Source organism: Podarcis cretensis (assembly GCF_951804945.1).
Source record: "Podarcis cretensis genome assembly, chromosome: 10".
Classification (NCBI taxonomy): Eukaryota; Metazoa; Chordata; class Lepidosauria; order Squamata; family Lacertidae; genus Podarcis; species Podarcis cretensis.
Genome location: NC_137179.1, coordinates 4938575 through 4997867, shown reverse-complemented (window position 1 = coordinate 4997867; position 59293 = coordinate 4938575). Strand labels below are relative to the sequence as shown.

The 59293-nt window shown below is 47.2% G+C and overlaps 1 protein-coding gene across 1 annotated transcript; it reads right to left on the bottom strand.

Moving 5' to 3' along the window:
• Positions 1–9229: 9229 nt before the first annotated feature.
• Positions 9230–43279, bottom strand: SMO (smoothened, frizzled class receptor). Its single transcript, XM_079992397.1, has 12 exons — positions 42488–43279; positions 32152–32357; positions 30006–30215; positions 28949–29121; positions 25927–26146; positions 22300–22423; positions 21643–21735; positions 20874–20982; positions 18780–18965; positions 17559–17707; positions 15338–15472; positions 9230–14257 (listed from the first exon to the last, which is right to left on the bottom strand). The coding sequence occupies exons 1-12, from the start codon at positions 42759–42761 to the stop codon at positions 13611–13613; spliced, it is 2526 nt and encodes an 841-aa protein (XP_079848523.1). The 5' UTR covers positions 42762–43279; the 3' UTR covers positions 9230–13610.
• Between the last annotated feature and the right edge of the window lie 16014 nt (positions 43280–59293).

The following is a 59293-nucleotide window of genomic DNA, read 5'->3' as shown; positions in this document are numbered from 1 at the left end:
TGGTATACATATTTGTATAACATTATTCTTGTTCATAAAACCCAATTAAAAAAATAACATCTCTCTCTCTCTGCCTAGAGCTCTTAATATATCTGTCTGACAGTCAATATCTCATACTCCCCCCAACATTCCTCTGATGAAAATAGGGACGTCTGTAGAAAAGACGACGACCTGGAAAAAAGAGACAATGCATGTACTTTTGTAAACCAATAAACTCTTTAATAAAAATTGTCGCTAGAAAAAAAACCAGGAACCAAGATGGCTTCTGTATATCTGGGACTGTCCCTGGAAATTAGGGACACTTGGAGGGTCTGGTAGCTCTGGGAGGGGGATACTGTTTCATTATTGCTCCTTTTTTATTATGTATCTTCTTTGTATTGTTATTATGTGTTGCTTTTATTATGCATTTTGTGTCTTTGGCTCTCACTTCAGCTCCCAATTAAAGGCCAAAAGTGGGGTGCAGGCAGGGAGATGTCCTTACCTCTCTTCTCTGCCCCACACATTTACAACGTGGTCTTCCCGAATCCTCCTGTAAAAGACCTTTTCAATTGAGCATTAAACCCAGAGTCTTTTGGCCAGAATGTGGGTCCCTTCCTTATACCCAGTCTGACCCCCAGCCCATTGACATGGCCTCCCAAAGTCCTATCAAATTCCTAAGCAACTTCTCCATCTTTGTTTCTCTTACACACCTTGAACAGAAGTCAAAGCCAAAGTTTGCGGAAGCTTTTTCCGTCTCTCCATATATTTTTATGCTGTGGACCTCCCTGAGATTTATAGATGGGCAGCAGTACACAAATTCATTACATAAAATGGTAAATAATTAAATCTCTCTATAGCTATATCTATCTGTACCTCTAGCTAGGGACGCAGGTGGCGCTGTGGGTTAAACCACAGAGCCTAGGACCTGCCGATCAGAAGGTCGACGGTTCGAATCCCCACGATGGGGTGAGCTCCCGTTGCTCGGTCCCTGCTCCTGCCAACCTAGCAGTTCGAAAGCACGTCAAAGTGCAAGTAGATAAATAGGTACCGCTCCGGCGGGAAGGTAAACGGTGCTTCCGTGTGCTGTTCTGGTTCGCCAGAAGTGGCTTAGTCATGCTGGCCCCATGACCTGGAAGCTGTACGCCGGCTCCCTCGGCCAATAAAGCGAGATGAGCACAGCCCCAGAGTCGTCCGCGACTGGGCCTAATGGTCAGGGGTCCCTTTACATTACCTTTATACCTCTAGCTCAGGGGTAGGCAAACTAAGGCCTGGGGGCCGGATCTGGCCAAATCACCTTCTCAATCCGGCCCGCGGATGGTCCGGGAATCAGTGTCTTTTTACATGAGTAGAATGTGCCCTTTTATTTAAAATGCATCTCTGGGTTATTTGTGGGGCATAGGAATTCGTTTGTTTTTATTTCAAAACATAGTCTGCCCCCCCCCACATGGGCTGAGGGATGGTGGACCGACCCACGGCTGAAAAAGGTTGCTGACACCTGCGAGTCCAGCTCCTGGAGAAGGAACTGGCAATCCACTCCAGTATTCTGCCAAGAAAACTCCATGGACATAAAAAAGGAGAAGCTTTGAGAATAAAGTGTTTCCAAGGCATGCTCTAATTCATGGGGTCATGGAGAGTCGAACACGACTAAGACGACTAAACAACAAATACCTCTAGCTATATCTCTATCAATCTCTCTCTCCCTCATATCCCATCCTTGTCATCATCCACTGCACTGGCTCCCGGTGGAGTCCAGGGTCAGGTTTAAGGTGCTGGTTTTGACCTTTAAAGCCCTATGTGGCCTAGGACCCTCATACCTATGGCACTGCCTCTCCTGGTATGTCCCGCGGAGGACCTTAAGGTCCACAAATAACAACACTTTGGAGGTCCCGAGCCTCAAGGAGGTTAGATTGGTCTCAACCAGAGCCAGGGCCTTTTCATTGCTGGCCCCTACTTGGTGGAATGCTCTGTCCCAAGAGACTAGGGCCCTGCGGGACTTGACATCTTTCCGCAGGGATTGCAAGACAGAGCTGTTCCGCCTGGCCTTTGGTTTGGACTCAGTCTGACCCTTATGTTTCCCTCCCCTTATGGCCTTATTTATCAGCTACTTTAAAATGAGGCTGCATTTTAAATTGCATTTTAACCTGTACAGTGGTACCTCGGGTTACATACGCTTCAGGTTACATACGCTTCAGGTTACAGACTCTGCTAACCCAGAAATATTACCTTGGGTTAAGAACTTTGCTTCAGGATGAGAACAGAAATTATGCTCCGGCAGCGCAGCGGCAGCGGGAGGCCCCATTAGCTAAAGTGGTGCTTTTGGACAGCTTTTGGACAGTGGTGCTTTTTGAACAGTTTCAGGTTAAGAACGGACCTCCAGAATGAATTAAGTACTTAACCCGAGGTACCACTGTATTTTAAATTGGTCCCCCCCCTTTTAACTCCTATTATGTTTTTACTGTGATTTTATTGGTGTTAGCCACCCTGAGCCCGGCTCTGGCCGGGGAGGGCGGGGTATAAATAAATATTCTTATTCTTATTCTTATTATTCAGACAGACTCCACCACCACAACCCACAGCCTCCATAATAATCCAGTCGAACCACAGATTCTGGAAAGTGAGGGGAAATCTGTGGATTAGTTTTTTGCCAGCGTTCCTAGAAGCAGAACTGCAGGCACTCAACATCCCACATCCCAGGCAGGTGACTCACAAGGGCTTATGGCGCAGTTCCGTGGCAGCAGAGGAGCAGCATCTTTAGTGGAAAACCCTCCCCGTGGCTTCTGCTTCACAGATATTTGTCTAGCAATGCGTGCGTTCCTTCACACCCACATCTCTCTCTCCCACACAGGCAGCTCTGCCAAGCGAAGGCACAGGAAGGAAAGTTCAGACATCAGTGGAGAAAAACATGCGCAGGTGGAGAGAGGCTTGTGGCATGTGGGCAAGCCCACTGGTCTGGGAGAAACTAAGGCCCCTCTTTGCACAGCCACAATGTGCCAAGGGAAAGGGTTGTTGTAAACAAAAATCTGCCCTTTTTTCCCTTATGGGGTACCCAAGAGCCCATATAGAGTCCTTACGTAGGTTCCCTATTGGTAGGAGAAAATAACAGAGGCCAACCAGAGAATATTGAGAAGCAAAGCAGCTAGTAAGCTTGATCTTTACTGATCTGTTGCAACAGGGTCCTCACTCACCACACACAGGAAAGGAGGAGGAACCCAGAACAATGGCACACAAGGCCTTATATAGACATTTTAAATGCCCTGCCCTGGAGCTCAAGACCACCCCTCCATACATCATACATACATCACAGAAGGGGTGTAACCTAAGACCACCCCCCCAGATACATCATACCTACATCACAGAAAAGGCGGTCTACAGCAGAAATCCGAGTGCGTTTTTATCTTGTCTGACAGGTTACCTGATTAATGGTCACTTGATTGGATTGCCTGAGGAGACTGGCCAGTCTTTTGTAATGATAAATACGTAGTTCCTGAGCCAGGTCACAGGCTCACACCCTATTCGTATCTTAAATGTGCCCTTAAGACAGGATTTGTGAAGGAAAAGACAATGGGGAGGCTTTTCCATTTTCCTTTGTTGTTTTTTAAAATATTTTTTATTAATTTTTCAACACAAATATACAATCTTATCGAAATTTCCACAGTTTTAGTTCTGTTTGGACTTCCTTCGGCTTCTCTGACAATCATCCATATTTATCTCTCAATTACGCATTTCTTCTGTTTATATTGCCATTAAACTTCTCTCCCACTTCTATTTATTTTTAACAATATATCTCAGCTTTTACAGTGCTTCTTGAAACCCCACTAGCGTTGTTCGCACATCACAGATTCTTTTCAAATATTCAACCAATTTTCCCCAGTCCTCGATGAACTTTTGGTCTCAAAGATATCTGATTTTCCCAGTTAGTCTGTCCAGTTCTGCATAGTCTGTCAGCTTCAGTCTTTTCCATTTTCCTTTGACCTTGCATTTGGTCAGTTTGGGAATCAAAAATGGTTTCAGGTCGGTCTTCCTGTGCTGATCTATGTACGTGCTTGGTTGGTACACTTATGAACATTTAACATATATCTAAGACCTAAAATAATAATAATAAAAAAGCAGAGACATCACCTTGCCAACAAAGGTCCGTATAGTTCAAGCTATGGTTTTCCCAGTAGTGATGTATGGAAGTGAGAGCTGGACCATAAAGAAGGCTGATTGCCGAAGAATGGATGCTTTTGAATTCTGGTGCTGGAGGAGACTCTTGAGAGTCCCATGGACTGCAAGAAGATCAAACCTATCCATTCTGAAGGAAATCAGCCCTGAGTGCTCACTGGAAGGACAGATCCTGAAGCTGAGGCTCCAAGACTTTGGCCACCTCATGAGAAGAGAAGACTCCCTGGAAAAGACCCTGATGTTGGGAAAGATGGAGGGCACAAGGAGAAGGGGACGACAGAGGACGAGATGGTTGGACAGTGTTCTAGAAGCTACCAGCATGAGTTTGACCAAACTGCGGGAGGCAGTGGAAGACAGGAGTGCCTGGCGTGCTCTGGTCCAGGGGGTCACGAAGAGGTGGACACAACTAAACGACTAAACAACAACAACAAGACCTCAAAATTCCTATCACAGGGTCAGGCAAGGGAAACAGGAGTGGTCGAGGGGATGGAGCGACTCGGCTATGAGGAAAGGGCACAGCACTGGGGGGCTTTTCGCTTAGACCACTGATGGCCAAACCTGGCCCTCCAGCTGTTTTGGGACTACAATTCCCATCATCCCCGGTCCTGTTAGCTAGGGATGATGGGAGTTGTAGTCCCAAAACAGCTGGAGGGCCAAGTTTGGCCATCACGGGCTTAGACAAAAGAGAAGTCTGCAACATGGTGCATTGCATGGAGGCATCAAGAGAGAGCAGCTTTTCATGGACATCTGTCGAATTTTACTATACGTTCTGCCGTAGCAAGAATGTGGACCTCCAAGGAAGTGGGATGTTGGGAGATTCTCAGGGCAGAGAAAAGTAAGTTCTTCACACAGGTGCAGTGTTGAAACTATGGAACTCCCTCCCACTGGAGACAGGGATGGCCACCAACTTTAAAAGAGGATTGTCATACTCAGGTTTTGCTTGCGAGTTCTGCAGGCATCCGGAGAACAAAATGCTTTACTAGATAGCCTCTTTTTGTGTCCTTATTATTCCGTATTGCTTCTGCAGTCTCTAACTTTTTTTGCATTTGCCTATTGCGGTCTGCCTTCCTATCTTATGTGAGTGGGCAATACATACATATTTGTGCAAATAAATAAATTAGTGTGTCCACACTGTATGAAACTTACAACTACGGGACCTCGGCCTTCAGTACAGTGGTACCTCAGGTTACACACGCTTCAGGTTACATACGCTTCAGGTTGCACACTCCACTAACCCAGAAATAGTGCTTCAGGTTAAGAACTTTGCTTCAGGATAAGAACAGAAATCGGGCTCCGGCGGCACGGCAGCAGCAGGAGGCCCCATTAGCTAAAGTGGTGCTTCAGGTTAAGAACAGTTTCAGGTTAAGTACAGACCTCCAGAACGAATTAAGTACTTAACCTGAGGTACCACTGTACTTAGCAATACCCCTGCAAAGTTGGGCTAACAGTGTTAAGTTGTGGGTGAACTATCAGACGACACAGCGATTCTTCAAACAGCTCTTGTTTATTCACAGGCCAGAACTGAACTGAACTGAAGGGCTCAGCCAACCTGCTTATATAGGGCTCCACTACAACACAACTGTAACAACTTTCTGTAACTATCCAATCACTGAATGTCACTTTCAATCCCTTATTTGCATATGTGGACCTGAGTGAAAACTATCTGCGGTATCCTCAAGGAGGCAAAAGGTGCCTTGTAATTAGTTGGGTTACTTGTCCATCTATTCCAGTGTTGCCAGCACTGAGTCCTTCCCATGTTCTTTGCTTCCCTTTGCAACGGCAACTCTCGAGCCGTGCCAGCCAGATGTCAAGGCGTGACTCTTCCTGCATTTGGCCTGTGGGCACAAATTCTCACGAGAACTCGTGTCGGCTGCCTCTGCACCTACAGCTTGTTAGTACGCCTTGCACCGGTTCCTTAGCGTTAGCCAATGTGCTGAGCTGCAGCTGTTGTCAGATCACAACACACACAGAATCAGAGATTCGTAGAGTTGGAATCATAGACGCCGAGATCAAGGGAAGTAATAGTGCCACTGTATTCTGCTCTGGTCAGACCTCACCTGGAGTACTGTGTCCAGTTCTGGGCACCACAGTTCAAGAAGGACACTGACAAACTGGAAGGTGTCCAGAGGAGGGCAACCAAAATGGTCAAAGGCCTGGAAACGATGCCTTATGAGGAACGGCTAAGGGAGCTGGGCATGTTTAGCCTGGAGAAGAGGAGGTTAAGGGGTCATATGATAGCCATGTTCAAATATATAAAAGGATGTCACATAGAGGAGGGAGAAAGGTTGTTTTCTGCTGCTCCAGAGAAGCGGACACGGAGCAATGGTTCCAAACTACAAGAAAGAAGATTCCACCTAAACATTAGGAAGAACTTCCTGACAGTAAGAGCTGTTCGATAGTGGAATTTGCTGCCAAGGAGTGTGGTGGAGTCTCCTTCTTTGGAGGTCTTTAAGCAGAGGCTTGACAACCATATGTCAGGAGTGCTCTGATGGTGTTTCCTGCTTGGCAGGGGGTTGGACTCAATGGCCCTAGTGGTCTCTTCCAACTCTATGATTCTATGATTCTATGATAAACCCGTCCAACCCTCTGCAAAACAACTCAGATTATTATTTGTAGGGCAATTATTATTTTTTCAGGAAAGATTATAGCCCCAGAGGGGGAGGGGGATTGTGAATAGGAATTCTAAGGTCTCATATGTATATAAATTTACAAGGCAAACACATACATAAGTATATAAACCACGTGTCTGAAATCGTACAGGAGAGCAATCCTGAAACCATGTTGACTCTCCCAAATTGACCTCAACTGTTTCTCTGCAAGGAGGAACGAAATGGGGAAACCTCCCCATTGTCTCTTTGCTCGCAAATCCTGTCTTAAGGGTGTATCTGTGTATGAACAGGGTGAGCCTGTGACCTGCATTCAGGAACTGAGTATTTACCATCACAACAGGATGGCCAGAATGCCTGGGTAAAAGCAATCAGTGACCATTATCAGGTATCCTGTTAGGCAGGATTCTGCTGCAGACCACCCCTTCTGTGATGTATGTATGATGTTTTGCGGGGTGGTCTTGGGCTACAGGGTGGGCAATTTCAAAAGTCTCTATAAGGGCTTGCGCACCATTGTTCGGGGCTCTCCTCCCTCCTGCGTGTGGTGAGTGAGGACCCTGTTGCAACAGTTGAATACAGATCAGGCTTACTAGCTGCTTTGCTTCTCAATATTCTCTGGTTGGCCTCTTGTTATTTTCTCCTACCGATAGAGAACCTACATAAGGACTCTGCAAGGGTTCTTGGGTACCCCATAAGGAAAAAGGAGCAGCCTTTTCTTATAACACAACTTCAACCTTGGCGTTCATCAGCACCACGCACGAACCAGCCGAGCTATCCAGGCTGCTAACATCATCAATTCATCCATTCAAAGTGTTGGTGCTGACCTTTAAAGCCCTAAACGGCCTCGGTCCAGTATCCCTGAAGGAGCGTTTCCACCCCCATAGTTCAGCCCGGACACTGAGGTCCAGCTCCGAAAGCCTTCTGGCGGTTCCCTCCCTGCGATAAGTGAGGTTACAGGGAACCAGGCAGAGGGCCTTCTCGGTGGTGGCACCCGCCCTGTGGAATGCCCTTCCATCAGATGTCAAAGAGAAAAACAACTACCAGACTTTTAGAAGACATCAGAAGGCAGCCCTGTTTAGGGAAGCTTTTAATGTTTAATAGGTCATTGTATTTTAATCTTCTGTTGGAAGTGCCCAGAGTGGCTGGGGAAACCTGGCCAGATGGGTGGGGTATAAATAATAAATTATTATTGTTACTATTATTATTGCCATCGGTCACGTTGGCTGCGGCCGACTGGAGCTGCAGGACAGCCACATCTGCGGACGGCAGCACATTGTCCACCCCAAAAAACCCACTGTCTTAAGCCCCCAAGTCACTCTCACGTGACCCTGTCGTCTGCTTGTCTTTGCCACTGCAAACCTTCTGCCTCTGATTCCTGCACCAATAATTGCCAGATCTGCATAGTGGTCATGAATGCAGCTCACAAACGGTCCATGTAGTCTGAAGGCAACTAATTGCCCCCTGTGGAATAGGTACATGGGTGGAGCTGTGAGTTAAACCATAGAGCCTAGGGCTTGCCGATCAGAAGCTTGGCGGTTCAAATCCCCGTGACGGGGTGAGCTCCCGTTGCGCGGTCCCAGCTCCTGCCAACCTAGCAGTTCAAAAGCCCATCAAAGTGCAAGTAGATAAATAGGTACCACTCCGGTGGGAAGGTAAGCGGCGTTTCCGTGCACTGCTCTGGTTCGCCAGAAGCGGCTTAGTCATGCTGGCCACATGACCCGGAAGCTGTACACCAGCTCCCTCGGCCAATAAAGTGAGATGAGCTCCGCAACCCCAGAGTCGGCCACGACTGGACCTAATGGTCAGGGGCCCCTTTACCTTTTAAGAGGGTGGAACTGTTTTGAAAATACATCCAGTTCCTTGCTCTGGAAGGAGGAAGGCAGCTAAATCCAGCTCCGCAGTGCCGCCTGCTGGCAGAAACCCCACAAGGAATATCTCCCCTTTTCTCTCTCTTCCCAGCCTTACAATTCTAGGAATCTAGAAAGCTGACCATCGCTCCATCCTGCCCAGCGACGTCTACACTGGGGGACTGAACCTTCTACATGCAAAGCAGTCGCTCTAATACTGAGCTATGTCCCTTTCTAGAATTCTTCCATCGTGGAAAGAAAAGCTCTTGAGATTGTAAAGCTACCAGATTTCTTCCAATGAATCCGGGGACACTTCAAATAAATAAATAAATACTACACGTTGGGGACCTTGATGCTGCAGCGATGGCGATTTGCTGCCTTGATCTCAGCCACCACATCCCCCCTTCCTCCAAGGCTTCTATCTCCTTTCTCCATGAGCCTGGGCAACCCCTGAGTTGTGGGTTCTTCGGCGGTGGTGGTGGGGAAGCGGTGCGCAGTGGGTCAGGCATGGAAGGCGGAGAAGGAGGGCCGAGAGCAGCGGCTGTGGCGAGGCTCGGACCGCGCAATGCCTCCCTTCCCATTGGAGCACCCCCAACCCCATTCCCACTTTCGTGCAAGCATACAGAAATCAACTGGAATATAAAACAGTAAATATTTATTTGACGGCTGCGTATTGAAAATATACGATTTCTTCCTTTTCTCCGCCAGATACTTCGTTGCTTACTTGCTTACAATGTACAGGTCTTGTCTTAACCCTACCCAAGTTCAGTAGCCTAGACTAGGACTTAAAAAAATACAGCACAGATCAGCCTTCTGGCCTGGGGGCTACAAACACCACCCCAACCCACTCCATCAGAACATCAGCTATATTGGTGGGTATGACATTTATAAAGCAAGCTGTGATGCCCCAACAGCAGTTCGTTCTTGACTGTAAGGTCCTTGGGGGCAGAGACCAGTTTTCTTCTCCATTCTTTGCTGTACATGTCACAATCAATACCTTTTGGTCCTCCCCCTCCGTCCGTCAACTGCCACAAAAGCAAGATGAAACACACTCCTCTTCTTTTCAGTTGTGCATCTGGGATGAACAAAACTCTTTTTGTGCTGGTTCAAATCCCACCCACTCGAAATACTGTACCCCAGAACTTTGAAATTACTTTGTTTGAAAGAGCTGGCAGCTTCACACCGTTTAACAAATGGCCTGGTTTTCTGAGGAAGGGTGTCACAGAATTGTAGAGCTAGTCTAACTGCTTGCAATGCAACGATCGCAGCTGAATCGCCAAAGCACAATTAATTTTCTCCCAAATTCCGATCAGCGTGTTAAGCATAGGTACCCTTAACTTAGATCATGGGTAGGCAAGCTAAGGCCCGGCGGCCGGATCTGGCCCAATCGCCTTCTCAATCCGGCCCGCGGGCAGTCCGGGAATCAGCATGTTTTTACATGAGTAGAATGTGTCCTTTTATTTAAAATGCACCTCTGGGTTATTTGTGGGGCATAGGAATTCATTCATATTTTTTTTCAAAAATATAGTCTGGCCCCCCACAAGGTCTGAGGGACAGTGGACCGGTCCCCTGCTGAAAAATTTGCTCACCCCTTATTTAGAATAACTAGAATAAAGATGGGCCAGTTAAGACATTCCCAGAAATCAAGGCTCATAGTGGTAAGAATAAGAAGAAGAAGAAGAAGAAGAGTTTGGATTTGATATCCCGCCTTTCACTCCCTTTTAAGGAGTCTCAAAGCGGCTAACATTCTCCTTTCCCTTCCTCCCCCACAACAAACACTCTGTGAGGTGAGTGGGGCTGAGAGACTTCAAAGAAGTGTGACTGGCCCAAGGTCACCCAGCAGCTGCATGTGGAGGAGCGGGGAAGCGAACCCGGTTCCCCAGATTATGAGACTACCGCTCTTAACCACTACACCACACTGGCTACACCACAGTGACCATTAATTCACTGATTCTCTTCTTCCCCACTCCACATTAGAGGCAGAAGGAAAACTTGCACCTCTGGTTTGCAGCTAACTAGCTTACCAATAGTGACCAAACGTGGCTTGGGCAAGCCATTGTTTCCTCTCCAACCAGGATCTGAAATCGTATTTCAATCCTTGCTTTCAGAACCATGGTTTGCACAAACCAGAGTTTGCTGCATTTCAAGGAAACTGGGGGAGGAGGGGCAAGAGGAAGAGAGCGAGCCAAAGCCAGTGAATTAGATCACTGAATTAAAATGCATTCGGTTAGGATCCTGCACTCTCGGGGGGCTTGGACTAGATGGCCCCTGCCGACGCTACAATTCTTTGATTCTGTAAGGAATTAAGATACCAAGGCTGTGAATTCTATACACATTTTCCTAGGAATAAATCCCATTCTACTCAATGGGGCTTACTTCTGAGTAACCATGCCTAAGACTGCACTTGTTGATCTTTTTAACAAGATCTAGGGCTTGGTTGCGTACCGAGTCTCTCTTAGATCAATGGGGATTACAGTGGACGCTCGGGTTGCGAATGTGATCTGTGCGGGAAGCACATTCGCAACCCACAGCGCCGCGCGTGTGCATGCGCGGGTTGCAATTCGGCGCTTCTGCGCATGTGCAGAGCGCGATTTAGCGCTTCTGCACATGTGAAACTGCCGAAACCCGAGGTATGACTGTACTTCCAGATATATACGGACAGGACTGTGGCCTTCAACAGAGGTAATTTCCCCCCTTGTAGCTCAACCTTCCCCCCTCAAAAACCCTTAGCAGGCAGTCCTTCAGGGACTGCTCCAATTGCTATTTATATTTAAAATTTGTATTCCCCCCCCCAGTCAACCTTTTCTTCCCTCACAGGTGATTCCCAGGCAGTCTCCCATCCAGACACTGACCAGCCCCACACCTGCTTAGCTTCAGCATTGCGGGGGACCCTCAGGCCATGCACCCTGGGACTAGGAGACAGAAAGCATTATTTCTCCAACTAGGGACTCCTGGGTAGCCTTTTTCTCTTTTAAAATTCATTTCCTATGAAAAGGCTATGAAGTCTAAGCTCTGACACTATTAAACAAAAACTCACCTCTGCGCTTTATATGTCAATATGTTAACGAACGGCATGAAATTAAAAAAAAAGAGCAACAGAAATATTTCAATGTGTTACCAGAGCGGCGTTGCTCCCCCAAACTCTCCTCATCCAACGGGACGTTTGTGTTTACAGTGGTGCCCCGCAAGACGAACGCCTCGCAAGACGGAAAACCCGCTAGACGAAAGGGTTTTCCATTTTGGAGGCGCTTCGCAAAACGAATTTCCCTATGGGCTTGTTTCGCAAGACGAAAATGTCTTGCGAGTTCCTGCGGTTTTTCCCCCCTCCCCCCCTTTTTCTAAGCCGCTTATCTGCTTATCCGCTAAGCCGATAAGCCGCTAAAAGCCGCTAATAGCGCTAATCCGCTAAGCCGTCAATGGGCTTGCTTTGCAAGACGAAAAAACCGCTAGACGAAGAGACTCGCGGAACAGATTAATTTCGTCTTGCGAGGCACCACTGTACTTAATACATCCTTGTTGCGAGACCAAAGTGGGCCCTCGATACAAATGACGAAAATCAAGACTACAACTCCCAACAGGCAATATGGAGGTGGCACGCACTGCATGCTGGGATGCTTAGTCTTCCCAAGCAGCCCTAGACTTCTGATTCCTCCTTTCTATGGTGAATGTTCTCAGAGTAGGGTGAATCCCATTGGAAGGATCACAAAAAGTGGTCCTACAGGAGAGCTGGGGATCCTGTTCCCGCGCCCCCCAGATACTGCTGCACTACAACTCCCATCATCCCTGTGCTGCAGGGGATGATGGGAATTGGAGTCCAGGAACCTCCAGAAAGCTACAACTTCCCCCAGCCCTGTTGAAAGGAGTTGGTCCAGGCCTGCAACCTCCAGACTGGAGACTCTCCAGGGATTCAACCTGCAAGAGCCGATATCCAAGGGCTCTGGCACAGATTTGTAGCCCTGCCTTACGGATGAATCCGTCAACAAGGCGCAAATATACCCAAACCCATCCATGCAGCAAGCTGTGCTCCTTCTTGTCCAATCAATATTCTTCTCCCTTGCGACACCTATTTGCCAAACATCAAATGTGCAAGGCAAGAGCTGGTTCTCCAAAGCATGGGTTCTACACCAGAGTGGAGGGATTCGAACCGCCGACCTTTCGATCGGCAAGCCCTAGGCGCTGAGGCTTTAACCCACAGCGCCACCTGCGTCCCCTGTACTGTACAAAGGCGAAATTTGTTGCTGCGCCCATTTTTGCCACTGGCTCCACCCACCGCTGCCATGTGATCCCCGGGAAAGAACGAGGTGGGAAAGGTTCCTCAGCTACAAGATCAGAACGGATCCCAACCGCCCTTCCTTCTGGCCCCGCAATAAACCACACGGCCCTCCCCGCTCTGCACCCACCTCACAAAAACCAGTGTGCCCACTAAGAGGAGGGAGGGAGCGTTCACACACACACCGCCGACGGGGAAGAGACCCTGGATCTACTTCAGGACAGCGCCAATTGGCAAGCCCTGAAGAGGTTCTGTTTGGAAGTGCAGGGAGAAGACTTGAGGACCCTCTCTAACATCTTGCCCGACAGGAACTGCGGCCATCACTGCTCAAAAACCCTCCCTTGCCCTCGATAAATATCCCGCAAGATCCACGCAGCTCCTGCAGGATCCATGCTGCGGAAGAAGCATTCAGCGATCTCCATCTCAGGAGATCCATCTGTTTTCCTAAGCAGATGGCGAGGCAACAGCAGACGTGTTGGGATGTGCAAGATTTCGCCTGGAGGGAGGAAGGGAAGGAAAGAAAGGAAAGCTTTTGCACCAAAGTCAGAAACAAGAGCTCAAAGAAAACCGTCTTGTTATCTCAGCAGGGAAAATATAGCTTCTCCTAGCAGGGCAAAAACCCAGGAGACCGCTTCTGGTGGGGGCAGAAGTTGGGAACGTCCACTTCTCCCGCCATGGCTGCTCTACAACCAAATAAACCTCCTCGTCCCACCAAAGTCCTCTGGAAAGGGCCTTTCCAAAATCCTAGAAATCCGAATCGAGGTCCAGCAATTCCGCATCCATGAGGTTTGTCCGGGAGTGCATAGGGGCTGGCAGCTCCCCTCGCCGTCCCTGGGCCTGCGGAGCCCTGCGCGGGGTGCCGCTCAGAAAGGCAGGCCCCGGGGCCACGCTCCGGGGTGGCGGCTGGGGGAAGCTGCCGCGAGGCAGAGGCTGCCGGCGTCCCGGGAAGAACCAGGTGCCGCTTCCGGGTCCTGCCTCCTCCACGGGGCCGTTATCCGGGCAGAAGGGGTGGGTGACGGGAGGCAGGGCGGCGCTGTTCCGCCGGCAGCCGAGGGCCAATGGGTGCTCTGGGGGCGGCCCCCTGGAAAAAGGGTCCTCCTGGGGCAGGGCCGCAGGGCGCCAGGCCGGGTAGGCCCTGGGCGCAAGGACGTCGTTCAGGGCCTGAGCCTCCCTGGCGCTGGCGACGAAGCACTTGGTCTTGGGGAGCTGGGGGAGGCGGGGGACGGAGCTGAGGCGCTGTGGGCCGAACGGGTCCAGGTCGTAGGCGGGCCCCATGGGGCAGACCTCCTTCTTCTTCCGCCGCTTTTTCTTCTTGCGGCTCAGCTTCTTCTCCCGCCGGGGGGACAGCTCAGTTTCCACCAGCCACAAGTTGGCTCGCTCCTCGGGGGGCACTGTGTGGGTGGGCAAAGGAAGGGCAGAGGCGATGGTTAGGGGGGGTATGGGACCTCCGTCAGAAACCCCCCACCCCAGCGCACACACCCCCAAAACTCCAAATTGCTGCTTGCTTCAAGATGGCTGATTCGTTTCACGGCACTCCCAGGCCGAACCAAACATTCAAAGCGCTGTGGAGGCACATGAAACCATCATGGCTTCCCCCTGCAAAGGATTCTGGGAGCTGGGGGTTTGCTAAGGGCGTGGAAGTTATGAGGAAGCTCCCCGCCCCACCGTTCTCCTTAAAGGTAAAAAGGGTAAAGGGACCCCTGACCGTTAGGTCCAGTCGCAGACGACTCTGGGGTTGCGGCGCTCATCTCGCTTTATTGGCCGAGGGAGCCGGGGTACAGCTTCCGGGTCATGTGGCCAGCATGACTAAGCCGCTTCTGGCGAACCAGAGCAGCGCACGGAAACGCCGTTTACCTTCCCGCCGGAGTAGTACCTGTTTATCTACTTGCACTTTGACATGCTTTTGAACTGCTAGGTTGGCAGGAGCAGGGACCGAGCAACGGGAGCTCACCCCATCGCGGGGATTCGAACCGCCGACCTTCTGATCGGCAAGCTCTAGGCTCTGTGGTTTAACCCACAGCGCCACATGCGTCCCTACCATTCTCCTTACGGAGCTACAATTCCCGGAGAAGAGGAGGGATTGATTGTTGAACAACTCTGGGAATCGAAGGGAAGGCCACATTCATAGCATACATTTCAAGGGTTGGGATACTGCTTGAAACCGACATGGCTTCACCCCCAAAGGATTCTGGGAGCTGGGTGAAGGGCACTGAGAGTTGTAAGCTCCCCTCACTGAACTACAATTCCCAGAGCTCCCTGTGAAGAATAGGGTTTGGTTGTGAAACCACTCAGATCAAAAATAACAGTTTAGGCCAGGAAACATCAGGGAAATGTCATAAACTACCATGTGAAATGCAGCCATAGACACCCAGTATTATTATTATTTTTGTAATGTTATCGTTGCTTCCCTTGCTCTGTCTATACACCAAATAGAATATTATTGAAAGAAAGAAGAAAATAAGCAGAATTACCTGGCGTCGCTACCGGAGTGACCGAGACATCCTGAGACAAAATGGCTCCCCTCCTGGCTACCATCTTGGTCACATGCTGGGCCCAAGCAGAGGACACATCTCCCGATGGCTCATTGATATCGAAAACCAAACCAGCTGGGGGGAAAAAATTATAATGATGTATACAAATAAAAGGGGGAAGGGGAGAACATTTCAAACAATGAGTTTTTCAAAGCCTGCATCCCCCCAGAATTATCTCAGCGTGGCCAACGTTTTCCCACTGTGGTGGGACGGCTGGGTTGCATTCAATTATGATATTTCTTCTAATCTGTGTTTGAATTGGTAATACATACTGTGGTGAACCACACTGGGCACAATTTTGTGGGAGAATTATAAAAATAAACGGCATTTTTTTTTAAAAAGCAAGGAAATAGTCATGTTGAAGGTAGGAACATTCAGGGGGGTCGGGAATTGTAACCCAGCTCAAACAATTCTGTATGCAATTATGCAGAATTTCCCCATGACAAAACGTAAAAATAAGACATTTATATTCCACCAAGTGTCCGTTTCCTTAAATATGACATAACTTAAATGTACGCAATACCCCCAGAGATGGAAAGAAGATAAAACTCTCGACAAGAGATGAATGGTTGATGAAGAGGACTTTAATGACAGATGTTTTAATGTATTTTTAATCTTTTGTTGGAAGCTGCCCAGAGTGGCTGGGGAAATCCAGCCAGATGGGCGGGATAGAATTATTATTATTATTATTATTATTATTATTATTATTATTATTATTATTATTATTTGCCGAAATGGAAAAAATGACCGGGAAAATCAGAAAATCAGAAATCAGGAAGATAGAAACTTTAACAAGGAATGAGGAAAAATTACAATTTACTTAAGAGAACACTGTAAACAGCTAAAAACTTTTGGCAGGATTTGAGTAATGCTTGTAATGTATTAAAAACTAAGGTAAAAATGGACTATCTTAAGAAAAATAGAGAAAAAATATGATGCAGTAGAAAAATAGAGAAAAAATATGATGCAGTTGATAATGGAAACCATGGAGGGATAGAGGGAAGTCTAAGGATTCAGGGAATCCTAAATGTTGATGATGATGATTAATGTGTGAATTCAAATGTATAGTGTAAAATTGAATAAAAAATTATTTAAAACAAAATAAATGTATGCAATACCAATGTGATGGTTATAGGGGTTGCTCGTGCGTAAGCTGGTGCAAACACCTGGCTGGGTTGCCTGAGTGAACCTTTTCTGTCCGGACAGCCACTCACCCATGGCTGTCTCAATCGCTGGCAGAATCTGTCAGTGGGCGTTTCTTGAACTTTTTCCAGCAAAGAAGCTCTTTGACGCCTAGTCTCCTCCTACTCTCTCTGTGCGAAAGCCTTCTGCGCAAGGAGGGCGTGGCCAGCGGAGGACCCATGCTCTCCCCACTGGTCCCAGGCAAGGACTCATAGGACCGCCTCGCCGATTCCCCCATCTGCCCCCCTTCTCCACTGGTGCTATGCTGATTCTCTTCCCCAGAAGATGGGCTGCCTCTCCCAATCGCGGGACGCTCTCTGGAATCTCTCTGGATTTTGCTCTCTCCCTCCGGCACTGATGGCAGTTCCCTGACAACCAACATCATGTTCAAGTGAACGGATCCCGTTCGCAACCAGAGGCACCACTGTATAGCATATAAAGGTAAAGGTACCCCTGCCCGTACGGGCCAGTCTTGACAGACTCTGGGGTTGTGCGCCCATCTCACTCAAGAGGCCGGGGGCCAGCGCTGTCCGGAGACACTTCCGGGTCACGTGGCCAGCGTGACATCGCTGCTCTGGCGAGCCAGAGCCGCACACGGAAACGCCGTTTACCTTCCCGCTAGTAAGCGGTCCCTATTTATCTACTTGCACCCGGAGGTGCTTTCGAACTGCTAGGTTGGCAGGCGCTGGGACCGAGCAGCAGGAGCGCACCCCGCCACAGGGATTCGAACCGCCAACCTTTCGATCGGCAAGTCCTAGGCGCTGAGGCTTTAACCCACAGCGCCACCTGCGTCAACACAAAAAACAACGCCATTTTTTTGTGGACAAAGGGCAGCTGGACATATCAAGGGCCCCATAACCTTCAGTAGCTGAGGGCCTCATCAAACCGAAATCCGGCCCTGCGCCCGGCTGTGGGAGGCTGCCCTCCATCGGACTGGCATGGAGCCCCAAAGCACCCCCTTCCCTGTGGACATACGTACCAACCGGCCCCTCGTGCGAGACAGTCCGCAAGCTGAAGGAGAGCTCTTGGTTGGGGTTGTGCTGAAGCTCTTTGCGCCGGGAAAAGGCCTTGGCAATCATCTTGCTCTTCTTCAGCCTCTTGGGCTCGTTGCTGCTCTGGCCAGTCAGCCTGCAGGGAGCAGGGGGGAATTTATTGATTCCATACAATTTAAACGCCGCTTGATCGAGGGGGAAACATACCAAAAAACCCTCAAAGCAGTTTACCAAAAAAAAAAAAAAAAAGGAATAAAATCACCCCTAAGAAAAAGCAGCAGCGATAATCTAAAACATTCGAAAAGTTAAAAACTGGGAAAATAAAAACGCAGCTCCCTTTAATGATTGGATTGAAGATACGTGCAAATTTGCTACACACAAACAAGTTGTGTACAAATGTAGACTTGCCATGGTGAAATTTAACAATATTTGGTATTCATTTTTATAGATACCATATTAGATTAAGGTCTGGTTAACAACAACAACAACAACAACAACAACAATAATAATTTTATTTATATCCCGCCCTCCCCAGCTGAAGCCGGGCTCAGAGTGGCTAACAACAGTAAAATAATACAGCATTCTAAAATCAATTCATTATAAAATCAGTTCAAATCAAATATAAAGTCGTCGTCCCCCTTTTTTGTAACGTACACAGTCTCTTTTTTTGTTTCGTTTTCTACATACGTACTATTTCTTGTTTCTTAGTTTTTGTGCACTTGTATTTTTGTCCTTTTTATTTTTCAATAAAGAATTTAAAATTTAAAAAACCAGACTTAAAAAAAAAGAATGAAATGCATCTCAAATTTCTAAACTGCTGGGCAGGTAAATTTTGTCTAACCCAGCCTTTCTCAACCTGTGGGTCACCAGATGTTGTTGAACTACAACTCCCATCACCCCTACCTAGCAAGGCCAGAGCTCAGGGATGATGGGAGTTGTAGTCCAACAACATCTGGGGACCCACAGGTTGAGAACCACAAAAGTGGTTTCAGCGGATACCGAAAAGAGTGCCAATCGTTCCAAAGTTTAGCTGCTGACATACTAAAATATTGAGTTCTTACAAATGGTTTATTATGTAACGGTCAGTATCGCCAGGTCAGCTGGAAGCCCCGTGCAGAGCAGCTGGCGCTCTGGTGCCTGGAAGCCGCAGGATGGGCTCAAAATTTAAATCCCGGCTTCTTCCAAGGCTGGCTGCGCCCAGCTCTTACCTGCTCCAGGTGCGCTTCCAGATGAGGAGGGTAGCTTTAGTCCACACCCAGGTGCTCATGGAAATCCCCGTCCCAAACATGGCAAAGAGATTGATCTTCTCCACCAACAGGCTGGGGCGGTTCTTGATCTCGCAGTCAGGGATGGGTTTGTTGGTCTGCGTGGCGATTGTCACGTTGGCCTCACATCTGTGGGGGGCAAGAGCGGAGATGAAACTTGGGGGGGGGCAGAATATTATTACGAGATTCTATTGATCTATGGGCTACGTTTAAAATGAGGCCGCATTGTAAACTGCATTTTAACCTGTATTTTAAATTGGGTTTTTTCCCCTATTATGTTTTTGCTGTAATTTTACTGGTGTTAGCCACCCGGAGCCTGGCTCTGGGGTATAAAAAGGGCGGGGTATAAAATTATTATTATTATTATTAATAATAATAATAATAATAATAATAATAATAATAATAATTTGTTTGTTGCCCGCCCTTTCCTCTAAGGTGCCAGAGAGGGTTACCGAATTGAAAGCAGCATTAAAAAGAGTTCAAAACAACTTACAATAATAAAAATGAAATAAAGGACCCCTGACCGTTAAGTCCAGTCGAAGACGACTCTGGGGTTGCGGCGCTCATCTCGCTTTACTGGCCAAGGGAGCTGATGTTTGTCCACAGACAGTTTTTCCGGGTCATGTGGCCAGCATGACTAAGCCGCTTCTGGCGAACCAGAGCAGCGCACGGAAACGCCGTTTACCTTCCCGCCGGAGCGGTACCTATTTATCTACTTGCACTTTGTGCTTTTAAACTGCTAGGTTGGCAGGAGCTGGGACTGAGCAACGGGAGCTCACCCCGTCGCGGGGATTCGAACCACCGACCTTCTGAATGGCAAGCCCAAGAGGCTCAGTGTTGTAGACCACAGCTGTAAAACATACACCTCAAGTGTTAAAAGCTGGGGTACACAGGGAGAAGGAACCTCAGATCTCCAAACAGCTATCTGAATTTGAAGAGATGTTAGCAGATTGCAACTGCAAGGTGAAGGTTGCACTCCTAACCACGCAGACCTGGGAGTAAGTGCTACTGGATTCAATAGGACTTACTTCTGAGTAGATCACCCCACCTAATAAACACCCCCCTTAGAAGACACATTTTCTCCTGTGCGAGTGGAGCTGGAATTCTGGGATCATGTGTGAATCCTGTTAGACAGGGGTGGGGAACTACAGCTCCCAGCAACCTGTACAGACAATAGTCATGGGTGATGGGAGTTGTAGTCTAACAGCACAGATTCCCCATCCCTGCAGTAAAAAAACCGAGTATCCCTTTTTCTTTTAGAACTATTTCCCCTTTCAAATGCAAATTTAATCTACACTCTAACCAACACATTGGCCAGAACTCATATGATCATTCAACAAAGATTTCTTTAAATCTGCAAAGATCACTGATTTGAGTAGAACCCGCTACTCAAAAGTACTACTTGTAGCCTGAAAATAAAGGATCCTTTAGGGAAACCCTGCTGCTGTCGAATTGTGATGCTTTCTTCCAGACAATGGTTTGTGTGTAAGAAACTGAAATCTACTGGGAGGGTGATTGGGCGTGTTATTGTTTTGTTGTTTCAGTTTAAACATTTCCATGTTTTCTATCCTGTATTTTATTCTGTGAACCACCCTGAGATCTTTCAATGAAAAACGGTATACGCATTTAATAAATATTAAAAATTATACGGTGATTTCGGACGTCTTCACAGAATCTGGATTTCCTGGTGTCCAATTCAAAGTGGGTGTTTTGGTGGACGTGGGTTTTGTTCGGCAGACACACCATTTCCCAGGCTTCTGCCAGGGGTCTTCAGGGCCCCCTTAAATCCCTTATACACCCCTCCACTCCGACACTCCCAGTGCTCGACGGCTGGGAGTGTGAGGCGCCATATTGATTTCCCACAATGCCCCTGGACTGTTGCTGCATCCCAGCCTTTGCCATCCAGCTGCTTCAGATCTTGAGCTACGCAGCATGGCACCCAAAGGAGACCACCCACAAAAAGAGCCACCCACAAAGGCAGCCCGTGGCCCCCCGCCTAGAACAAGAGGGGAATGTGGGTGGGCACCCGTTACTCACAAGACGTACTCCCGGAAGCTCCTCTCCCACTCCGCCTGGTTGAAGAAATCGTAGAAGTGGCACCCGAAGGTGATGAACACAAAGCCAAACGCCAAGAAGCCAAAGATTCCTGCCATGGAGGGAGAAAGCACTTGAGTCCGTCACACGTCCAGCTACTTCAGGGCATGGAGGGGTGCAGATATCCAGAGCGTGGGGGTCAGGCGGGATTGCTATGAGGAATTATGAAATATGGAGCAAGCCATTGTGTCCGCTACGAAAGCTTTGCGTTGACTGGGTTTGAGTCACTGACAATAGTTTCTGATCGAATCCCACAGGCCTCTGCACCTCTGCCATTTGCTTTCTAACAGATTGGCGGCTAACAGATTGAGGCTGAATCCTGACAAGTCAGAAGTACTGTTTTGGGGGACATGGGGCGGGCTGGTGTGGAGGAATCCCTGGTCCTGAATGGGGTAACTGTGCCCCTGAAGGACCAGGTGCGCAGCCTGGGAGTCATTCTGGACTCACAGCTGTCCATGGAGGCGCAGGTCAATTCTGTGTCCAGGGCAGCTGGTCCTTCAGGAGTAATAAATAATAAAATTTTATTTATATCCACCCTCCCCAGCCGAAGCTGGGCTCAGAGCGGCTAACAACAGTAAAAATAACACAGTTTACATAAAATCACAATCAATTAATGTTGTCTCAACTTCCTTTTTCTCTGCAGGAACTGCCCCCTTCCCAACCCCAACCCCCACAACCTACAGATCCTGCCACGCAAGTCCGGGCTACTCACCAAGGCGCAACATCGTCTCATTGATCTTACTAGCGGCTTTTTCGCTCAAGAGACCTGGGTGGTTGCTTTTGATGGAGAACAAGGTCATCACACCTAGGAGGGAAGCGGCAGAATTATTATTATTAATAATAATAATAATAATAATAATAATAATAATAATAATAATAATATATTATTTATACCCCGCCCATCTGGCTGAGTTTCCCCAGCCACTCTGGGCGGCTCCCAGTCAAGTGTTAAAAACTGTACAGCATTAAATACAGTGGTGCCCCGCAAGACGAACGCCTCGCAAGACGGAAAACCCGCTAGACGAAAGGGTTTTCCGTTTTGGAGGCGCTTCGCTAAACGAATTTCTCTATGGGGTTGCTTCGCAAGACGAAAATGTATTGCGAGTTCCGCGGGTTTCCCCCCGCTTTTTCCGCCCTTTTCCTAAGCCGCTAAGCCGCTTATCAGCTGATCCGCTGATAAGCCGCTTCTCAGCTGATCGCTAAAAGCCGCTAGACCGCTATTAGCGCTAATCCGCTAAGCTGTCAATGGGCTTGCTTCGCAAGACGAAAAAACCGCTAGACGAAGAGAATCGCGGAACGGATTCTTTTCGTCTTGCGAGGCACCACTGTATTAAAAAGCGCCAGAGAGAACAAATTGAGAAGAGCCCACCTCTGATCAGGAAATAGCCACCGATGATCAGTACTAGGCCGATGGGGGCCAGGACAAAACCGGCTCGGTAGCGGTAGTTCTTGTAGCCCACAAAGCAAATGCCACTCACAGAGTCCCCGTCAACCTGGGAAAGCAAGAGGGAGGGAGGAAAGACAGGTAGAGAAGCCAGAAAGCTTAAAAAAACTGGAAAGAAGTACAGTCATACCTCAGGTTAGATGCTTCAGGTTGCCTTTCTTCGGGTTTACAGATCGCCGAAACCCGGAAGTACCAGAACGGGTTACTGCCGGATTTCGGCAGTCGTGCATGAGCAGAAGCGCTAAATTGTGCTTTGCACATGCGCAGAAGCGCTGAATCGCAATCCGCCCGTGGGCAGACACGCCACTGCGGGTTGTGAATACTGCAGGTTGCGAACGTGCATCCCACACAGATCACGTTCACAACCTGAGTGTCCACTGTACCTAAAACACAACAACATCTCCGAAACAGCTTTCTGTCCCCTCCTCCCTACAAAGTATTAAGTGTTTTCCTCTCTCCTGTGACACCGGAACTCGTGGCGATTAAATGAAGATGACTGGTCAGAGATTCGGGACACATAAAAGAACTATTTGAAAAAATATCAAGAATGACCAGAAATTGTTCTTATTTTCAACAACAGCGGCGAGGTTATTGTTAGCCCAGGATTGGAAACAACAGCAATTACCAACAGTAGAAGAATGGCAACAGAAGGTAATGGAATATGCAGAAATGGCTAAATTAACGGGGGAAATTCGACAACAGGGCGATGAAACATTTCGAAAAGAATGGGGGAAATTTATGTCATACATAGGAAGGATAAGGTGAAATAGTGAAACCAGTAGAATTGAAATAAACCTCATAATGTGAAATACAAAGAAAATTTCTGGATAAAGAAAATAATAAAAAGTAAAATGTATAATGTGATTAATCTAACCAATGTTAGTTGTAAATGAATACAGACAATAAGAATTGTATATACAGGAGGATTTATTTGACTATAGACACTCTATGGAGAAATACAAAAGAAGAACAATAATATACAAAACGGATGAAGACAATGCAAAAAAATTAGATGTGATATAAAAAGCCAGAAGAAGGAAGGAAGTCAGCTCTGGGGAGCAAATAAAAATGTAAAATGTAATACAGTATGTCTATGTGGAGCATGTAAATGAAAATCAACAAAGAATATTAGGGGGGGGGAGTATAGTCATAATAAAAATTATAAAATAATAAAGTAACTTCATTATTTATTGCTAAGCATGATCTATAATTTGTTTATGAAAAGGATTTAATAGTAGTAATTACAATAACAAAATGCAATATCAGAGAGGAAGTTGGAAAACCATCAGTCCAAGAGATTGGAAGTCTTAGGCTGTTATGGCCAAATGTTTACTATGCTATATATATATGTCGGATGTTACAGTGGTACCTCACAAGACGAATGCCTCGTAAGACGAGAAACTCGCAAGACGAAAGAGTTTTTCGTCTTTTGAGTTGCTTCGCAAGACGGATTTCCCTATCGGCTTGCTTTGCAAGACGGAAATGTCTTGCAAGTTTGTTTCCTTTTTCTTGAAACCGTGCATTCAGGGGGTGCAGTTGCGACTTGACAACTCATAGCACGCGGTGTGGTAGCCTTTTTTGAGGTTTTTGAAGACTTTGGTGATTTTTGAAGCTTTTCCAAAATCCGTGCTTCGCAAGACGAAAAAAATCGCAGAACGAATTAATTTCGTCTTGCGAGGTACCACTGTACGTTTAAAAATATGTGTAAAAACCAAAAAAGTTATGATAAAAAAGAAAAAAGTATTATAGTCAAGCACAGGCAGGATTCGAGATAGGAGCAGCAGCAGCAGAAAAATGATAAAGTAATTATATTAGAGGGGTTTCTGTAATAGATAAAGCGTTTCTACACAGGAGGAAAGGGTTTGAACAAAAGCATTGTGCAGGTGTGAGTGGGAAGTCAATTCATGAATGTGTGAGTAAACCTCTTTTATATATACTGTACACAAGATTGTGTCGTGTCTATTCTTTTTAAGAGGGATATAAGGGAAACCACCAAGAATTAAATATTGAGAAGCTTAAACAAGCTTGCAACAAGCTAAGCGCTGTGCTTTTAAAAGGGGAATGTTAAAACTCTGCTAAGTTATAAAACTTGCTAGCGCAAGTTAGGAAGGATATTAATAAACAATATATCCTCTCCTGCCTCCCTGAACATTCCCACATGAACAACTTAGGGAGTTCTGGGGTCGCCTGAACCATCATATCCCAGCTCAATTGCTGGACCATTCTCCAAGCTGTCAAGGCTCAATTGACAACAAGGTAGGAACTTAAGTACCACCTGTTAGATGAGGCCAAGGGTCCATACTGTTGGGAAACTGTGTACGTGCAGCTACTCACACAGAGTCAATTAAGGTTTGGCACACAGCCAGAAGGCAATCTGAAGGACTAAGTCAGCCTGGTGATAACAGAGGCATGGAGACAGCTCCCTGATTGGTCAAGCTCTCTCAAGGGAGTGATAATTAATGGCCCACTAACTGGAATGTGTTAGTTCAGAGTTCAGTGTTCAGAGTTCTGTGTGTCAGTGTAGGAGTTGTGAGTCGTGTCAGAGAGAGCTAGCTAAGGATCCGTGTTCTGTTCCTGTCAATAGTCCACTGTATATAATAAACACCTAACTACAAGTTCCTGGTTCCTGCGTCGTCTATCCTGTCTGCAGCCAAGTCGCCAATTGCTTCCGTGGATTCTGCGTTTACTCTGCTAGGCCTGGCTAAGGTCCTGCAACTAGTCAGAAAGTTGTGAAACACCAAATCTCTCCCTCTCCTCCTGCAGTTTCCAGCCAATGACAATTATAAAGCACCGCTGCGTCCAACACAATCACTTCCCCGGGATGAGAAGGACAACGTTTTCCCTGGGGAAGCACACCCAGCACACCTGCGCAAAAAGGCCATTTTTGAGTGTGTGTGTGTGGGGGGAATCCTGTGGCTTCTGTTGCCATATTCTCCATAAAAAATGGAATTTAGCAACTAAGCACATCCCAATGATCTCAAATCAAAGCTTACCTCGTGGCACTATCATGCCTTGAATTTTAGAGGAGGGGGGCATTTCTAAGAACTTTGATCAGCAGGCTTTTTAATGGGGAAGCCAAATAGATCGTTGCCAGAAACAAAAACCTTTGATAATTCCAAGCAGCCTGATTGGAACAAACGTGAGCTATATTCTCCGCATGCTCTTTTAACAGAGATGAAGTTTGTTTCAATCTTTTTCTACTAGCCTAACGTCTTATCACTTAAAATTATGGTTGCCATTTTTATGTAGAAAAGCGATTGCCAGTAAATCATCAGTGAATGTCTGGAGCATAGCTACTCTGACCTTGGTGGATTTTAAGTGACTTTCCCAAACTGTCGTCGGTTGCATTTTTGTTCTAAAAATATGAAAAGCACACAGCAGAAAGCGGTGAAATAACGTGGTCCATTCTGTCAGACACTGAACATTTAAGGCAAAACTTCATGCAACTTTCAAAAGAATCCAGATTTACTATGTAAACCACTTTGAGTCTCTGTTAGGGGGGAAAGGTGGGGTACAAAAAATAATAAATGAATAAAATAAAAGTAAAATTACCTGGGCAACCGCCAAAATGGCAACGGTGAGGACGAAGGGAATGGACCAGGTGACCAGGTGGAAGTAGGAGGTTTTCCCCACCAGCGGCTGGTAGGTGGTACCCAGCGCCTTGAAGGATGTGTGCCAGGCATAGGTGAGCATGACGAACCAGATTACACCCGACATCAAGGAATAGTAGACGATGACGAAGATAATCACGCAGGAAAGGGTCTCGTTGGAGCTGCGGGTAAAGGGCATTTTCTTAAGAAAATGTTTAAATATTCTTTCCCCCAAAAGCCTGAATCCTTCCTGCTAGGAATTATGGGTAATGAAATTGCCAAAAAAGTCCAGGAGAGTTTTTATGTACGCCACAGGTGCCGCTGGAATTTCAACTGCAAAACTTTGGAAGGGAGAGGCTATCCCGTCCAAATCAGACTGGCGAAATAAATTAAGAGAGTATGCTGAACTGACGAGACTATCAGCAAGGCTATGAGATGTTACAGGTCAGAGAGTGCGCAAACAGGATCGTTTTACAAAATTTAAAGTAAGTTAAACGACAGAGAGAAAATAAAGTTAAGCGCGTATTCAAGGGATTTATTTTGAGAACAGAATGGTGTACAAAGCAAGTCTCAATTAAGGAAGTACGCTATTTTTCACTCCATAATATGCACTTTTTTCTTCCTAAAAAGTAAGGGGAAACGTCTGTGTGTCTTATGGAGCGAATGCGTGGTCCCTGGAGCCGAATTGCCCAGGGGCAAAAAGCAGGTCGTGCTTTTTTTTTTTTGCTTTTTTTTTTGAAAGAGGGAAGGGGGTGTTGAAAGAAAGCCACTGATCGGCAAGTGATCGGGAGGGAGATAAGGGACGCTAGCAATAAAGGAGGCTGCCTGGGAGGGGGGAGGTAAAGACAGCAAACTTGCAAGGAGAGGAGACAGGAAGACTAAAGCAATAAGGAGAAAAATTAGAAGAAAAGGAGGAGCAAAAAAACTGCTCCAGCTAAGGAAAAGACACTAAGGCAAACAAGAGGGAAGGAAGTGTTGAAAGGAAACAGCTGATTGACAAGCAATCAGGAGGGAGATAAGGGACACTAGAGATAAAGGAGGCTGCCTGGGAGAGGGGAGGTAAAAGCACATGGATCCTCAGGATTTTTGCATTGGGTCACCCCAAATTCACCATCAGATCACATAGCATGTCCATGGCTACAGCCTGCACCAAAAAAATCACGCACCCACTGTTTCGTGGGGCCGCAACGGTGCAAAAACGTGGTTACAAAGCACAGATCCACATGGATCCTCAGATAATGATTGTTTATTTTTAAACAGGTTGCAGGATTCCCCCCAAAATAGACCAGCCGAGGCAATTATATTTCACCCAGCAGCGCTTTACTTTGCGGCAAATGAGCATAATGGTCACAAATCCAATACATTCAGGATTGGCACTGTACGTAAGAAATCCATAAATAAGAAATCCAGTTGCAGCAGACTTAACTTAAACTTACAATAACTTATAATAAAACTCTAAATAAATTAAAAAATTGTCCAGTAGCACCTTAGAGACCAACTAGGTTTGTTCTGGGTATACGTTTTCGTGCGCATGCACACTTCTTCAGATACTTACAAATATAATAAGACTAAACCTTAGCACTATGCATACTATATACAGAAGACCACACTAGAAGGAAAAGAGATAGAAAGAGAAAGTGAAACCCAGGTTCCTTCGGACCCTAATTTTATAGTCAGCATGACCTAGACCAGGGGTCAGCAACCTTTTTCAGCAGGGGGCCGGTCCGCTGTCCCTCAGACCGTGTGGAGGGCCGGACTATATTTTGAAAAAATAATAATGAACAAATTCCTATGCCCCACAAATAACCCAGAGGTGCATTTTAAATAAAAGGATACATGCCATTCATGTAAAAAACACACTGATTCCCGGACTGTCTACAGGCCAGATTTATAATATATAATAATAATAATAATAATTTTTAATTTATACCCCGCCCTTCCCGGTTCAGAAAATTGGGCTCAGGGCGGCTAACAAAAAATTTAAAACACTTAATTGATGCAACAAAAAGCAGCATAAAATACAGTATAAAATGTGAATAACAATAAATTCAGAATTGAAAAATCAATTTAGGGGAAAAATCCATCCAATAAACATTTAGAAGGTGACTGGGCTGCATCCGGCCGCCAAGCTTTAGGTTGCCTACCCCTGACCTAGACAGAAAGAGATAACAGGACCAGGTTAAGCCAACTGTACTTGTTAAGTTGTGGGTGAACATATCAGACGACACAGCGATTCTTCAAACAGCTCTTGTTTATTCACAGGCCAGGACAGAACTGAACTGAAGGGTTCAGCCAACCTGCTTATATAGGGCTCCAGTACAACGTAACTGTAACAATTTTCTAAAACTATCCAATCACTGAGCGCCACTTTCAATCCCTTATTTGCATAACTATCTACAGTATTCCCCTGCTGGCCCAGGGTGAGAACTTCAGTACATAACAGTACTCAGCATCTCAGAAAGGTAAAAGGTAAAGGTACCCCTGCCCGTATGGGCCAGTCTTGACAGACTCTGGGGTTGTGCGCCCATCTCACTTAAGAGGCCAGGGGCCAGCGCTGTCCGGAGACACTTCCGGGTCACGTGGCCAGCGTGACATCGCTGCTCTGGCGAGCCAGAGCCGCACACGGAAACGCCGTTTACCTTCCCGCTGGTAAGCGGTCCCTATTTATCTACTTGCACCCGGAGGTGCTTTCGAACTGCTAGGTTGGCAGGCGCTGGGACCGAGCAGCGGGAGCGCACCCCGCCACAGGGATTCCAACCGCCGACCTTTCGATCGGCAAGCCCTAGGCGCTGAGGCTTTAACCCACAGCGCCACCTGCGTCCCTCAGCATCTCAGAAGGAATAACCCAAACAACACAAACCTTCTGCCTGTTTCTTTCACGCAGAAAAGCTTCCAGAACCCTTGTGAATTAGTTAGAAGAGGAAAGATCTCTTAACACATCAGATCAAGACTTTCTGTACTGAGAGATGCAAACTGGCACTTACGTGGGTTCCCCCAATCGCATGGTCCCATCGGCACGGCACACGATTTCGCTGCGGGCTCCGTCCATGAACTGCGCCAGCCAGCCGATGCTGCCCATGAAGAAGCAAGCATTGACGTAGAAGAGGATGACCGCCGGGTACCGGTTCGAATTCTTCCAGTCAGCGAGGAATGTGGCCTATGGACAGCAGGGAGTTCAATCCTGATCAGTTTGCCTGCACGCGTCTGTTCCCCGCTGGAGACGGATTCGCCCAGCCAACGCAGAATGGATTTGGTGATCTACATGGGCTCCCAGGACGTTTCCGAGCACAATTCAAAGTTTCAGCGCTGACCCTGAAAGTTTACAGAGGCAAACTCAGTCCTCCAGATGTTCCGGGACTACAACTTCCATCATCCCTAGCTAACAGGGATGATGGGAATTGTAGTCCCAAAACGCCGGGTGGGCTGAGTTTGCCTACGCCTGCCCTAAGCTGCCCTGTTTACCTGAAGGAGCATCTCCAAATCCATCGTTCAGCCCGGACACAGACGTCCACCCACCCTGCGGAACGCCCTCCCACCAGATGTCAAAGAGAAAAACAACTACCAGACTTTTAGAAGACATCTGAAGGCTCTTTAGGGAAGCTTTTAATGTTTAATAGATTACAGCGGTACCTCGGGTTAAGTACTTAATTCGTTCCAGAGGTCCGTTCTTAACCTGAAACTGTTCTTAACCTGAAGCAAAGTTCTTAACCTGAAGCACTATTTCTGGGTTAGCGGAGTGTGTAACTTGAAGCGTATGTAACCTGAAGCGTATGTAACCTGAGGTACCACTGTATTGTATTTTAATATTCTGTTGGAAGCCGCCCAGAGTGGCTGGGGAAATCAAGCCAAATGGGCGGGGTATAAGTAACAAATTATTATTATTATTATTATTGGCCAGTGCAGATCTCGCAATCATTGCTGCTACATGACGGAAGTCCCGTCGATGTTATTGCGGCTGCGTTCTGCGCAAGCCACAGTGTCTGTACCGTCTCCAAGGGCAGCCCCAGGGACAGTGCACTGCAGTAGTCTAATCCTGCTCACCAAGGTGAAGAAGGTGCAGAAAATGGTGACGGAGCTGAAGGAGGCGATGTAGACGTGCATTTCACGGTGCTCCTTCTCAGTGAAAAGCGGGTTCTGGCACTGGATGCCGCAGCCTTCGACGTCCTCATACCAACTCTTGGGGTTGTCCGTCCGGACCAGGGGGGCCTCACACTGCCCTGAGCTGTTGAATTTGATGTTCTGGACCTCATTCTGTGCAGTGGAAACAGAAATGGGATTAACCATGGACTACAATTTTGTGGTACAAAAGTGGTATTACCTGTAAGGTTATATCATATTACATAATCCGGAATTAGGAAATGTGGAGTGATGGGAACATACAGTCATATGTGGTGGGACTGTCCGTTAGTTAATGAATTCTGGAAACAAACTGGTATAGAAATATCGGGAAATGTGGGTAGGAAGGTGGAAATGTCTAAATTAATGGTTCTTATTAGCCTGAGTAGCACCGAGTTAGAAACAAAAGAGGAATGTAAATGAGTAAAATTGATGGTAATTGCAGCCAGACAGATTATAGCGAGTAATTGGGGAAATGCAAAAGACGTAGGGGTGAACCAATGGAGGGAAAAATTGAAAAATATTATAATCTTAGAATATCTAACTGTGAAGATAGATAAAATGAAAGGGTTTAAGGTCAGTGAGAAAGAGGAGGATTGATTTGAGAAAATATTGAATTATTTGGGCAGGTTTGAACAACTTGGGGGAATTAAAACGTTGAAAGTTAAACAAACCTTGTGGAGGGAGGAGTGTTAAGGCATATAGAATTGTACATATGGTTGATTTGATTATGTACACCCAATGTATCAGCTGCTTGGGGGGTTTCACTGTTTGTTTTCAATGTTTGCATTTTGGTTGTTGGTAAAAATAAAATTTTTAAAACAAAACAAAACAAAACTGTGGACTACGGCAGAGGTTTTTAAACTGTGGCGGCCCAGGAATCTCCATGTGGTTGCAATCGCCAGTAGCAAAACACTGACCTCAATCACCCCAGATGTTCTGGAGCACATTTTCCACTGAGAAATGAATGGGCAGAGCTTCCTGACTCCCCTCTCACTGCAGAACAGGGGCTTTTCGTCTCAGCTGATCTCCCTATTAGGATATAGTTCCATTCCACCTTAAAAGGGTGTCACATGCCTGTTTACTTCCGGCACTTGCTAGGAACTTCCGCTTGTATATAGCTTTTGGGTTACTGCTGTTTTGCTGGAGAAGGGAAACAGACATGTTTTCCTCTGTTCCCCGACCTGGCCACAGTGATCCATGCGACGGTCACCTCCAGGCTTGACTACTTTAATTCGCTCTACGCGGGGCTGCCCATGAAGCTGTCCCAGAAACTCCAGCAGGTGCAGAATGCTGCAGCGAGGCTCCTCACGGGGTCCCTGCCATGGGAGCATATTCACCCAGTGCTTTACCAGTTGCACTGGCTCTCGGTGGAGTATCAGGTCAGGTTCAAGATGCTGGTTTTGACTTTTAAAGCCCTTCACGGCCTAGGACCCTCGTACCTACAGGACCGCCTCTCCTGGTATGCCCCACGGAGGACCTTAAGGTCCATATATAGCAACACCCTACAGGTCCTGGGCCCTAAAGAAGTTAGATTAGCTTCAACTAGAGCCAGGGCCTTTTCAACACTGGCCCCGACTTGGTGCAACACTCTGTCTCTTGAGACCAGGGCCCTGCAGGATCTGATCTCTTTCCGCAGGGCCTTTAAGACAGAGTTGTTCCACCTGGCCTTTGGCTTAGAATCAGTTTGATCCCCTCCCCCTCTTTCCTTTTTCCTTTCTCCTCCTTTGAAGAGATTGCTCCCTAATTGTTTTAATGTTGTATCTTCATATTTTAAATTGTATTTTAATCAACTTGGTTTTATTATTGGTGGTTAGCCGCCCTGAGCCCGGTCTTGGCTGGGGAGGGCGGGGTATAAATAAATTTATTTTTATTACTATTATTATTAGAGGGTCGTGTCGCTGTTTGATGCTGTTCCAAGGGAGACCGGCGGCCGGCCGGTGGCGGGAGCCAGCTGGGGGCCTGCCTGATGCCCCCATCTTCCTGGCACTATCCCAACTTCCCCCCCCCCAACTGCAGCTCCCCCTACAGGACATCCAGTGCCAGCCCCCACCACCCCCTGCTCTCGTACCGGACAGCCTTCAGGAAAGCGATCCGAGGTGCACTTGAGGAAGTCCGGCCAGCCTCGTTCTCGTTCCACGATGGTGCAAGGTCCCCGGGTGGCTTGGCAGAGGGTCTGGCTGGGCAGCTCAACTTGGCCATCCACACACTTGGGCATGTATACGGCGCAGAGGAGGGGCTGGATCACGTCCCAGCAGCGGGGGGCATTTCGTAAACCTTGAAATAAAAAGAGAGAGAGACAGGAGTCAATGATCCCTCGACATCTGTTATTGGCAATCCCTGTCCCCTTAACAAATATATAAAAGCTTCTTTCTCCAGAAGCCATGGGGGCCTGGAACCTGCAATAACAATAATAACAATAATAACAATAATAACAATAACAACAACAATAATAACAACAACAACAGTAATAATAATAATAATAATAATAATAATAATAATTATCATTCATACTCCGCCCGCCCACAAAGGTCCGTATAGTTAAAGCCATGGTTTTCTCAGTAGTGATGTATGGAAGTGAGAGCTGGACCATCAAGAAGGCTGATCGCCAAAGAATTGATGCTTTTGAATTCTGGTGCTGGAGGAGACTCTGGAGAGTCCCATGGACTGCGAGAAGATCAAACCTCTCCATTCTGAAGGAAATCAGCCCTGAGTGCTCACTGGAAGGACAGATCCTGAAGCCGAGGCTCCAATACTTTGGCCACCTCATGAGAAGAGAAGACTCCCTGGAAAAGACCAGATGTTGGGAAAGATGGAGGGCACAAGGAGAAGGGGACGACGGAGGACAAGATGGTTGGACCAGCATGAGTTTGACCAAAGAGCGGGAGGCAGTGGAAGACAGGAGTGCCTGGCGTGCTCTGGTCCAGGGGGTCACAAAGAGTTGGACACGACTAAACAACTAAACAACAACAACAACAACAACCCTGCCCTTCTGGCTGGGTTTCCCCAGCCACTCTGGGCAGCTTTCAACAGATTAAAATATAATACTCTCTTAAACATTAAAAGCTTCCCTAAACAGGGCTGCCTTCAGATGTCTTCTAAAAGTCTGGTAGTTGTTTTTCTCTTTGAAGTCTGGTGGGTGGGCGTTCCATAAGGCGGGTGCCACCACCGAGAAGGCCCTCTGCCTGGTTCCCTGTAACTTGCTAAAATGCACGTGCTTTAAAAGTTATAAAAGTAACAGAGTTGGCAAGCTAGCTGATCGGCTACTCAAAACACGGTGAGCATTTGAACACAGAAAAGTTGCAGGTCCGCCGATGGCCAAGATCCAAGGTAGCTGAGGCTGTGAGCTGTTGGGCAAGAGCGTAACTTAAGAGGCACCTCAGTCCCAGAAGGATATTGACAAAGTGGGAGGTATGCAGAGGAGGGCGACCAAGATGATCAAGAGTCTGGAAACCAAGCCTGATGAGGAACGGTTGAAGGAGCAGGGGTAAATTTAGCCTGGAAAAGAGGAGACCGGGAGGAGATACGAGAGCCATCTTCCAATATCTTAAGGGCTGTCCCTTGGAAGATGGAGCAAGCTAGTTTTCTCCTGCTCCAGAGAGTAGGACCAATGGCTTCAACTTACAAGAAAGGAGCTGTTCAACAGTGGAATTGATAATAATAATAATATTAATAACAACAACAACAACAACAACAATTTATTATTTATACCCCGCTCATCATAAGGGAGCTGTGCCTCGAGGAAGAACTGTGAGGGGGGAGACTCCATAAGGCAAGGCCTCCTTCCACCTGCCTTGCTCTAACCTCTGCTTCTCAATGTGTATTGAGTGTGACGCGGCAGCTAAAAACGCCAATGCAATTCTGGGCTGCATCAATAGCAGTATAGCATCTAGATCAAGGGAAGTAATAGTGCCACTGTATTCTGCTCTGGTCAGACCTCACCTGGAGTACTGTGTCCAGTTCTGGGCACCACAGTTCAAGAAGGACACTGACAAACTGGAACGTGTCCAGAGGAGGGCAACCAAAATGGTCAAAGGCCTGGAAACGATGCCTTATGAGGAACGGCTAAGGGAGCTGGGCATGTTTAGCCTGGAGAAGAGGAGGTTAAGGGGTGATATGATAGCCATGTTCAAATATATAAAAGGATGTCACATAGAGGAGGGAGAAAGGTTGTTTTCTGCTGCTCCAGAGAAGCGGACACGGAGCAATGGATCCAAACTACAAGAAAGAAGATTCCACCTAAATATTAGGAAGAACTTCCTGACAGTAAGAGCTGTTTGACAGTGGAATTTGCTGCCAAGGAGTGTGGTGGAGTCTCCTTCTTTGGAGGTCTTTAAGCAGAGGCTTGACAACCATATGTCAGGAGTGCTCTGATGGTGTTTCCTGCTTGGCAGGGGGTTGGACTCGATGGCCCTTGTGGTCTCTTCCAACTCTATGATTCTATGTTTTATGTACTGTGGCTTGCCGTTGTTTTATTGATTATAGTTTAGATATTATTGTAACTGTTGAGTGGATTTCTGTTTAACTTTTATATGTTGATATTATTATTTTATACTATTCTATTGATTGTTGAATGTTGCTTTTTGATGGAGGTTGCCTATTTTAAAGTTATGTTTTATTATCACATTTTTGTATTGCATTAGATTGTTATAAGATGTACATTTTTTGTTTCTTCAGCTTCAACCGCCTTGAGTATTATAAGATAGAAAGGCGGTATACAAATTAAAAATGATGATGATGGGTTTCCCCAGCCACTCTGGGTGGCTTCCAACAGAATATTAAAATACAATAATCTATTAAACATTAAACATGACCTTGGAAGGTGGTAATCTTCCCTTCACAGGAAGTTTTCAAACCCTGGAAGTTTTCAAACATAAGGGGCATGACCAGTATAACAGATGCCCAAGTACTTGCAGAGAGAGAGAGAGAAGATATATCTGTGTGGGATCAACAGGAAATTATTGGCTTATTTTGTGCCCCTTCTATGACCGGATCCTTTTTCTTACTCTTGAGAAAAAAGATCAATAGAAGCTGAAAACAAAAAGCAAAACGCAAGCCATTTGCAAAGATCCTCCACGTAAGAAGAAACAGCTTAAACAAACTTTCGCAATACATGCCCTTTCAAAAGTCATTTGGGGAGACTTTGGATGTTCCCTGTTCTGTTCCATAAATACTACAGTTGAACCACCATGCCTATTTTGAAGGAGGAATGTTCAAAACATCTCACCTCAAGATGTCTAAGGGCAGAGACTGCGCACAGCTGATCTGTTTGTGCCAGGAGGTTAGCCTGTGATGAGACATGACTACATCCACAAATTGTGTCTGGGACTTTCTGACTCCTTGGAGGAGGGACTGGTACATTTTGGAAGTGTGGGGGGGAGGGCCTGGAATTATGCAAATATGTCTGGGAAATAGAAATCTTGAAATTGAAGAGAGACCAAAGCCTTGGTCCAGTATTCCTGAAGGAGCGTCTCCACCCCCATCGTCCAGCCCGGACACTGAGGTCCAGCACCAAGGGTCTTCTGGCGGTTCCCTCCCTGCGAGAAGCCAAGTTACAGGGAACCAGGCAGAGGGCCTTCTCGGTGGTGGCTCCCTCCCTGTGGAACGCCCTCCCACCAGATGTCAAAGCAAACAACAACTACCAGACTTTTAGAAGACATCTGAAGGCAGCCCTGTTTAGGGAAGCTTTTATTGTTTGATGTATTACAGTATTTTTATATTTTTTTTGGAAGCCGCCCAGAGTGGCTGGGGAAGCCCAGCCAGATGGGCGAGGTATAAATAAATAAATTATTATTATTATTATTATTATTATTATTATTATTATTAGTTCTGCATGTAGCCAGAACTTTTTTTTAATTCACAGGTACAGTGGACACTCGGATTGTGAACATGATCCGTGCAGGATGCACATTCGCAACCTGCAGCGTCCGCAACCCGTGTCTGCGCACACGTGGGTTGCGATTCGGTGCTTCTGCGCATGCGCGACTGCCAAAACCTGGAAGTAACCCAACAACAACAACAACAAACCCGAAAAAACGCAACCTGAAGCAGCTGTAAGCCGAGGTATGACTGTACAGGATGTAAGGAACCAGGCTTGGCACGCAAAAAGGAGCTAGAGATTGTAGACAATTGCACACAAGACTGGTGTGCTTTCAGGCTGCATTAACAAAAGCACCATTTCCAAAGTATGGGAAGCAGCAGTTTGACTTGTATTCCACACTGGAATCCAGCTGCCCGTTCTTATGTTATATAATCCCTGTGTGCAGTCCTGGGTGCTGAACTTCCTTTTTTTAAAAAATAAATAATTTTTTATTGATTTACATCGAAAAAACAAAAAACATATTAGTTTCACATCAAATTTTTCACAACTTATTTCTTTTTTTGGACTTCCTTCAGCTTTTCTGTAAATCATCCATTGTTATTATTTATATTACGCATTTCTCAAATTTATATTGACATTGTTTGTATCTTTCTTTCTATTCCCTTTGGACAATACTTCTTACTTTTTCACAGTGCTTCTTTAAATCCCTTTAGCGTTATCTGTCCCTCACTTATATGTTCCAGATATTCCACAAATTTCCCCCAGTCCTCGATGAACTTTTGGTCTCTTAAGTATCTGATCTTCCCTGTCAGTTTATCTAGCTCCGCATAGTCTAACAGTTTCATTCTCCATTCTTCCACAGTCGGTATTTCCTGTTGTTTCCATTTCTGGGCCAGTAGCACTCTTGCTGCTGTTACTGCATATTGAAAAAATTTACAGTCCTTTCTTTTTATCTCATTTCCTAATATTCCTAACAGAAAGACTTCTGGTTTCTTTATAAATGTATATTTTAAAATCTTCTTCAATTCATTATATATCTTTTCCCAGAAGTCTTTCACTTTCTTACATTCCCACCACATGTGATAAAAAGTACCTTCTTTATCTTTACATTTCCAACACTTATTACATGTCTTGTACATTTTTGCTAATTTTGTCGGTGTCATATACCATGGATGCTGAACTTTCGAGAAGGATGTCGACAAATCAGAGAGGCTTTGAACTACTTTTGCAAAAGAAGCTGCACAACTTTGAGCTGATCCTCCAAAAACTGGGGCTTTTCCCCTTTGCAAAAGAAGCTGCACAACTGTGAGCTGATCCCCCCCAAAAAACGGGGCTTTCCTCTTCTAAAAACCAGGTGCGTCTTATGGTCAGGTGCGTCTTAAGGAGCGAAAAATACGGTAGTTTCCTGTTGCTCCAGTGGGGAGGTCCCAAACCAATGGATCCAAATTCCAAGAAAGGAGATTCCGACTAAACATTAGGAAGAACTTTGTGAAGGTTAGAGCCATTAAGACAGTGGAACGAACTTCCTTGGAAGATGGTGGACTCTCCTCCATTGGAGGTTTCCAAACAGAGTTTGGAGGCACATTTGCCAGAGGTTCTTCAGCTGCAATTCCTTGGTGTCGCTTCCAACTCTATAACCCTGTTTCTGTGTTGCTATGTTACTGCCCTCCATGGATCACTGCGAAGGGGGGCTTGAATAACTCAGAGAAGCTATGAGCAAATAGAAGGGGAAGAAATGGAGGCAGTGAGAGATTTTACTTTCTTGGGCTCCATGATCACTGCAGACGGTGACAGCAGCCACGAAATTAAAAGACGCCTGCTTCTTGGGAGAAAAGCAATGACAAACCTAGACAGCATCTTAAAAAGCAGAGACATCAACTTGCCAACAAAGGTCCGTATAGTAAAAGCTATGGTTTTCCCAGTAGTGATGTATGGAAGTGAGAGGTGGACCATAAAGAAGGCTGATCGCCAAAGAATGGATGCTTTTGAATTTTGGTGCTGAAGGAGACTCTTGAGAGTCCCATGGACTGCAAGAAGATCCAACCTCTCCCTTCTGAAGGAAATCAGCCCTGAGTGCTCACTGGAAGGACAGATCCTGAAGCTGAGGCTCCAAGACTTTGGCCACCTCATGAGAAGAGAAGACTCCCTGGAAAAGACCCTGATGTTGGGAAAGATGGAGGGCACAAGGAGAAGGGGACGACAGAGGACGAGATGGTTGGACAGTGCTCTCGAAGCTACGAACATGAGTTTCACCAAACTGCAGGAGGCAGTGGAAGACAGGAGTGCCTGGCATGCTCTGGTCCAGGGGGTCAAGAAGAGTCGGACACAACTAAACAACCAAACAACAACAACGTCACTGCCAACTGGGGCTGATGGAAGGTGAGAGTCCATCAACACCTGGATGGAGCATCTGTTCCTGGTCTTACTTTGGAGCCCGGGATTTCTTATAACATCTCTTATTTATTAAAGGGAAGAGGCTTTGATTACGGACAGTAGCTGCTGTAAGTGCTGTAAGTAGGTGCAATGCATGTTTGCGAGGCCTATATTGAACACAAATAAAGGGGTGGGGGTTGTCTGTACAATGCTGTTTTTGAGGTGAGGCAACCAGAATGCCAGCTGGCTGTGCATATCGCAAACTACTGCATTTTCCAGCGAAGCCTGCCCAAAAGCAGTTTGCCATGCCGTTTTTAAGAGGCACAACCTTTCCCAACCTGGTGCCCTCCGCGTACTTTAGCCATCCATTCGTTCTACCTAGTACAGTCCAGCCATTAAAATGTGAGCAGAAAACGCTTAAGGCAACTGTGGAATCGCAGGAATAAAGTGCCAGCTCCACCTCTTCCAAGTGGTGTAGTGGTTAGAGCGTCAGACTAGGACCTGGGGGACCAGGGTTCAAATCCTGCCAGTCGGCAATGAAGCTCACCAAGTGTGACTTTGGGGCCCAGTCACTATCTCTCAGTTGAGCCTACTTCACAGGGGTGTTCTGGGGATTAAATGAGGAAAACGGTCTTTTCCTTGGAGAAAACAGTGGGATGTACAGTGGTGCCCCGCAAGACGAATGCCTCGCAAGACGAAAAACTCGCTAGACGAAAGGGTTTTCCGTTTTTCGAGGTGCTTCGCAAGACGAATTTCCCTATGGGCTTGCTTCGCAAGACGAAAACGTCTTGCGGGTTTGCTTCCTTTTTCGTAAAACCATTAATACCCGGGGAATCTGCGCTTCACAAGACGAAAAAATCACAAGACGAAGCAACTCGCGGAACGAATTAATTTCGTCTTGCGAGGCACCACTGTAACGGCAACAAACAAGCAAGTCAACAAAGCTTGCACACTGCAGATGTCTTGGACTCCAGTTCCCATCAGCCCAAGCCAGTGTGGTCAACCTGATGGAAGCCATAGTCCGCAGTGGGGAAGACCAAGATATATCCCTACACAGAGAGCACATCTCTCCATTGGCTTGGAATCAACTTGATCCCCTCCCCCTCTTTCCTTTTTCCTTTCTCCTTCTGCGATGGAACTCCTATTTGGGGACTTCCCTGGCTTTTTTCTGGCCCACGTAGGACCAGTCTGGATAGTTGGCCTTGGTGAAGATTTGATGTTTTCATCCCCCAAAAGTTTTTGATTTGAGTTTCTGCTGAAATGAGGCTGCATTTTAATGTTGTATTTTAATCTTGTTTTTAAGTTGTATTTTAATCGTTTTTATACCCGGTGTTAGCTGCCCTGAGCCCTGGGGAGGGCAGGGTATAAATAAAAATTATTATTATTACAGTGGTGCCTCGCAAGACGAAAAGAATCTGTTCCGCGAGTCTCTTCGTCTTGCGGTTTTTTCGTCTTGCGAAGCAAGCCCATTGACAGCTTAGCGGATTAGCTCTATTAGCGGCTTAGAAAAAGGGGGGGGAGCGAAAAAAATCGCAAGACTCGCAAGACGTTTCCGTCTTCTGAAGCAAGCCCATAGGGAAATTCGTCTTGCGAAGCGCCTCGAAAAACGGAAAACCCTTTCATCTAGCGGGTTTTTCATCTTGCGAGGCATTCGTCTTGCGGGGCACCACTGTATTATTATTATTATTACTACTACTACTATTATCTGTGTAGGAAACCTGCACATTGTTTCATAGGCCTGAGATTGCTGCCTGCAGATTATTTCCAACCTTGTGGTATATGCCCACTACCTTGATGGATGCAGCTCTTACCTGCCCACACACCACCCCTGGCAGGTGTACAGCCCTCCCAGAGAGCAATATGTGTGCCCTACAAATCCCTGCACAGACCTGAATCACCCCCTGCAGACCCTACTAGGCGTAGGGCCTTGGGACGTGCGCTCTGCACATGCTCAAAGGCCCTCTTGCTGCCTGGGAAGCAAGATTTATTTACCTCCATCTTCTGCATGGGTAACTGCTCCCCAGACTCTGCCTCTCCTTCCACGCCCCCCCTTCCCAGACCCCCCCCCCAGAGTGCTCTTTCTTGGGCCTGGGGTTGCCACCTGTCCTGCATAATGCAGGATTGTCCCGTATTTCAATGTCCACGGCTACGTCCTGCGTTGACAGTTTTCCAAGCACAATTCAAAGTGTTGGTGCTGACCTTTAAAGCCCTAAACAGCCTCGGCCCAGTAGACCTGAAGGAGCGTCTCCACCCCCCTTTGTCCTGCCCAGACACTGAGGTCCAGCGCTGAGGGCCTTCTGGTGGTTCCCTCGCTGCGAGAAGCAAAGCTACAGGGATCCAGGCAGAGGGCCTTCTCAGTGGTGGCACCCGCCCTGTGGAATGCCCTCCCAGCAGATGTCAAGGAAATAAACAACTACCTGACATTTAAAAGACATCTGAAGGCAGCCCTGTTCAGGGAAGTTTTTAATGTGTGACATTTTATTGTATTTTTATTCTTTGTTGGAAGCTGCCCAGAGTTGCTGGGGAAACCCAGCCAGACGGGCAGGGTACAAATAATAAATTATTGTTATAAAAAATGATGATTATTTCAGGTGCCCTCCACCTTCCTCCCTCTCTGCCAAGCTAGGGACCCTCTCCAAATGCATGTGCTTAAACGATGTGTGGAAGGTCTTCCATAGAGGTCTTCCAGCTATGGGTTGCCAACCACAGGCAGATGTACCAATTCATGTGTATGTGTGGGCGATTCCGGAGCGGCCATTCTGGCAGGCTGCAAAAGATCGCAGTGCATTGCTCTAAAGTTCACTATAGAACCAGATTTGTTGGGCCGAGGAAATCGTCCCCCAACCGCCCCGTCCTGTATTTTGCCAGAACCGAGGTGACAACCCTACACCCCGGCGTCTTGGGTGCCAACTCCCTGGGGCCCTGGGTGCAAGAGCAAGCACAAAACCCCCCATGGAGGGATTAGGACCCTCGTACCGATGGGACCTCGTACCTCACAGCTTAGGACCCTCGTACCTATAGGACCGCCTCTCCTGGTATGCCCCATGGAGGACCTTAAGGTCCATAAATAGCAAAACCCTAGTGGTCCCAGGCCCTAAGGAAGTCAGATTAGCCTCAACCAGAGCCAGGGCCTTTTCAAAACTGGCCCCGACTTGGTGGAACACTCTCTCTCAGGCCAGGGCCCTGCAGGATCTGATATCTTTCTGCAGGGCCTGTAAGACAGAGTTGTTCCGCCTGGCCTTTGGCTTGGAGCCAATTTGATTCCCTCCCCCTCTTTCTTTTTCCTTTCTCCTCCTGTGATGAGGCTGCATTTTAATGTTTCAATATTTTAATGCTGACTTTTAATCTTGTTGTATTCATTCAACTTGTTTTATTATTGCTTGTTAGCCGCCCTGAGCCTGGCCTTGGCTGGGGAGCGTGGGGTATAAATAAAAATTATTATTATTATTATTATTACAGTGGTACCTCGGGTTACATATGCTTCAGGTTACATACGCTTCAGCTTACAGACTCCGCTAACCCAGAAATAATACCTTGGGTTAAGAACTTTGCTTCAGGATAAGAACAGAAATCGGGCTCTGGCGGCGCGGCAGCAGCAGGAGGCCCCATTAGCTAAAGTGGTGCTTCAGGTGGAGAACAGTTTCAGGTTAACAACGCACCTCTGGAATGAATTAAGTTCTTAACCCGAGGTACCACTGTACAATGAAATGAAAAGAATGTTTAAGACATCTTTTGTTAAAAGTCCAGAAGCTTTTCTGTTAGGTTGGCCAAATTCTGTGCGACTGCCATAAAACTTTTTGGTAGCATTATGGTAGCACAGCTCGTTCCCTAAGGCCTTGAATGACAATTTCAGGTTATATTTTAGTAGTTAAGATTTAAATTATATATGTTTAACTGCTGCTATACAGGGGTACCTTGGGTTACAGACCCTTCAGGTTACAGACTCCGCTAACCCAGAAATAGTACCTTGCGTTAAGGACTTTGCTTTAGGATGAGAACAGAAATTGTGCTCCAGCGGCAGCAGGAGGCTCCATTAGCTAAAGTGGTGCTTCAGGTTCAGAACAGTTTCAGGTTAAGAACGGAGCTCCGGAACGAATTGAATACTTAACCCGAGGTATCACTGTATGGAGGGCCAGGCACCCACACATTTCCGCACGCTGCATGTCAGCCACGGTCGCGGGGGTCCCCAACTCCCATCCAGCAGCCCCCTTACCGGACCACAGGAGCAGCTTGTCGTGCGCCTCCTCTTGCGAGCTGGAGTCCCCGGCCAGAAGGGTGGAGGTGGCGGCGTAGGGCAGCGGAGAGCCCAGGCACACGCTTTCCTGGAGCGCCTCGCATGGCGCCGCGCGCTTGCACCGCTCCTCGCCCCGGCCCGACGGCACCGCGCTCCCGTTGAGCCTCGAGCCCGCCGCCCCGCCGTCCGGGGCGCCCAGCCCCACGCCCAGCAGCCCCCAAAGCAGCCACCGGACCAGCCCTAAACGGGCCATGGGAGCGCCCGCGCCGCCTGCGCCTCCTCGGGTTTCCCCGGCCGTGCGCCTAGGGCGCACGGGGCTCCGCGCGCAAGGCGCCTCGTCCCGGGAGTCGCGGGCCGGGCAGCAGCGGCGTCGCCTCGGCCCGGGCCTGGGCCCCACCGAAGGCCATGATCCAGAGAGCCGCCCCCTCGGCCAAGGCAGCCCCCGGGATGCTTTTTCCGTCCCCCAAAAAAGTCAGGAAGGAGCGGGAGAAAGAAAAAACTTGGCACGGACTTTGGCCAAAAAGTTCCCAAGCAGAAGAAAAGCGTTGCCAAGTTTTGGCCGCCTCTTGCGGCAGTTCCTCCCGCCGCCGCCGCCGCCGCCCGCTCCTCCTGCTCCTCCTCCTCCTCCTCCTCGGGCTTCTTTGTTGCTTTTGCTCCTTTCTCAAGAATGCGGGGCCGGGGGAGGGAGCCCAAAAGAGGGAGAGGAGCCCGGGCTCTCCGCCTCCCCCTTCTGCCTCCGCGATGGAAGCGCAGCGGGGGAAGGAGACGCCAAGAGAAAGCGAGCGAACGAAGAAGACCGAGGAGAGGGAGAGGGAGGGAGAGAGATCAGACCCCCCACAAAAAACTTGGGGAGCCCAGAGAGAAAAAAGCAGGGAGCCCCGTGGGTGGAGAGCTGCTGCCTCGCTCCCCCTCCCCAAAAAACACAGGAAAACCCAAAACTTTCCGCCTCCTCCTGACGCGCCCTGGGAGAAAAAAAAGTTACGTGTCCGTCGGTCACTGTCTGCAGTGTTTCCCAACCTTGGGCCTCCAGCTGTTTTTGGACTACAACTCACATCAACCTTAGCTAGCAAGACCAGTGGTCAGGGATGATGGGAATTGTAGTCCGAAAACAGCTGGAGGCCCAAGGTTGGGAAACACTGGTCTAGCGTGACCGAGCGACGGATCTGTGGGGAGGGCAGCGCAGATTTTAAGGAGCCGGCTGGGTTATCCGAGGCAGCCGGTGCCAACCGGGTGCCTTCTAAAAGTTCTGGATTACAGCCAGTGCCAGATTTACGTATAAGCTAAACAAGCTCTAGTTTAGGGCCCCAGAAGAGTGGGGCCCCCCAGAAAAATTAAAGGGGGAAAAACTGGATGTACATTTCCAAAATAGAAGATGAAAAACCAATAAAATAAAAGCTACGTACAGCAACAGTGTTTTGTGTTGTGTAAGCTGCTATGATGTAAGTCAGGAGTCCCGCCTGATAGCCTGATCCCTAAAATATCCCTGGTTTGTTCCTTTCTATATATAGGGTGCCCACATTCTGCATGGCAACAAATGGCTTGAGATACCTATTGGGTCCATAAATTACCATATAGTATATATTCAACACAAAAAACAGCGACAATTTGTTGACAAAGGACAGCTGGACATAAAAAGGGCCCCATTACCTTTTGTAGCTTAGGGTCTCATCAAACCGAAATCCGTCCCTGACTACAGGCCCCCCCCCCCATGAGCCAATGGAATAGAAATATAATTAATTGATATTATTATTCGTTCAGTTTTTTAAAAAAACAAAATAAAACCCACAACAAACAGTGGGTTGCTGCAACCAGCGTTAAATCATCCTAAGAGGAGACCCACTGAAATTAGTGAATGTGGACCACTTAGGTCTGTTGACTTCAATGGGTCTACTCTATGTAAAAAGTTAGTTGGATAGACTTGTATTTATTTCATACGTGGTGAATTGAAACAACAGATTGGCCTCTCTGTTGTTATGAGAGTCAGGACAGAGGTATTATTTATTTGCTTACATTACATTATCTGTCTAAAATGTTATCAACATTAAATTTGTGTTATGTTTATTCAAAACCTGCCAAGGAGTCCAATTCATTTCGTTGTTTTTTTAAATAGTTTGTATAAAGTTCCCATTCCTCCATGAAGTCACAGTTGTCCTTGTCTCGAAATTTGTATGTCAATTTGGCCAGTTCTGCGTAGTTCGTCAATTTCTCTTGCCGCTGTTCCTTTGTTGGGGTTTCCTCATTCTTCCAACCTTGTGCTATCAAGACTCTTGCCGCTGTTGTAGCGTACATAAATAATAAAAAAGTGAATTTCATTAAAGGGAATTGTTTTCAAATAGACATGAAAACTTCCAAGTTAACAAATGCTCTACCTGTAGGTATAGGGCGGTATATAAATTCAATCAATCAATAATAACCCACCAATATAACCGATTCTCCCACTTGGACTACTGCAATGGACTCCCGCTTGGACTACTGCAATGCACTCTACGTGGGGCTACCTTTGAAGGTGAGCCGGAAACTAAAACTAATCCAGAACGCGGCAGCTAAACTGGTGACTGGGAGCGACCGCTGAGACCACATAACACTGGTCTTGAAAGACCTACCCTGGCTCCCAGTACATTTCCGAGCACAATGGCCTTGGTCCAGTATACCTGAAGGAGCGTCTCCATCCCCATCATTCTGCCCGGATGCTGAGGTCCAGTGCTGAGGGCCTTCTGGCGGTTCCCTCCCTGCGAGAAGCCAGGTTACAGGGAACCAAGCAGAGGGCCTTCTCGGTGGTGGCGCCCGCCCTGTGGAACGCCCTCCCAGCAGATGTCAAAGAGATAAACAACTACCTGACTTTCAGAAGACATCTGAAGGCAGCCCTGTTCAGGGAAGTTTTTAATGTATGACATATTAGTGTATTTTTGGTCTTTGTGGAAGTCACCCAGAGTGGCTGGGGAAACCCAGCCAGATGGGCGGGGTACAAAGAATAAATTATTATTATTATTATTATTATTATTATTATTATTATTATTACATAGAAAACAACAATGAAACTAACACATCACACAGTCAGATGATTGCAGAAAACAAACTCGCCTCGTAGCTAAATATCTCACAGAGAAGGGAAACCGGCACATTTTCAACCAGAGTCAGAATCACAGAATTGTAGACTTGGAAGGGACCCTCAGGGTCATCCAGTCCAACCCCCTGCAGTTAAGCCCCTGTGGATGCCTGCCACATCTATGTGCTGTTTATTTCATACAAACTATATACTGACTTTTTAAAAGAAAAACATAATTCAAAGCAGCTTACAAGCAATTTCAAATAATCTCCTATACATAAACAAAACACCCCTCAACCCATTAAAAAATATTATTCAGATTTCTTTTTCATTCATTACATACATCTCATATCCATAACATTTACTATGCATTCCTCCCTCCCTCCCCTCCTGGGCTTCCCCCAACTTCCGCTTCTGGTTTGTTTCTTCTTTCACTCACCTTGCTACCTTCTAAAAGAAAAAAATACTAATAATATATTTATACAATAACATCTAACCTACAAACATCAAGATGAAAATAAATACACCATATTATTTCTCTACCTTCTACACATTTTCTAATACTAATGATGTGAATGTTTAAATCCTGCCATCAAGTCTATAGACTTTCTTTGTTTCTGCAAATATAATATAAATGGTTTCCAATCTTTTTCAAAGTCTCCGTTGTCTTTTTCTCTTAGCCTGTCTGTCATTTTTTGCGAGTTCTGGATAGTTCATCAACGTCTCTTGCCATTGTTCTTTAGATGGTATTTCTCCAGTCTTCCAATTTTGTGCAATCAACATTCTCGCAGCTATAATGGCATACATAAATAAAGTCACCCATTCTTAACTCTATTAAACCCAGTCCTAAACATATCCTGTACATTACACTTCAATTTGAATATGATTGTCATTTAAAAAAACAATGCATTACATCTGTACCTCAAAGGAACCTAAGGAACTGCCTTTTGTACATGGTAAATTTGATGCAGGTCAGAACTTTATTGTCTTTAAGGTGGCACAATGTGGATACTTTTATTTGTAGATTTCAGAGACCAGCAGCTTAGGCTAAGTTCCTTTAGCTGACCTTTAGTTAGCAATACCAAAAAAAAAAAATCATTCTAGACTGTTCACAAATTAAAATATAAAAAATAAAAAGGAAACGTGATTACTGTACACAACTGCAACACTACCAACCAAGTTTCAAAACCCAGGACCTTGGTGAAATAAATCACTGATTAATTAAAACGTTACTAAAAGCTTTCCTTCAAACAAATGCACTGTTTCAGTAATGTTATTCTAATAACTCCTGTATTTAATTAGCTCCTTTGCCAGGAAACAAATCAGAGATATGCAGATTATAAATGACTGATAGTGCTGGATTATATCTGATTCACTCTCCGGCCATGCAAGAATGACACTCGAGCATCTGAAATCTTATTCGTTTTTGCTGAACGTTAAGGGAATTCATCATGCGAAATTCATTAAGGGAATTCATAATGCGAAAGGCTGGGCTGGATGAATCCCTAGCCGGAATTAAGATTGCTGGAAGAAATATCAACAACCTCAGATATGCAGATCACACAACCTTGATGGCAGAAAGTGAGGAGGAATTAAAGAACCTTTTAATGAGGGTGAAAGAGGAGAGCGCAAAATATGGTCTGAAGCTCAACATCAAAAAAACGGAGATCATGGCCACTGGGCCCATCACCTCCTGGCAAATAGAAGGGGAAGAAATGGAGGCAGTGAGAGACTTTACTTTCTTGGGCTCCATGATCACTGCAGATGGTGACAGCAGTCACAAAATTAAAAGACGCCTGCTTCCTTGGAGAAAAGCAATGACAAACCTAGACAGCATCTTAAAAAGCAGAGACATCACCTTGCCAACAAAGGTCCGTATAGTTAAAGCTATGATTTTCCCAGTAGTGATGTATGGAAGTGAGAGCTGGACCATAAAGAAGGCTGATGGCCGAAGAATGGATGCTTTTGAATTCTGGTGTTGGAGGAGACTCTTGAGAGTCCCATGGACTGCAAGAAGATCAAACCTCTCCATTCTGAATGAAAAAAAGCCCTGAGTGTTCACTGGAAGGACAGGTCCTGAAGCTGAGGCTCCAAGACTTTGGCCACCTCGTGAGAAGAGAAGACTCCCTGGAAAAGACCCTGATGTTGGGAAAGATGGAGGGCACAAGGAGAAGGGGACGACAGAGGACGAGATGGTGGGACAGTGTTCTCGAAGCTACCAGCATGAGTTTGACCAAACTGCGGGAGGCAGTGGAAGACAGGAGGGCCTGGCGTGCTCTGGTCCAGGGGTCACAAAGAGTCGGACACGATAAACGACTAAACAACAACAAAGGAATATAATTTGCAGGAATATTAGACATGACTTCCTGGATCAGAGCAAAGTTGGGCCAACATTTCAGTTTGGATCCAAAGACTCCTTCATTTTGGTGGAAGGTGCTGTCTCTATTTAAGAAAACTCCTTCCGCTGGAAGTATGGAGATTTGTCCAATCACAACCTAAAGTCTCCAATGGTAATCAGCTACGTATTTCTACAAATTTCACATGCTAGGCATAGCAGTGTTGGCAATCTACTCTAGCATCTGCCCTATGGATGTTTTGGGCTGCCAAACCCAACAGCCTCTGCTAGCATGGCTGTACTGGCTGCGGCTGATGGGAGTTAAAATCCAAAACATCTGGACGGGCATCAGATTGGAGAAGGCTGAACAATTCCCTCAACATCTGGAAAGCAAAAGTAACCCGTTTCTGAAAGAGACATCTCAACCATCACCTGTAAGATAAGGCAGGAACATAAGAACAGCCCTGCTGGACCAGACCAAAGCAGAGTTTCTCAAACCCAGCACCGGGTTTCTGTGGGAAATTTGAAGTCAAACCTAACTGCTAATTAGTATGTGAAGGGGTTAAGGACCACAGAGTTCTAAATTGCTAGCGTAGTCTCAGTTATATCACACACACCCTTCTCCTAAGAGGAAGTAAGGCTTGTTTCCTGTTCTGTTTCTCTCTCTCGCTCTCTCCATTCATGCTACAAACAACGGAGGCAAACATGCCTGAACATATCCCTCTGCCTGAAACATGTGTCTGAGGCTGCCCTTGCTGGGGTTTCCCCCCAACTAAAAACCTTTGCCTGCATTTTATCATTGTTGCTAAGGGCAATGCATGACTGTAAGTAAAGTATACTTTAAACTTACTTCAATGTGTGGTCTGATTCTTTGCTGGAGGGGTTGAAGGAGGCCAGGTGCCTCAAGCAGCTGGAACGAGGGGAGTCCCACATATAACACACCAAAGTTATCCTAACGGGATGTTGTTTATTTATTTCATAAGATTTATACACTGCTTGATTGTAAAAACAACAACCCTCAAAGAAGTTTAAAAGGTAAAGGGACCCCTGACCATTAGGTCCAGTCGAGGCCGACTCTGGGGTTGTGGCGCTCATCTCGCTTTACTGGCCAAGGGAGCCAGCATACAGCTTCCGGGTCATGTGGCCAGCATGACTAAGCCGCTTCTGGTGAACCAGAGCAGCGCATGGAAACGCCGTTTACCTCCCCACCAGAGCGGTACCTATTTATCTACTTGCACTTTGACGTGCTTTCGAACTGCTAGGTTGGCAGGAGCAGGGACCGAGCAACGGGAGCTCACCCCGTTGCAGGGATTCGAACCGCCGACCTTCTGATCGGCAAGTCCTAGGCTCAGGAGTTTAACCCACAGCGCCACCCGCGTCCCTCAAAGCAGTTTACAAAAAGATAAAACAATAAAACTGAGAAAAAATTACAACCCTGAGCTTGGATAACAGAGGGGAAGCTTAGAGCTACCGTAGACTCTAATTGGCTAGGAAATGGAAAACCACAGGAACCATGCTCTGCTGCCTTCTGCGTGTTGGGGCTGGAATAACTCTACTCATTGGGTCCCCCCCTCCCGACTGACTGTTAAGGCCTAAGGTCACAAATTTATTTCACACAGGGAAAATGGGATATTCTAATCCAGACTAAACTCCTGTTGTGCACTGCTCCCTATATTGCTAAGACCTTGGTGGTCCACTGTTGTCAGCAGAATTATAACTGCTTGTACATGCCTTAAGTGTGGGCATTGTGTGTTGTGGGAAGGCTGCTACTCAGAAATCCAAAATTGGGGTCCCGGGGTTTTGGGAGGGGGGAATACACTTGAGCCAGAATGAATAATAATAATAATAATAATAATAATAATAATAATAATAAATTTTATTTATATCCCACCCTCCCCAGCCGAAGCCGGGCTCAGGGCGGCTAACAACAATAAAACAGTACAAAAGTACAGCATAAACAACACTCTAAAATCATTCATTATAAAATTAATTAATTCAAGCCACTGGCAGCCATTGGGCCAGAGCTCCGCAAAGATTGCCAAAGGAGGGGGGTCAGACTGTGCCTTGGCCAAAGGCCTGGTGGAACAGCTCTGTCTTGCAGGCCCTGCGGAAAGATGTCAAGTCCCGCACTGCCCTAGTCTCTTGTGGCAGAGCGTTCCACCACATTGGGGCCACAGCCAAAAAAGCCCTGGCTCTAGTTGAGGCCAGCCTAACTTCTCTGTGGCCTGGGACCTTCAAGATGTTTTTATTTGAAGACCGTAAGTTCCTCTGTGGGGCATACCAGGAGAGGCGGTCCCGTAGGTACGAGGGTCCTAGGCCGTATAGGGCTTTGAAGGTTAGAACCAGCACCTTAAACCTGATCCTGTACTCCACCGGGAGCCAGTGCAGCTGGTATAGCACCGGGTGAATGTGATCTCGCAGCGAAGACCCCGTAAGGAGTCTCGCTGCAGCATTCTGCACCCGCTGGAGTTTCTGGGTCAGTCTCAAGGGCAGCCCCACGTAGAGCGAGTTACAATAATCCAGTCTGGAGGTGACCGTCACGTGGATCACAGTGGCTAGGTCAGGGCGAGAGAGGTAAGGAATGAAGAAGAACATTTGCTAGGCAGTGAACCCGGGTTCACAGCTTACAGTATTTTGGTTTTTGCCTGGAATAAGGAAAATACAGGCTGGGTTTTGGGACACCATTGGGACTCTCTTAAAGAGTTGCTTGCATGATGAACCCCCATCACACAATAAACCCCGATGCAGAAGCACCCTGGGCACCGGGTGATATTTTCCCCATGTGAGATTTCTGAAAGAGAAATCCTGCGCCATTCGCATTAACGCTCCCTTCCTAACCCCTTTTCTCACTCTTGAGCCACTATCCTTTCGATCTTGAACAAGCCACTTTTGCCAAGGATAATTTTTTTAAATACCCCAGCTGCTATCTCTACTGGGTTTGAAATGGTCTTTGCGAGCGTTTTACCTGTGTATGTATGTTTAACGGTTTTATTATTATTTTTATATTATTATTTGTTTGTTTTTTTTTAATATATAATTTCCAACAAGCACATAACATAACTTCTTATACATTGTTTTAGACTTCCATCCACACCTCTGATGATTTTCCGTTCTTTATCACTTATTCTGCATTTCCTAATATATCTAATACTCTTAATTATCATCAACTAATAATTCTCCTCATAGTCTTTCTTGCAATATTTCATATAGTTCTCCTTACAAAATTTTTTGCAGTCCTGCTAGCGTAATCTGTTCATTACTATTACTTTTCAAATAGTTCGTATATTTACTCCAGTCTTCTAAGAATCTCTTGTCCCGCAGGTTTCGAATCCTTCCAGTTAATTTATCCAATTCTGCATAGTCCATCAATTTCATTGTTTAATGGTTTTAACAATGTTTTTATAATTGTAGTGGCTTCCTATATGTTCCTACAAGGTGTTGCGGAATCGCTTTGAGGTCCCGGACCACAGGGAGGTTAGGCTGGCCTCAACCAGAGCCAGGGCTTTTTCGGCGGTGGCCCCGATGTGGTGGAACGCTCTGCCACAAGAGACTAGGGCCCTGCGGGACTTGACATCTTTCCGCAGGGCCTGCAAAACAGAGCTGTTCCACCAGGTCTTTGGCCAAAGCGCAGTCTGACTCCCTCCTTTGGTAATCCTCATAGAACTCCAGCCCAATGGCTGCCATTAATTTGATTCTGAATTGATTTTACAATGAATTGATTTTAGAATGCTGTGTCAGTTTTATTGTTGTTAGCCGCTCTGAGCCCGGCTTCGGTTGGGGAGGGCGGGATATAATTTTTTTTTTATTACAGTGGTACCTTGGGTTAAGTTCTTAATTCGTTCCAGAGGTCCGTTCTTAACCTGAAACTGTTCTTAACCTGAAGCACCACTTTAGCTAATGGGGCCTCCTGCTGCCGCTGCACTGCTGGAGCACAATTTCTGTTCTCATCCTGAAGCAAAGTTCTTAACCCGAGGTACTATTTCTGGGTTAGCGGAGTCTGTAACCTGAAGTGTATGTAACCCGAAGTACCACTGTATTTTATATTATTATTCAGAGGAAGTTCACCCTCAAAAAAAGGCTGGTGTGCATTGTGGGGGGGGGGGATAGAGAAAGAGGGAGAAATTAATCCTGCAATTATGAGGACCACCAGGTGTAATGGAAGGAGCAGTCCGCACATTGCTTTGCAAAGCCAGGTTTGGAGACGAGCCACGAAAACATCTCTCTCTGCCTCTCCGGGCAGCGCAGAGAGAATCCGCCATCGATGGCCCTCCTGGACGCGTCTCGTCTCGGCACCTTAGTGCAACAGGTCTGGCTGGAATCTGAGGCATCAGCCTTCCGGGCTTCCCAGCCGAGTCCAGGCTCCATCGCAGGCCAGGCCTCTCCGCCAAACAGGCTCCCTCTGTGCCTCTCTGCTCTCTGACGCTGCTGCGATCTTGGCCTGCGAAGTGGGACGTGGGTGGCTTTGCTCCTACTCCAGCAGGCGCTCTGTTTGCTGGGAGGCGGAGGGGGGCTCTGGGGCTGCCAGGGCAGGGAGCCTGTGGGTGGGTGGGTGGTCCCCCTGCGTGGAGGCCTCCCTCCCTCCCTGCTTCCCTTCTCCTGCCTGCCTGAGTGCAGCTCCTCAGCCATCTTTCCATGCACAGAAGGACCATGGAGTGACCGGCTGCCTCCGTCTCTCGCCGGGAATTCAAAGGGGGCAAAGCCTTGGATGCAGTGTTTTCACCAGGGAGGTCAAGGTGGGTGGCCCTTCCAGTGAAGGGTTGGGGAGTCTCCTGTGCTTCTGGCAGTGGGGGGGGGGTTTCCAGGTTTGGAGACCGGGGGCTGCCCTGCAGGGGTTTTGGGAGAGATCCTGAGCCCTACGGTCACAGATCTGCCTTGCTCACTTTCTGGCTTTTGGACCAGTTAGAAATCAACAGCAACTTTGCTTCTTAGACTGCAAAACAAAGAAAAGTTTCTTGCACTCTTGATATGCCCAGAGGCCAGCTTTGTGCCGTGAGCCTCCTCCCAGCTCCTGCCGCCGTGGCAGAAAAGGTCTGGAGGTTGAAAGGCAGGCTGCCTTTTTGGACGGGTGATCTTTTCCAGCAGGTGAGATTTCGGAGAGAGAAATCACCCTCCTTTCGCACAGACGCTCCTGCCTTAACCCCCTTTTTCTCAGCCTGAAGCCACCATTCTCCAGATCTCAAATAAGCCGCTTTTTAAGCCGAGATTCTTTAATATCCCAGCTGTTGTCTCCATTGGGTCTGAAATCGTTTTTGCAAGCGTTTTACCACTTTCTGTATATTTAACGGTGTTCAAATTGTTTGTGCATCTGCAGTGGTTTCCTATAGAGTATGTTTTCTTCCTAATGGTTTTGAAGTGCAGGAGAGAGAGGAGGGATGAATCCTGCTATCCTGAGGACCACCAAGCGTTATGGCGGGGAGAGTGCAGTCCAAACATTGCTTTGCAAAGCCAGGTTTGGAGACGAGCCACGAAAACATCTCTCTCTGCCTCTCCAGGCAGCGCAGAGAGAATCCACCATCGATGGACCTCCTGGACGCATCTTAGAGCAACAGGTCTGGCTGGAATCTGAGGCATCAGCCTTCCGGGCTTCCCAGCCGAGTCCAGGCTCCATCGCAGGCCAGGCCTCTCCGCCAAACAGGCTCCCTCTGTGCCTCTCTGCTCTCTGGCGCTGCTGCGATCTTGGCCTGCGAAGCGGGACGTGGGTGGCTTTGCTCCTACTCCAGCAGGCGCTCTGTTTGCTGGGAGGCGGAGGGGGGCTCTGGGGCTGCCAGGGCAGGGAGCCTGTGGGTGGGTGGGTGGTCCCCCTGCCGGGAGGCCTCCCTCCCTCCCTGCTTCCCTTCTCCTGACTGCCTGAGTGCAGCTGCTCAGCCATCTTTCCATGCACAGAAGGACCACGGAGTGACCGGCTGCCTCCGTCTCTCGCCGGGAATTCAAAGGGGGCAAAGCCTTGGATGCAGTGTTTTCACCAGGGAGGTCAAGGTGGGTGGCCCTTCCAGTGAAGGGTTGGGGAGTCTCCTGTGCTTCTGGCAGTGGGGGGGGGGTTTCCAGGTTTGGAGACCGGGGGCTGCCCTGCAGGGGTTCTGGGAGAGATCCTGAGCCCTACGGTCACAGATCTGCCTTGCTCACTTTCTGGCTTTTGGACCAGTTAGAAATCAACAGCAACTTTGCTTCTTAGACTGCAAAACAAAGAAAAGTTTCTTGCACTCTTGATATGCCCAGAGGCCGCTTTGTGCCGTGAGCCTCCTCCCAGCTCCTGCCGCCGTGGCAGAAAAGGTCTGGAGGTCGAAAGGCAGGCTGCCTTTTTGGACGGGTGATCTTTTCCAGCAGGTGAGATTTCGGAGAGAGAAATCACCCTCCTTTCGCACAGACGCTCCTGCCTTAACCCCCTTTTTCTCAGCCTGAAGCCACCATTCTCCAGATCTCAAACAAGCCGCTTTTTAAGCCGAGATTCTTTAATATCCCAGCTGTTGTCTCCATTGGGTCTGAAATCGTTTTTGCAAGCGTTTTACCACTTTCTGTATATTTAACGGTGTTCAAATTGTTTGTGCATCCGCAGTGGTTTCCTATAGAGTATGTTTTCTTCCTAATGGTTTTGAAGTGCAGGAGGGAGAGGAGGGATGAATCCTGCTATCCTGAGGACCACCAAGCGTTATGGCGGGGAGAGTGCAGTCCAAACATTGCTTTGCAAAGCCAGGTTTGGAGACGAGCCACGAAAACATCTCTCTCTGCCTCTCCAGGCAGCGCAGAGAGAATCCACCATCGATGGACCTCCTGGACGCATCTTAGAGCAACAGGTCTGGCTGGAATCTGAGGCATCAGCCTTCAGGGCTTCCCGGCCGAGTCCAGGCTCCATCGCAGGCCAGGCCTCTCCGCCAAACAGGCTCCCTCTGTGCCTCTCTGCTCTCTGGCGCTGCTGCGATCTTGGCCTGCGAAGCGGGACGTGGGTGGCTTTGCTCCTACTCCAGCAGGCGCTCTGTTTGCTGGGAGGCGGAGGGGGGCTCTGGGGCTGCCAGGGCAGGGAGCCTGTGGGTGGGTGGGTGGTCCCCCTGCGTGGAGGCCTCCCTCCCTCCCTGCTTCCCTTCTCCTGCCTGCCTGAGTGCAGCTGCTCAGCCATCTTTCCATGCACAGAAGGACCACGGAGTGACCGGCTGCCTCCGTCTCTCGCCGGGAATTCAAAGGGGGCAAAGCCTTGGATGCAGTGTTTTCACCAGGGAGGTCAAGGTGGGTGGCCCTTCCAGTGAAGGGTTGGGGAGTCTCCTGTGCTTCTGGCAGTGGGGGGGGGGTTTCCAGGTTTGGAGACCGGGGGCTGCCCTGCAGGGGTTCTGGGAGAGATCCTGAGCCCTACGGTCATAGATCTGCCTTGCTCACTTTCTGGCTTTTGGACCAGTTAGAAATCAACAGGTGATCTTTTCCAGCAGGTGAGATTTCGGAGAGAGAAATCACCCTCCTTTCGCACAGACGCTCCTGCCTTAACCCCCTTTTCCTGACTGCCTGAGTGCAGCTCCTCAGCCATCTTTCCATGCACAGAAGGACCACGGAGCAGCCAGGTGCCTCTGTTTCTCTCTCTCTCCCTGGCACCGGGAATGTAAAACTTAGCAGCATAACAAGAGCCCACAGATCCGGGCAGTAGCCCATATCTAGTCCAGCATTCTGTTCTCACAGTGGCCAACCAGGTGCCAGTGGAAAACCAGAAAGCAGCATCTTCTTTGTTTTCTTTTTCCTCTGCACGTGTGTTTTTTAAATAAAAGTTTTTATTAACAACTTCAACATAACAAATTATCAAAACAAGTCATCTTCATTATTTCCCCCCTTTTTTCCACCTCCCCAACAGGACCCCCCCCCCGTCTCCCCCCCATCAAGACTTCCCTTAGCTCTTCTCTTCGGTTTCTCAACTCATGTTAATAATAATAATAATAATAATAATTTATTATTTGTACCCCGCCCATCTGGCTGGGTTTCCCCAGTCTCTGCATACTGTAAAATTGTATACACCCTGATATTATCTACTGTATTAACCCTCAATAAATTTTGTGTATGTTTATTCAAAACCTGCCAAGGAGTCCAGTTCATTTTGCTGTCTTTTTAAATAATTTGTAAAAAAAAAAGTTCCCATTCTTCTTTAAAGTCACAGTTGTCCTTATCTCCATAGCTGTCAACTTTCAGATTTGAAAATAAGGGACCAGCAGCCTCGAAAATAAGGGATCAGCCGCCTCACCTGTCCCAGGGACACTCTACGGGATATCTAACAATCCGGGATAGCAGCGGGAAACGGCGCATGAATAAGGGAATTTCCCGTAAAAAAAGGGGAGGTTGACAGCTATGCCTTATCTCGCAATTTGTCAGTTTTGCCAGTTCTGCATAGAGCCTGAAAGCAGGATCTGTTAAGTTGTGGGCGAACATATCAGACGACACAGCGATTCTTCAAACAACTCTTGTTTATTCAGAGGCCAGAACAGAACTGAACTGAAACGTTCAGTCAGCCTGCTTATATAGAGCTCCAGTACAACGTTACTGTAGCAACTTTCTAAAACTATCCAATCACTGAACGTCACTTTCGATCCCTTATTTGCATAACTATCTACAGTATCCCCCTGCTGGCCCAGGGTGAGAACTTCAGTACATAACACTGAGCAGAAGAGCAATTTTCCCCACCTATGGTTTCCAGCGACTGAGAATCAGAAGCATCGCTGCCTCTGGCATGTTTTTATTTGGTCTGGGAGGAATGTAGGCAAGTGCCATGCCTTGCCCCGCCCAGTCTTGCCTTAGGCCCCGCCCACCAGCTGTCCCCAGAAGTCCGCCCTCTAGGGAACACAGCCCTTGGGCTTAAACCCCCGTCCCTCACCTTGCATACATTGGATTCAAGCGGCCTTCCGTACCCTTGAACCCTCCAGACAATGGGGAACTGTAGCTGATGGGAACTGTGGAGCAGAACCTGTGGAGGGCAGCAGGTTGAGGAAGGCTGGATGAAAGGAAAGCCAAAAGCCAACAGGATCACACACAGTGTACGTTTATTCCCACAGAAATGTAGCGCCACATTGAACAGAACATGTAAAATTCAACAGCGACAGTGTCCTGTTTTGAAAAACAATTGACCCTTCAAAGCCCCGAGGTCCACATAACAGAGAAGAAGGAGGTTAAGTTCCAGCTGAGTTTTGCAATGTCTTGGGAGCTCAGGAAAAGTGTAACAAAAAGGCTCACAACCAATGGGGGGGTATAATAATAATAATAATAATAATAATAATAATATATTATTTATACCCCGCCCATCTGGCTGCGTTTATAAGAAGACAGTTTATATACAGTCATACCTCGGGTTACAGCCGCCTCCGACTGCATCTTTTCGGGTTGCGGACTGCCGAAACCCGGAAGTACCGGAACAGGTTATTTCTAGGTTTCGGCAGTCGCGCATGCGCAGAAGCGCCGAATTGCGACCTGCGCATGTGCGGGTTGCGAACGTGCATCCCACACAGATCACGTTCGCAACCCGAGCGTCCACTCTGCTGCCCTCAATGTGCACAGCATTTCATCGTGAAACGCACGACAACAGCGACCAACAATCCCCACTTTTTGCGTTAATTATTAAATAGGGAGCTCCACAGAGAGGCAACAGAAGGAGGGGAGGAAGGTGTTAGGGAAATGAGGGATGAAGTTGAAGAACTAAATTATTATTATTATTATTATTATTATTATTATTATTATTATTATTATTATTATTCCCACTGGCTATTTGCTGCCCAACTCGGTGAGGTCAGCGAGATGAAAATTCTCGCGGCCGGTCAGATAATCTGTGGCTCGAATCTTTGCTTCCCCCAAAATCCCCACGGGTGCCTCGCACGTTGCCAGTTTTGAAAACTGACACTGCATCAAATACGAGGCACAGAAGACGACTCCGTACGCCAGAAGATCTTCTTGGGAAACAACAACAAAAAAAGGCACCCAGAGTGTCAAAGATACAGGCACTGGGCTTGAAGAACAGGTCCCATGGCTGAAATCAAAAACATTCAATATACATTCAATCACAGCGAAATAAGCCCTGGCAGGTAGTCATTCGACCTGTTTAAAAACCTCCCAAGGCAGGAGAGTTCAGAATCTGCAGAGGGAGACCATTTCACTTTGAATAGCTCTTACCATCAGAAAGTTCTTCCTAAGGTTTAGTTCAGGGGTCGGCAACCTAAGGCCTGGGGGCCGGATCCGGCCCAATCACCTTCTCAATCTGGCCTGCGGATGCTCCGGGAATCAGCGTGTTTTTACATGAGTAGAATGTGTCCTTTTATTTAAAATGCACCTCTGGGTTATTTGTGGGGATAGGAATTCGTTCATTATTTTTTCCCCAAAATATAGTCTGGTCCACCACAAGGTCTGAGGGACGGTGGACCCGCCCCCAGCTGGAAAAGGTTGTTGACCCCCTGGTTTAGTTGAAATCTGCTTCCTTGTACAGTGGTGCCTCGCAAGACAAAAAGAATCCATTCCGCGAGTCTCTTCGTCTTGCAGTTTTTTCGTCTTGCGAAGCAAGCCCTTTGACAGCTTAGCGGATTAGCGCTATTAGCGGCTTAGCGGATCAGCTGATAAGCGGCTTAGCGGATCAGCTGATAAGCGGCTTAGCGGATCAGCTGATAAGCGGCTTAGCGGATCAGCTGATAAGAGGTTTAGCGGCTTAGAAAAAGGGGGGGAAGGGGGAAAAAACCGCAGGAACTTGCAAGACATTTTCGTCTTGCGAAGCAAGCCTATAGGAAATTCGTTTTGCGAAGCACCTCCAAAACGGAAAACCCTTTCGTCTAGCGGGTTTTCCGTCTTGCGAGGCGTTCGTCTTGCGGGGCACCACTGTAACTTGAATCCACTGGGTGAGGGTCCTACCCTCCGGAGCGGCAGGAAAAAAACTTGTTCCCTTTTTCCATGTGACAATCCCATGCAGTTCTCTGCTCCTGAAATTCCTGGCCCACTCTCTTCCCTAATATTTTCTCCCCTTCTGCATTTTTTGGGGGGCGGGCGGGAAGGGCACCCTATTCCTGAGACTGCCTCAGAACAAGGGAGGCAGCCTTAAAAGCACCCTCAGGGTCCTCAGTCCTTTTCCAAGTGCCCCTCCCTCAAATTTAATTTATTTATTAAATTTGATCTCGCCCTAAACCTGTAGATCCCAGGGCGGTTCATGCCACAAAATTACAATAAAAAAAACAAAACAAAATACACGATGAAAATAAGAACAGAAGCAAACCAAAAGCACATTTAAAAGGAATGAGAGTATGGATGGAGCAGGGGACAAATGGACCCCACATTTATTTATTTAAGCCATTTTCATAAACCACTTAATAAAATAAAATGTCTAAGCAGTGTACATAAAACAGAAAAATAATTTATTAGTAACATACAGATGAAAAAACTGAATTTAGAAACAAGTATGCACAGCTAA

Excerpts from the sequence above, each read along its gene's own strand:
- SMO (XM_079992397.1), bottom strand. The coding sequence starts at position 42,761 with ATGGCCCGTTTAGGGCTGGTCCGGTGGCTGCTTTGGGGGCTGCTGGGC. Across the intron at positions 32,358-42,487 it reads CAAGCTGCTCCTGTGGTCCG|GTTTACGAAATGCCCCCCGC; the intron begins GTAAGGGGGCTG and ends TTTTATTTCAAG. Across the intron at positions 30,216-32,151 it reads GCTTTCCTGAAGGCTGTCCG|AATGAGGTCCAGAACATCAA; the intron begins GTACGAGAGCAG and ends TCCACTGCACAG.